This window comes from Tetrao urogallus, assembly GCF_951394365.1.
Source record: "Tetrao urogallus genome assembly, chromosome: 6".
Classification (NCBI taxonomy): domain Eukaryota; kingdom Metazoa; phylum Chordata; class Aves; order Galliformes; family Phasianidae; genus Tetrao; species Tetrao urogallus.
The window spans coordinates 38,027,395-38,094,678 of NC_136819.1; the positions used below are offsets into that span (position 1 = coordinate 38,027,395).

The 67,284-nt window shown below is 48.6% G+C and overlaps 3 protein-coding genes across 3 annotated transcripts; 2 read left to right on the forward strand and 1 right to left on the reverse strand.

The window, feature by feature from the left end:
- Positions 1–18,550: 18,550 nt before the first annotated feature.
- On the forward strand, positions 18,551–35,589 carry VSX2 (visual system homeobox 2; the record flags this gene model as incomplete). Its single annotated transcript, XM_079536682.1, has 5 exons — positions 18,551–18,977; positions 20,050–20,134; positions 22,302–22,425; positions 34,443–34,623; positions 35,273–35,589. 5 exons carry the CDS (start codon positions 18,551–18,553, stop codon positions 35,587–35,589), a joined length of 1,134 nt encoding a protein of 377 aa, XP_079392808.1.
- Positions 35,590–37,465: 1,876 nt separating this feature from the next.
- Positions 37,466–46,407, forward strand: LOC306947926 (acetyl-coenzyme A synthetase 2-like, mitochondrial; the record flags this gene model as incomplete). The annotated part of the gene is made up of 14 exons (XM_079537388.1): positions 37,466–37,778; positions 39,111–39,207; positions 40,100–40,299; positions 40,626–40,801; positions 41,312–41,464; positions 42,341–42,488; positions 42,685–42,822; positions 42,961–43,053; positions 43,475–43,587; positions 44,086–44,212; positions 44,852–44,979; positions 45,710–45,773; positions 46,022–46,143; positions 46,231–46,407. 14 exons carry the CDS (start codon positions 37,466–37,468, stop codon positions 46,405–46,407), a joined length of 2,049 nt encoding a protein of 682 aa, XP_079393514.1.
- Positions 46,408–47,426: 1,019 nt separating this feature from the next.
- ABCD4 (ATP binding cassette subfamily D member 4) lies at positions 47,427–59,841 on the reverse strand (the record flags this gene model as incomplete). The annotated part of the gene is given in 20 exon segments (XM_079536907.1): positions 47,427–47,519; positions 47,675–47,790; positions 48,240–48,316; positions 48,673–48,725; positions 48,994–49,076; positions 49,079–49,090; positions 49,888–49,924; positions 50,046–50,137; positions 50,423–50,631; positions 50,902–50,988; positions 51,160–51,251; positions 52,173–52,294; positions 52,977–53,071; positions 55,365–55,415; positions 55,965–56,090; positions 56,451–56,567; positions 59,015–59,154; positions 59,353–59,480; positions 59,583–59,707; positions 59,795–59,841. Coding segments are annotated over 20 exon segments (1,902 nt in total).
- Positions 59,842–67,284: the final 7,443 nt, after the last annotated feature.

Consider the following 67,284-nt stretch of genomic DNA (forward strand, 5'->3'; position numbering starts at 1 on the left):
CTGAAGTTGGATGCAGGAGGAACAGGAATGCAGGAGGGATTGCCGGTGGGATAGTGAGAGGTGATGGGGCCCCATTTGTTTCTCTGAGTGCCTTACAGAGGAGATCCTGCTTGCACAACATCACAGCCTCCCATCCCTCCTTAACTCACACCACTCAGGCACTGTTGGTCAGTGGACTGTAGTTCAAACCAATCATCTTCACTAGGTTCACATAGGCTAGGGAAGTAAGCCGACATCTCAGACTGTCAAGTGCAAGGATGCAGCCTATGCTGCTTTCAGGTGAATATCATTAGAGTTACAGTTATGGTCTTAATTAGCATCTGAATAGTTGCTTAGATAACCAACACAACAGTGGAAAAAGGAGCTCTCTTTCATTTTTGTAGCTCTGCCATCTCCTAATCCAAATACCAACCTTCAATCTGCCCTTTACCTTCTCCATACACTGGAACAAGGATAACATAGGAGAACAAGATTGTGCAGCACCAGCCTTATTTATGTGAGCCACCTCTTACCTCCTTTCCTTTAGGAGGGGCAGTCTCCTTGTAAAACAGGAAAAAATAGTTTTAAGCCAGCCTGATTAAATCGCAATTTCCCCATTGCTTCACACCAGTCAAGGAAGGGTGCAGAAAATAAACAGCAGGTTAAGTGCAAAAAAGATGAGTATAGAAGAGCAGAGGCATGCAGGAACTTAATCAGAGAGGCCAAGCACAAAATAAGTTTGCAAGCAGCAGGATCATCAAAGGAAACAAGAAATCATTCTGTAAATTCATTAATGGCAAGATGGAGACTAAGCAAAATATTGGATCACTTCTCAATAGGCAGTAAAAATTATTGACAGATCATCATATTAGTGAAACTAGTAAGTGATAGAGGTACGATCCTGGCATATAATGAAGAAAGAATATGGTAGAGTTCATACTGTTGAGTTAGATGCATTCAGATTTATTGAGCTTAATGAGCTTGATTTTCTGTACTTAGAGATTTGGATACAGCAGCCTCAGAATCTCTAGTGACTGTTGTTCAGAATGACAATAGAACAAAAAGGCAGTGCTCTTTAAACAGTAAAGAGAAAGGTGGTGGTAACTATCAGCTTAATTATCATTCCCATTAAAATTCTGAAAATAAAATTCTGAAATAAATAGCTAAGTAATTTCTAAAGTTATTTTAAAGAAAAAGTAAACAGTCACCTGCATTCAGTGTGGATTTTTCAAGGATCAGTTCCATCATTCTGATTTCCTACTGTGAAAAGGCAACAGGTTTTGCAGATAAGAATGGAGCAGATAGGTGTATCTTGACTTCAGTAAGCTGTTTAGTCTCCTTTTCAAAAGATATCCTTATGAGTAAACTAGAAGAATATAAATTAGAGAGTTACCAAGGTACTTGAAAATCTATGCTCAGTGGTTTACGGTTAAAATGAAGGACGCGTTGAGAAGAGCTTCACAAAGATCTATTCTGGGTCTGGTTCTGTGTGGTGATTTAATTAGCAACATGGATGATAGAAGAGAGAGAGGGCACATCAGGAAGACACAGACCTGGAAGACACTGAGTACATTGAAGGACTGACTTAGCATTCAAAGTTAACTTGGCAAGTTGGAAAAGTGGTTGAAAAAAACATAAATGAAAGTCAATAAGAAACTATGCCAAGAATATAGTTGATGCTGAGAACAATTAAATGCATAAACATGGGTTGGGAAAAAAACTTGTTAAGCTGCAATTCTTCCAAAAAAGAGCTAGAGGTTAGAAAGGATTGCCATCCCTGTCAAAAATACTATGCTGATGCAAAAAGCAAACCTCGTATATGGGGAATAAATAAGGCCACAACTGTCAAGACCTCTGGAAATTCTCTCTCCTTCTAAAAACAGCGAGACATTAGCTGTTTTTTTGAGCACAGTTTTGGCTTTGCCTTTCAGGAGCAATGTGGACCTATTGGAGAATCTCTAAAGGAAGGCAAAGAGATTGATCACAGTTCTGGTACATGTCATGTGAGAAACAACTGAAACAAATGGTGCTGTGTAATTTGAATGGGGAAGACTGTGAGAGGACAAGAAACAAAACATGGGTATAGAAAATGTAAAGTGAGAGGGAAACAATCTGTCCTCCATACTCACAGCAGGCACACAGTCCATAAAAAAAAAACCTACGTATGGAAGGACCTGGGTTAGATATTAGGACCAAAATTAACAAAAATTAGTATGGAGATGAGAGGGGGCACACTGAAATAGATTGCTTAGAAGCTTGTCTGTCTGTCAAGAATGAGGTGGGGGTAGCCGGTCATGCTGCAAAGAAAGAGATAGCCTCTCCCAGTTCAGCTTTTCTCTAAGTCCACCTCCTCATTTCTGACAGCCATCCTCTAACCTTCAGCAGTATTTGAAATGGAAGTAAGTAAAGAGGGACAAGGCATAAGGAAGAGCCATTCGTTTGTTGACTCCTTCATCACTATACTCCTCACTATATTTATACATATATATATATATATACAAATATACATACATATATATATATACAAATATACATATAACATATATTTACTAACTAGGAATGATAAAAGGATGGAGACAACTGAGCTCTTGAGATAAACAAATATTCTGAGATCTTGCTAAAAGAAAAAGGCCACCTAGATCACTGCCACTCCAGTCCATGCCTAATAGAGCTTTCCTGCTTAAGTTAAAACAGTGAGGTAATCATCTGCCTCCCTGTCATCACCAGATACATAATTTGAATGCTGGTACTGCTCCTCCCTGTTAGGGAGTCTAAATCAAGCAATGGCTTGGAGACTTAATGTAAACTCTCTATATACTTTAATAGAGATATCTATTTCTGCAACATTTCCTTGGGGAAATCTTGGGAGGCTAGGAATATATTAGGTTGGAATGAGTATCCTCTTCAAACGATGGATTTTCAAGTAAAGTTTGGAGATTTTTTCTTGCCCGCTTCTCTCTTTCTGTTTTCTTTCAGTCTGTATGCTTGTCTTCTGTCACATTCTTTCCTTGGCATTTTGCTTGAGGAAGAGCAGTATAAGGAAAGACACAGAGTGGACAGAAGATTGCAGGAAAACAGAGAAAAGAGGCTGAAATGTAGGCAAGGAGTGCAGGGACAGGACATGGTGTGTGGTGTAAGAGGTTGCCACAGTGCAGATGCCTTCTCCACGATCCATCAGAGCCAAGTGTGTGGCATGCAAGGGTCAGCAGCACTGCAATGTCCCACATGACAGAATTCCCACAGACATTCCTCTGGGGAGTGTCTACCCCAGATTTAATCTCTTCTCACTGCTCCCCTTCATCCCATGCACTGATGATCTCCATTTCTCTTGTTGACTACTGCTCCTCCTCCTGTTGCTAGCCCATATGTTTAGTCTTCCTTTAGATTTTGTACCTTTCTGGTAGCTGAGGGATTATTACTCCTCACTTCTTGATTATCACTTTAATAAGTCAGGCACAGTTTCGTATACCTTGCAGACTCAAACCACAAATTCCCATTAGTTTTCTTTCCTATTCTCTAAACATGTAAGCATGCACAGAAAATTTGAATCTTATCCTTTCAACAATGGAGCATTAATAGGCTGCTCTACAATGTCATGTTTCTGAACATGTAGCCAGCTCAATCTTATTTAGAGCTTTGTTGTACTGCAAATGTACATTGTTATCACACCAAACTCTGTTATTTTCAGTCCTCACTGCCCAGTTGTCTGTCTCTCACCTTTGGCTTTGGAATTTTCCCACTATAATAGTTTGTTGAATTGATAGTCATCTATGTTCTCTTTACTGCATTCTAGTTTCTCTCCCCAGTGGCACAAATTCTTTCAATAGTGTATTATCTGCAAATGGTATTAGTATGCAGCTTGGTCTGCTTTCTTGATCATTTATTAAAATCTTAAGAACAGCAGATTTAAACTCCACTTGCTGGAGAACTTCAGTCTCTGCCTGGCAGTTAGACTCGGTCTGTTATTTAGAGTCATCTGGCTGCATTCTCATTCTCATTGATAACTTCTATCTGAAAATTCATAATATTTTTCCCAGTCACAATTTCATGTTTTGCTAATTAGAAGTTCAGGAACAGACCTGAAAAGTTAATTTACTAATGGTAGTAAAAGCACCAATGATAGTAAAATAACTAAATGAACTGAAAATGAGCTAAGTGAGTTGAACAAAGCCCAGTGTATTTCAGACACTGGGCAAGAAGGTCGCTTGAACCTGTTTCATTTTATTTTGACTGTGTCCTTGGCAATTAAGCCTGAATTTACTTTGTCATAGAAATCTTGTGAGTAGTTTTCCCACAGTTTGCATATATGGTACTCACTTCCTCCAACGGTTTTATAATGATGAGACAATTCAGTATGCACCTAAAAATTCCTTCTGTTGTGACAGAGTGACAGAAATTAGATTTTTGCCATAGCAATTGAGTCTAGCATTCTTTCTCCCTTTGGAAGATAAATTTATCTGTCATGCTTCTTTCTTCAGCACCTAGCTTTGTGGCATCCAAATGTAGCAGAAAAATAATAAACTGCAGCCCCAAACAAGGACTACTTTTTAATCTTGATCCTCATTCTGAGGCAGAGAAATACGTATTTATGCTGTTACATTACTGCAGAAGCAGAATAATACCTTGTTTCCCATAGAGTGGGATCCATCTCACCTAGCTGTAGATGACTACACTGAGCTGGTCATGGAGTGCCTTCATAGTCAATACCAAACTAGTGGACTATCTTTATAGTCAAAAGCAATTTAATTAGTAAAAGCAATGGAGATGTGATTTCTCTAATCGAGTGTAGGCAACTCCTTTAAGACAAAAGCGGTTTTGCCCTAGGCTCCTTTGAGCCTGCTGACTAGATCCCCTTTGGCTAGAATGGGAATTTGCTCAACATAGACTCCCTGCACTGCAAATGAATCCATTGCCACACTGTGTTTTCTTTTAGCACGTTATTTGACTGCCAGATATCATTCATTTGTTCCTATAGTTCTCATATATACGACAACAAGTAGAAGTGTTTGAGATGGTTTTTCTTACTGCTGCTGGTACGATGTTTTAGTCCAGATCCTCTTCAGCTCTCAACCTTGCATCATGATGGCTCTCTTTGAAGGCTACGTAATGTAAGTTTTCCCTCTGTGGTATGAATTCAAGTTTCAGGGCAAGCAGTGGGGAATTCAACCATGTCTGTCAAAGAGCATGGAGGCATTTTTGGTGAATAATTAAGTCCCAGGGTTAGGATCAGGCCTACATGATGCTGTAGGCATGGCAGCTGGGTGGTGCTCATCTACCTAGCAGCACTGGTGCTGAGTTACTGGTAGCCGAGAGATTTTTCGTTGTGCAAGGTATCAGACCCAAGGCAAAGGGGATGGCACTTGTTCATTTGGAAAGCCTGATGTTCCCATGGCTAAGCCAAGTCTGCACTCTCCCTTCGCCTTGGCAGAGGGCACCCAGATCCCCAGAGACGGACACTAACCCAGGGCCTCTCCTCAGGCTGTGCTAATATCCAGCACACAATATCTCAATATCCACAGCATCTCCCCTTGCACCTGAGTCCTCCAAGGGAGCAGGAGCAGCTCCTGGAGGCTCCTCATTAGGTCACTGGCCTCAGGAACCAGAATCTCCCCTCCCCCACCTCTGTACACAACTGTTTCTCATTTACATAAATTATCTCTATTCAATTATCTGTCCAGATGTCCGAATTGTGCCACCAATGATCTGTGAATGAATTAAAAATGGAATATAATTTAATAATAACTGATTAGAAGGAGATTAGTTGTTATATAAAAAGGAAAAACCAAGAGATAGCTAGTTGCCCTTAATCCGAGCCAATCCACAATAATTATAAAAATAGTCTCACTTGCTTTCCTCCATTTCTCTTCTTCTCCTCCCATTTTCTCTCTTTCTCCTTTTCCCCTTTTTCCCCCTGTCCTTTCTTTCCTCTCTCTCCTTTGTTGTTTTTTTTTTATTTGTTTGTTTTGGTGTTTTTGTCTCTGTCCCTCCCATGCCTACTCCCCACTTTCTCTTCCTGATTACACAAACCTACGTCAACCGAGATAAAGCCCCCCCGGCTGCTCATGTACCCAGGGAGCTGTGGATGTTCTGGCAGGGGCCGACCAACAAGAAGAGATTTTGGCTGCATTAATGTCCTGTCTTTGAAGCCATGTTAATGATGTGCTTTTATACTCTCACTTTTCTCTTAAATAATTTTGGAAATTCTGTCTTTTCTCTTGGTCCTTAATCCAGACTCTTTTCTGTTTTCCCCCTTGTATCTTCTGGAATTGTGCAGAGTGATTTCTATTTTGTGCTGTGTTTAATAAAACAGTAAGTAGTACAGAGCCTCTGGCTTTTCCTCTTGCACTGGGAAGACCCAGCAAGAAGCCCTAAGCCCCTGTGGTGTCACTGTTGCTGGAGTGGATTTTTCCAGGAAATCTCTTATCAGTTTGTTTTTCAGTTCTATCCCCTCTTCTCGCAGGCATACAGCCCTTGAGCTATTCTGAGAGTGCAAAACATGTCTAGGTATTGGAAACAGAAAAAATGTTGAGAATAATATAGTACACAGGGAGATAGTGATAGGGCAGGGGGAACGGGTTTAAACTAAATGAAGGGAGATTTGGAGAGATGCTAGGGGAAAATTCTTCACTCAGAGGGCAATGAGGTGCTTGCGCTGCTGTCCAGAAGCTGTGGTGCCCCATCCCTGGAGGCACTGAAGAGCAGGCTGGATGGAGTGCTGGGCAGCCTGAGCTGGTGGGGGGCAGCCCTGAACATGGCAGAGTTTGGGACTGGGTGGGCCTCAAGGTCCCTTCAACACAAGTCTTTCTGTGATCCCATGATTCTATGTTCCTATGAGTATCCTGATAGCCAAATGCTCTGTGGGTCTCCTCCGCTGTGGGTCCTCTGACTTTTCCCCCCCAGCTGTGACCCACCTACATCAGCTGGGGCTGCTGGCACGAATATCTACCACTTTGTGACTTACAACGGCATAAAGCTGTGTAACAGAAAACTTGTATGAGTTTATTTGTACTCCTCTTGTAACTTAGAACAAAGAAGAAAATCATTTGCTGTTTTTCGTTGCTGAGCTAGAGTGAACAGTTTATCTCAAATAATTTTGTAACATGACTTTGAAAACATCAGTTAACAATTTAAGGCACATTTACCCCCTAGTTCAGCATGGGCATTGTTAGAGGGGGCAATGATAATTACAGATATGTCTTCAAGAAGCACTCTTTGACAAGAAAAAAAGAAGCTGCAAGTCCAAATATATTCACTGTCATGGATTCACCCACCCACACCAAGGTACTAGATACATAAATCTTCCGTCTTGGCTAGCCATGTAAATGCTATCTTCCCTGCTACCCTCTTTCTGTGCTGGTGCTTTTCTTGTCTCCTACACCACATACTCAAACAAAATTCTAACGAGTTTCTTTTAGTGGTACGTTGAACAATTCCATCTTTTAAATTATTACAGACTTCCTCTACGGAGGAAAAGATCGTAGTACCAGGTTTACAGGAGCTGCTAAGCTTGGAGGAACCCAGCAAGGCTTTTTGCAGTGGCAGACTCTAAGCTCAGCTACCTCTGCTGAAGAAGAGCAGACAGAAAAAGCAAAAGGTCCTAAGCTCAGAGAAAAAACATACTGAATGATTGAATGGGCTGCAGACCATTTTGCTGAGGTCAGTGATGACACTGTAATGAGTTTGATTTTGTTTTACTCCTTTAACATGGAAAGTTATTTCTAGACAACACCAACTGGAGCCATTCTAATGCTCAAAAAAAGAAGCTTAAAAAGTTATTTAAAAGCCTTCTGTAATTTTCAACCTAACGTTTATTTTTGTGGACTTAATTCAAAAACTTTGAGGTTTGCAGTGAGGATTTTTGTATTTTGATGATTAAAATGTTAGCACTCTGTAGTTGTAATACATGATCAGCAGGCTTTGAAGGATATTCCTTACATATAATTTGACTTTGATATGTTCAGTTTTTTGAATACTTTACTCACAAGTCATTCCACTGGCTTCTATGAATATTATTCAGTATGATAATATGAGCAGAGGTAGCTAAACTGCCCCTTAGGTTAATGCAAGACAAGCCACAGTTAGAGAAGGTATGTTAATGCTTTGTATTTTGGAAAAGAGTTCTGTTTTTGTTCTGTTTTATAAACCCATCTCTTCAGGCCACATGAAAGTGCACTGCACATTGGTATTTCTGTTGCAGAGATTCAAAGTTAAAGAAATTACTGAACTGTTTCTCTACCGTTAATTTTCCTAGGTTTAGATTTATGTTAGATGATGCGTGAACTGGAAGCATAATCAAACCCTTAAAACACTTCACCTGTTCATTCTCCCTTTTTTGCACTGTTTCCATCACAGTTCTGGTATGCACTTTCTACTGATTATTAACCTCTGGAGGAACCTCAGTTTGAAACGTTTGTTTGTGTTGATGATTGTTAAGGAGATCTTCAGGGAAAGAATGGTCATTGACAACAAATCTATAATGTATTTTAGTGCCTTGGGTGATTATTTTTCTATGTAGGGTTTGTTGGAAATGTCATAGCACGAGCAGAGGGACCAGCAGCTCAGTCCCACCCCAGCTTCATAAAAAGATGATGGCTTCTCCAGGCTGCACTGTACATGGAGTCTTCCCAGGCTAATCAACCTGGACACTACACTGGAAAGGCAGCAATCCCATCCTGTGCCATTTGCCCTGCCTAGTGCTGAGGAATAAGTGTAGCCTTCTCTCCGGGGCCCCAGAATATCCCAGTTCGGCTCAAAACACCTTGGTTTCTCCTTAACACATTCCTATCTAACAACCATGCCTATGTCCTTGGCTTCACCTCTGCCTCACAGATCAAAAGCTTTTTCTCAGCTGGGTCATTCGATCCTTGCCAGCCTCATTATGCATCATGGATCCAGAAGCAATGTTCTGTAGAGATGGACTCCTCAGCCACCCATTTCAGCCTGCGCCAAACCAGTGTTGTTCATACTCAAGCACAGATATGAGAAGGTTTAAAGCAGGAAAAATCATTCCTCAGGAAACAGCTTCAACACTTGGATACTAGAGGATGTCATAAATCAGATTTCCCGATACTGTGGGAACTGTGAAAATTGTAAAGGATTTTTCACTCCATTAAGAATTAATATTACAATTTTAATGCTGTTTTATAACTTCATTTGTGTTACATTTTATACCAGCCTTGCATTTTGTGCTGACAGGTCAGCAAACAAGCACAGCCTGCAGTACACATACACCTATCAATGGCTACAAACTATGACCAAAAACTGAGGCAAATAAGACAACTAAGCTATCCTAGCTTATATTTTAAAATCATTAAAGCCATCAGGAACTTCGTGCCCTATGAAATAATTCACTGTTTTGGCATCACAAAGTTTCTCTGCAGTGTCACAACGAAAGAACTTCACATCAATTCAGTGTTCACTCAATACCATGAAGCAAATGTACTTATTAGTTTGAAAATTAAAATAGATTCCAATGATTTGGCATGACATAGCGCAGTAATAGTACAATAACATAAAATGAAAATGCCTAAATTAACATGAGAAAATACATTTCAGAACAATTTTCAAAATATATTGCTAAAGGATACTATGAGAAGCAAATTTTCTGTCAAAACTCTAAACATTTCCATCTTTTTCCAATAAGAAACTCTTAAAAACTGCCTGGCCTACTCTATTAATTGTCATCACAGCTAAAAATCCAAGCCTTATACTAATACTTACATTTAATTAAATTAATTAAATTAATTATGAATTAGTTAGCTTGACCCTCCAGTGCTGAATCCTGTTATGCCTTTGTCTAATAAATTAAAGAACCTTCCATCCTCAGAAAGTGTCTCTCCTAATGACTTACAGAGGGTGACCAAGTCACCTCCTAATTTTCCCCCTGACAAGCTGAATAGATTGAACTTTTTAATTTCTACTGTATGGCAGGTTTTCCGGCTTGATTTCTGATGTTCCTGTCTGAATATTTTCCACTTTTTCAGCGTTATTTTTGGAAGTTGGGGCACAAGGAGCAGACCCTCTTGTGTTCTGATCCTGGGAAGTCAGGATCTGCTATTTAATATTTCTTCCCCACATCTCCAGAAACTGCATAGCTCTGATGGAGCAGATTACAGCAAAAATCCACACTTAGATTTTATTATCTGTCACGTCTCCTACATCCGCCTCCCAGCTACCACTTACCATGACAGCATCCCCCATCCTGTGACCTTCATTTTCTATTCAGAGATATATGATCTTGCATTTGGCTATATTAAAATCACATATTGTTCAAATGAGCAGAGCCTGCCAAGTGATCCAGATTGCTTGGTATAACTGACCTGCTCCCATCATTATTAATCATGCCGCCAATTTTTATGTCAAGTAGAAATAATTACCAGCATTGATTTTGCATTTTCTTCCAAGTCACTACAAAAACACTGCAGGGCACCACGGACCAGGAAATGATCTCCAGGCAGTGCATCTCCAAGGCTTCTCCACCAGTGGGCTCTTCTCTTTGCATTTCTCAGAACCACTAATTAGTTCCTTTGTAATTCATTTAATGTGTGTTATACCAGTTTTATGTTGAGCTAATTTAATGTTTTGTTTTAAACAAGATCATGGGCTGACAAGGGAACAGCTGACCAGACAGCAAGGCATGTTGTGACGACTCAAGCCACCTCCATGTACCAGCTTTCTCATCTGATTGGAAATAGTACGGAGCCTGTAATAGCAGGAGCTGCTTTCCGTGTTGGCCATGATGGCTCCCTGTTGGCACAGGGCCACCTCCAGGTTGCACGCGTACTGAGGGAATGCTTCCTACCAGGCAGCACGTAGGCTGAGGCCAAGAGGAAGAAGTTGAATAAGACCAAGTGTTCAAGTCCTGCACTTTGGTGACAACAACACCGTGCAACGCCACATGCTCGGGACAGAGTGGATGGAAGGTTCTGCAGAGAAAAAGATCTGGAGATATTGGTCAGTGCTCGGATGAACACGAGCCAGCAGCGTGCCCAGGAGGCCAAGAAGGCCAACGGCATCCTGGCTTGTATCAGAAATACACCAAGGAGTTGATCATCCCTCTGTGTTCAACCACATCTTGAGTACTGTATTCAGTTTGGGACCCCTCGCTACAAGAAGGACACTGAAGCCCTGAAGTGCATCCAGAGGAGGGCAAGAAGCTGGTGAAAAGTCTGGAGCACAGCTCTTATGAGGAGCAGCTTATGGAACTGAGATCATCCAGTTTGGAGAAGAGGACACTCGAGAGAGACCTTATTGCCCTCTACAACTCCTTGAGAAGAAGTTGTAATGAGGTGGGGGTCAGCCTCTTCTGCCAGATAATGGTGATAGGACAAGAGGGAATGGCCTCAAGATGCACCAGGGGAGGTTCAAGTTGGATATCAGAGAAACTTCTCAGAGAGAGCGGTGAGACACAGGAATGAACTGCCCAGGAGGTGGTAGAGTCATTGTCCCTGGAGATGTTCAAGAAATGTATGGATGTGGCATTGAGGGATGTGGTTAGTGGGCATGGTGGTGATGGGGTAATGGTTGGGCTGGATGACCCTAGAGGTCTTTTCCAACCTTAATGATTCTATGACTCTACGATGGGTCCCACTAGGTTCAGCACGCTCCTGTTGGCTGCAGATTGTCACCCCTGCAGGAAGCCTACTGGGACATGCGTGCCGGGTCCTGAGCAAACCTGCCAGTCCTGAGGCAAATGGGGGTCCCTCCTTGGCTGCCGCCAGAGCTGCCGCCGGTAATTAGCAGCATTAGCGGAAGGAAAGTTGCTTGCTCTGATCTCCTGTCCCGAGGCCACAAGGTCTCCGGGTGCTCTCCTTCCCTTTCCTCACTGCTCCATTGCACGCTGAGCGGCCCCCTCCCGCCCTCTCAGCAGTCAGGGAGGCTCCCGCTTGTATTTACCAGCAAATGATTAATTGCGGCTCTACGCTCACCGCTAATGCTGCTAATCCGGGCGGCTGCGTGTTCGGCCGCTCGCCCGGTGCCAGGCCCTGTGGGCGGAGGGGCGAGCGGCGGCCGGGGGCCGGGGGCCAGGCCGGGCTGTAATTACTCCCCAGACAAATCTCTGCCAACAGAGGAGCAGGGAAATCTCTGCCCATATTGCAGGGGCTGCAGCCCCCGCCCGCGGGATAATTTGAGACTCAAATCCCAGCAAAGACCTGCTACAAATTGCTGCAAATTAAGCTGATTTTGCCCCGAATGAGGGATTTTCTGCTGCAGATCAGCCCTTCCCGGAGCTGATGAGGTGGGGATTAGAGAGGGGACTGAAATCAAAGGGACAGGATGGTGCGGGAGGGGGGAGCGGGAGAAGGGAGCCCAGCAGTGAAAGTCCTGGGGCATTAACACTTATTGATTTCTACTTTGCTGACATTTTATTCTATTACCAAGTTTCCGATTAGCCTGTTGCTGGGGTCGGTGACAGCCAGAGCAGGGTGCAGGTCCGGGGCTGAGGGACACCTGTAAGTTGGCTCTGAGGAAATGCCACCATCAGGGCTCCTGGGCTGCGTGAGCCGGGACGGAGCTCTGAACAAGCCTTAGGAGCACTGGAGATGCTGTGGCTGCTGCTTTGAAGGGAGTGCCCTCCTAATTCTAACTCCTTACAACCCCCCAGATAACACATGAACACAATGTGCGGAGCCCATGTGCCCCTTCCAACACCCGTCTGTCTATCCATCTCCCCATCCCTTCTTCTCTCCTTCCTCCCCTCATCAGGATCCCCATTTCCATCTGTTTAAACAGCAGCGGCGATGTATGTTGCAGGTATTTCAAATTGCACCATTAAAGATTTTATGTTGTGGATGTTAAAATTAAAAAGATATATGTGCAAATAGTCACTACGAATTTAATCAACTTGATTTAATACTAATAGGAAACAGCAAATGGAATTTATGACTCAAAAAGAAGCGATTTTTTTTTTAAATAAATAGAAGTACTTTGTGCAAAACAGAAAAAAAATCCCAATCTGAAGAGTTTATTAGAGTCTAATCCCCCAACAACAACCGAACCCGGGGCTGCCCACCCAATAATCCTGGCTGCCATTAAAATATTAAAGATAAATCTAATCGTCTCTTTATCCAAAATAAGCGACTTTTATGTGGAGAAAAAATGTCTAACCCTTTGGGAAGAGAATTACTCCTAATGCATCAAATGGAATTCAGTCAGAATGGCAAAACTAGGTTTAAAAGCAAATGAGATGGTAATAGAGATAAAGGCCAGTATAACAAATTAAAAACACTCATTTACACGAATTAAAATCCCTCCTAAATGGGTTCTGAGTAAGGAGGCTGCTGGACAGTCTTGGTTCTTCTTGGTGTGCAGAGCACAGGCGGACGTGGGGAAGGCAAAGTACAGTGCTGAGCTGCAGGGAAGACATTTTACTTCTGCCCTCACGTCCCACAGACGGTGTTCATCCACGTCCCACCAAGGCCCCGTGCTGCTACTTCAGACCCACATACACTTGGGGTTGTTCCAGCCCATGTCCTCCCAATGGTTGCCTCTTTCCCAGCACCAGTAGGTGCCTTGTTCCTGGTATGTGTCTTTTCCACCCACGATCTGCAGTTTGGGCACTTGTTTTCCCCATGCCCCAAGCTTCATAACGTGGTCACATGGATCAGATCATGTTGAGATTGCTGGTGTATCACCAGCTTGGCCTTGGTCAGCCCATCCTCCTGATAAGTGCACCTGAATGCACATCCCACCAGGAGTATTGCTTTCTGGTGCCACAGCCGTGAGTCAAGGCGCACTCCCAGAACAGTTGCTATTGGCAATGGGTTACAGCCAAGCATGTTATCCAAAGCTTGGGAGACAGTTCTTTCACAGTCAACTTCATGTAAGACATTTGATGTATTTATAAGAACCTTTACCTGATTAAAATTTTCCTTCCAGTACAGAGCACAGACTTATTTCCATAGCAAGAAAATGGCAGGCAGTGAAAATTGAATGGTCACTATAATCAATATGCGACATGAAGAAACATGTGGAAGTGGCACTGAGGGACATATTTTAGTGGGCGTAGTGGTGACAGTTGGACCAGATGATCTAAGTGGTCTTTGCCAACCTCAGTGACTCTATGATTCTGTGATTTTATGACATGACATGAGTAAGAGCAGGTCTTTGTAGTACTGGAACTTCAGGCTTTCCCAGAATCATTTTTGTTAACTTTATAATTTTAAGATTCTTGATGCAATTTTATAGGCAAGATAAATTAGTTAATGCTTAGGGTCTGAAAAACAAGGTTGCTTCCTCTCAGAAAAAAACTCTCTCCTCTTCCCAAATTTCATCTTTAGTTTTTACCCATGGTGGAAAGCCTCTGTGTTCTGAATAGCACTGGGTGATACAGTGTTCTTGACATCTTGTCTTCTCATTCATAGAAGCATAGCAATTACAGCTCATAAAGATAGAAACATAGAATCACTATTATCATCTAGTCCAACTGTCCACCTACCACCAACATTTCCCAGCTAAACCATGTCCCTCAATACCACATCTACACGTTTCTTGAACACTCCAAGGACAGGGACTCCACCACCTCCCAGGGCAGACCATTCCAATACCTCATATCTCTTTTGGAGAATAAATTTTTCCAACTAACCAACCTGAAACTACCCTGGAACAACCTCAGGCCATTCCCCCAATTGGTCCTTAGAACTTCCCTCTTGGTCAGTTGTTTTTGGTTTTGTTTTCTTTTCCTTTTTGCTTTCCAATAGATCAGTATCACAAGCACTTGAAACTGGTTGAGTAAAAAATAAGCTTGGTTGTTCCAGAACAGTAAAGGAACATCTACATTGATAGTAAGCTTGTTTGAAAAAGAAATAGAAATACTTACTTGTTTAGTATTATTCTCTTCTATTTTAGGGGATGGGGAACAGTGATAAGAAGCCTCCGGTTTCACCCCATCCAGCACTGTCCACTATCAGAGGTAGGATCAGACACTGAGTAACCACTCCAGGTTTGCTCAAAGGGTTAATTCCCCTCCCACTCCAGTGTACAGATAACAGAGTAGCCAATATGTGCAGTTCCCAGAAAGCCTTGGGGGTCCAGTCCTTACACCTCAGCAGCCCCCTGGAGAAAAGCCGTTGCCTAACTCCTTGTGATGAGCAGGGCAGAATGGAATGGCTTCTGTACAATGCAAGGGTGGGTCCTGGCAGCCGGGTGCTGTACAGCACAAATGGAGGTGCTCAGACATGGGAGTAAATAACAGGAGAAACACCAGTGTGTCTGCATCAGGATGGAAGATGAACTGTAATGCAAAAAGCAAGATGTCACAAGAAGCGTTATGCCTAGAGAAATCCTAGCTCTGCTCAGTATCAGCAGCCAGAGTCCTGCTGGTTTCAGCAGGCTGAGGATTCTACCTGGGGTCCAGATGTGCACCCTGACAATACCAGGGTAATTCAGAGCAAACCGAAACAGCAAGGTCTACTTGGAGCTGCAGTAACTCAGCCAGCAGCTGCCAGCTGTAAGCATTTAGCAATGGGCATAGCAGGTGCCATAATCTCCTTGTCATCTCTTGATTTGTATCTCTGGTGATTATTTAGAAATCAATGCACCTGATGTAAAGAAAACACGTCCCCAACAGGACACTGATGTAGCAGATATCAGAAGCATCTATGGTTTTTGTTTGCTTTTAAGGGAATGTATCTGACAACTTGAGCTCTGTGGAGTCAAAGATTTTAAGGCCTGGAGGGATTTCTACCATCTTCTAGTCTGAACTTCAGCATAAAACAGGCTACAAAACTCCACCAAATAATTCCTGCATTAGAGCAATGGTTTCTGGATGAGTTATAGATCATCTCTTCAAAAGACTTTCAGCCTTGGTTTGAAGACTTTATGTGACAGAGAGAATCTATGACATCTGCAGGTAGGTAGCTTCAGTCACTCCTTGTGCTTCAGCAGTTTTTATTAATACAGTGAGTGTTTGTTCTTGTCATATTAGCATTCTCATGTCCTATATCCATCTACAGTGCAACATATGGCAGCAGGATAATGAAAATGCCCGGTGTCTGTGACTACAGTAGATCATAAGTTAAAGAACTACTAAAATAAAAATGGACTAGAAGAGACTTTTATACGAAGTATTTTTCCCCATGCAGGGTTTGAAAAGAGAGAGGCAGAATTGGTGTTGCCACTTCCATCAGTAGAACATGCAAAGGAAACCAGGACAGGTGAGGCTGCACTGAAAGGACCGAAAAGACACTGCGGAGCAAGGGAAGAGCATGGGAACATTAGGTCTGTGACTCAGTGAGTGTGAACCCATTGCAGTTTGTAGAGGCAAAGGGCAAGGTGGCTTTGAACCAGGTGCTGAATGAAGTTACACACAACACATGGTAGAGATGGAGGGGAAGTGACGCTTCTTTGCAGACTGAGGGGGGTGATGGTGACAATATGTTTCTGGTGGAATTCAGAGTGTTCATGGATGCAGAAAAAGGGTGGGAGAAAGTCAAGACTGGGTTAATTGTAGAACAGAGCAATAGAAAAGCTTGGGTTGGAAATGACCTTAAAGCCTATCCAGCCCCAGCCCTATGCTGTGGGCAGGGCTGCCCCCACCAAATCAGGCTGCCCAGAGCCCTATCCACCTGGCCTCGAGCACCTCCAGGGATGGGGCACCCAATACATGTGCTCAGGATGAAATATGGGTTTGCAGACAGATGAGAAAAGAGGAAAAGTTCAGCATCAAAGTTAATGCAGCAGAACAATGGGGAAAGATAAAGGATGTGTTGGAGTATGAAAATGTGATAAGGTTCTGAGGGGCTCTCCCCAGGGGAGTGTTGGAGTTGTTAGGATGAGGAAAGCTCCAATAAAGCCAATATTTACTCTGATCATGGCAGGCTGAAAAGGTTGCCGGAGATTAATCATAGAGATATTGAAATGTAAGTAAGTGTTCGGTGACTTAAGTCCACTGGACTTACTGAAATGTGAGTTCAGATTCCTAATCACAGGAACTGTGCTAGCTTGCAGGGAGGCAAAGAGCAATGAGAGCAGGCATATTGAAAAGCAGACTGCCAAACATGGAGCTCTGTAGCTCAGTGACCAGAGTCACAAAGAATTTGACAGAGGGGGAGCAAGCTGCCGTCACAGCCCTGGGGCATGGCCGAAAAAGGGAGGGCCTCCACCACCCCCAGGGTAGCAGTGGGGTGAGGCTGTGCAGGTACACTGGGTGGAACCATGCCGCAAAGGCAGCAAATGCCCTAGTGGGCAGGTGGGGAAATGTTGGGAGAAAAGCAATGAGAAGAGAATTAAACATGAGAGAAAGACTCTATGTAATTCTACAGACTGACTAGTTTGACTTTTGTGTAAACAGTGGAATGAACTACTGCGCTTGCAGATCACCAGCTGCCATTCAGGGAGGCACAAAGTGACAGAGGTGACACCTGCTGCAGAGTGGTCCTCAGGCTGATAAGCTCTGATGCTCTTAAGCTAGAAAATGTGATCATCGTCAAATAATTATTCCTTTCCTTGTGTAGGGATGCAAAGTCAGGCCTCGGGAAGAAGCAAGAGAAGGAGGAGGATAGCCACAGAAGTTTGAGAACATGGGCTTAGGCTGAAATGCTGCCTCTGTGCATTATTGCACCACGTGTGAACCCAGGACAGTTCTGTAGGTGCAGGTGCCATGTGCAGGTATTTGCCCCAGCACCTGTGCTGATCATGGGAGCCACAGGACTTCAAAGGGCTTCAGATATGGTGATCTGGTAGGGGATAGTCTTAGCAGTATGCCATCAGAGTGAGAGTGCCATTGGTTTGTCCAATTGTCCAATCTGGCATCTGAAGTAGCCCAGAAACCTTTTGCAGGCCAAGACTCTAAATTAGGATTCCCAAAATCCGCAGAGCGGATGTATGGCTGCCAGGGGCTGTTAGGCAATCCCAAAGGACCTTGACCATCCCAGACAGATCCCAGTTTCTGTAGCTGCTCCCATTTCTAGAGGCACATGCTGTGAAGGGGCTACCTGCTTGAGTGAGTGACACAGTGATGCCTGAGGATTTCTCTTCAATGAATGTTGAAAAGGTTGGGGTCAGGCATGCGGGACAAGGTGTGTGGCACTGTGCCCACGGGTGGTGAGAGATGCTCTCAGCTACCATAGCACCGTGTGGTGGATCTGCCTGTGGGTGGGCAGTGTTGGTCCTCTGATGACACAACCCAGATGTTTCTCCAGCACATAACGCTCAGCCCTACTCTGCTTCAAGGATGGCTCAGCCTCAGTCCCCAGGTCCTCTCCACGCACCATAATTCCCTGCAGACCACCCGTTGATCACTGCACGAGCAGCAGACCCGGGGATCCGGCATTTTCCCCAGAGGCTCTTTCACGTATCCCTCCTCGGGGCCGCTGCCCCACGGGCCGGAGCCCCGTTTTGCGGTAGGGCCCTGTTCTGCCGAGCCCAGCTCCCAGACCTGCCCCGCCGGGCACCGGCCCCACCGCCGCCGGTGCCGGTGGCGGCTTTTTGGCATCCCTAATCGCGGCTGGCCCCTGTGATTGGCTGCGCGGCTCTGACCCCGCTCGGGCTCCCGGCTGGGCGGATAAAAGGGGCCTGAGCCGGGGGCTCCTAGGCATTCCCGGAGCGGGCACCAGGGACCGACGGCCACAGCATGACGGGCAAAGCGGGCGCGGCGCTGGCCCCCAGCCTGCCCGGCAAGCCCAAGCCCGACGGCGCGGCCGCCGCCGCCCCGCCGCCGCCGCCCCCCGCGGCGGGAGCCAAGCCCAGCTCCGGGCCCACCCCTCCTCGCTGCACCGGCTTCGGCATCCAGGAGATCCTGGGCTTGAACAAGGAACCGCCGTCGCACCCGCGGGCCGCCCTGGACTCCCTGCCCGCCGGGCACCTGCTGGCGGCCCGCTCCGTCCTCAGCCCCGCCGGGGTGGGCGGCGTGGGCATGGGGTTGCTGGGGGCCGGAGGCATCCCCGGCTTCTATGCGCAGCCCACCTTTCTGGAGGTGCTCTCCGACCCGCAGAGCGTCCACCTGCAGCCTTTGGCCCGAGCTCCCGGGCAGCTGGACAGCAGCCAGACGGCCAGCTCAGGTAGGCACGGTCCCGGCCCCCGGGGGCACCGCCGCCGGCAGGCACCTTCGGAGCCCCGCGCCCGGCGGCGGAGAGGTGATTTCGTTTCGGAACCGAGGAGAAGGAGAAAAAGAACGAGGGAGCTCGGGACCGGCCCTCCCCGGCTGAGGCCGCGGCCGCGCCGTGACGGCACGGCCCGTGGCTGCACCGAACACCGGCGGAGCGGCCCTCGCTCGGCCCCGGCGGCCCCAACTCGTTGCCGAGAAATTAAGGCCCGCTCCCATCCAGTTCCTAGACGGCGACAGCCGCCCGCAGACCCCGCTCCCGGAGCGGCGGGCAGCGGTGTCCCGCTTCGTCACCGAGCGTCCTCCCGGAGCTCCCGTACCGTGCCCGCCGTCCCCTCCCGCAGCGTGGCCCCCGGGAGCGTGGAGCCTCGGCCGGCGTCTGCAGGGTGGCGGCGGGCGAGAAGCGGCCGGAGCTCGGGGCCAGTGCTGGGGCAAGGCGGCCCGCACCGAGACGCGCCTCCCGGCTCCGAGCTCCGGCGGCTCCCGAGGGGCGAAGGCGGCACCGCCCTGCCCGCAACACCCCCGGCCCGGGCACCCCTGGGACGTGCGGCGGCCGCGGGCAGATGCCATTCCAGGCAATGTTTTTCCCCGTGGCTGCAGCAACCTTTATTTTTCCTCCTTCCCGGCATTTCAGCTGAGCAGCGCGGGTCCCCCGCCCCGAGGCGGGAGGCAACGGGTGCCCTGGCTCGGGGAGGGGGCCGCGGCTCCCTCCATTTCGTACATTTTGTTGAGATCGCGGTCTCCGCGTTTCGGCGGCACGACAACGGCAGCCCCGCAAACGACTCCGGGCGACATAAGGGACGGCGAGAGCTCCCTCCCGGCCCGCAGCCCTTCTCGGAGGGGTACGGTGTCCCCGAGGCGCCCGCAGCGGGATCTGGGCCGGGGCCGGGACCGGGCTGCAGCCCGCAGTCCCCGGCCGCGCCGCGATCGCAACGAAAGCTCCAGGCGGAGATGCCGGAGGGAGCGGATCTGCGGGGCTCCGGCGGGGAGCGAGCCCCAGCCCACGCCCGCTGCCCTTCTCTCCGCAGATTCCGAGGATGTCTCCTCCAGCGACCGCAAAATGTCCAAATCTTCCCTCAACCAGAGCAAGAAACGAAAGAAGAGGCGGCACAGGTAAGCAAAGCCTGGCGGCCCCGCATCTCCTCCCGGGAACCGGCAGCACCGGGCCCCGCTGCCGCTTCGCGTCCACAGCAAGTAGGATTCGGGACGTGCCCATAGGAGCGGGAATTGCAACGGCGATTAGCTTGGTTTGGTTTGGTTTTCTGGCTGCGGGTTAGGGCTGAAAAAATTCCCAACCCGTCCCAAAGCGAAGAGGTGAAATAACCAAAAGCGCTCCTCGCTTAGCAACCTAAAATTGGGCTGTCAGCAAGGGAGAATTTCTATCAAGAATCTCAAAATTTGCTACTTAAAAATTAATGTTTCGCCAATAGATGCAATAGTCGGGAGGTAGTCCCAGCCCGCGGAATGCCTGGAGACTCGCTCTGGGGAATGCTCTGGGGCTCGCTTCCCCTCGCTCCTCCCGCAGTGAGAATGGAGTTGGATGTCCGTGCTTTAAAATCGGAAACGAACCTCCCGCCTCGGCTCGTGGTACCGCTGCGGCCGCAGGGCCGGGATGAAGGCACCTGGGCATCGTCCTTCGGGGCTGACTATGGAGCAATTAAATCAATCCCGCCACGGTGCGGGAGGTGAATTAAAGGTGCCCCAGCGAAAGCTCAGCGGCTGCGTGGGTCCAGAGGGATCCGAGCAGGAGGTGCGGGGGTTCGGCCTGAGCTAGCGGGGTGCTGCCGGGCAGGTGCTGTTCCAGCGCCAACGAGGATTCGTTTCTTTCTTGCGAGTTGAAACAGCGCATGAAACTGTTCCGTTTCCAGCTCCAAACAGCAACAGACCCGTAGCACTAGTCGGTGGTTATGTATTCTGTAAGGAATGGTTAAGGGCTGTGGTTGTACCGAAGCAGCTGACAGGCCGATAGCTCGCAAATAGCTGCAGGATTTGAGCAGCAAACGGCAGAGCGCGGTGTCTGCTGCACAGGGCCGGGGCTGCCCGGGAGGCAGCGGGGAGAGCCGTGTGGGTTCCGGGCACTGCCCCGGCACGGGAGGTGCGAGGCTCCGCGGCTGAACCGGATCCGAACGGGGAGCGCCGTTCCTCTGCTCCCGGGGAGAAGCAGGAGCCGCCGTGCGCTGACCCCAGACTTCCCACATTTGTGGGAACGAAAAGTGTTGAAAAAGAAAATGGATTTCGTTGTGAACGGGGACCGAGAGCTGACGGTGGTCAAGTGCCTCGTATTTGCATGCTGCTTTTGTAGGTAATGCCGTCTATCTGGCAGCATCGTTCAGGTTCTAAATAGCTGAGGATATTTTTGAGACTTTCTGTTTGTGCCCTCTGGAATTTTGTGGCTTTCCTGAAACTCCTGCATATTTTTTAAAAAAACGATTTTTTTTTCCCCACTCTTTTTCCTTACGGCTGCTGTATGTTTCTTAATAATTTACACAGTTACCTCGAACGAAGGTTGTAAGTTGCTGTTGTTGCTGTTTTTCTGGTAGGATTTTTTTGTCTGCTGTTTGTTTTTTTTGTTTGTTTGTTTGTTTTTGCCATCGAAATGCTGTGAGTTCTCGCTGAAAATCGCATTTTGCATACAAAGGGGCTTTAGGGTGAGAACGTCAGTTCCTGCAGAGTTGAAGTGGTCCGAGACCTCTCGGCCATCCCCTGAGAAGGGCTCTCAGCTGCCTTGGTGTCCCTGCTTTCAGTCTGCCTGTCCTAAGAGTGAGCAATGCTGCGGCTGCTGCCTGCCCAGGAGGTTCCTGGAGGACAACAAGGCAATGCCAGCTGACAGAGAGCAGCTACTGGGGTATCAGTGTGGGAGCAACCAGTGTGAAGGTGGAGAGAGGGAGCTGGCACTGCACATCTGGAGCTTCAATCCAGAGAAGGGCAGGATGCAGCAGTAGAGCACAGAGTGAGTAAAGGCTTGGGAGGGTTCAGTGGGAGCCCAGGCTCCAGGGAAGGCTCTCTGCCCCTCTGCTGGCCATGGGGGGATGTTCCCAGCAGGATGTCCCTGACTAGGAAGGTGATTTGTAACTATACCAAGCTCTGTCTTCAGCCATTTTCAGGTTCTCCTTTTACCTTGAAACCTGACCTTTTGTGCACAAAAACACAGGAGGCGAAGGGGAAATACTATGCTTTATCAATTACTCAGGTTTCTGTAGCATCTGTGTTCATTTCTCTGACTCTGTATTTCCTTTGCTGCATGTTATGTTTTTTGGTCAAAGAGTTTTGTTCCTCTCAGGACAATCTTCACATCCTACCAACTGGAGGAGCTGGAAAAGGCCTTCAATGAGGCTCACTACCCTGATGTGTATGCTAGAGAGATGCTGGCCATGAAAACAGAGCTGCCAGAAGACAGGATACAGGTAACAGTATTTCTCAGGTCCCCTTGTCCTGCCTCTCCTGGCCATGCTCATCCCAACCTGGAAGAAAGGAGACACATGGGACAGAGTTTGCTTCTCAGATTGAACCCCCTGGGCTGTCCATTCCCTTTAAAAATGTGGGCAGCCAGATCAGTTGTTTTTTTGCCCATTTGTATGTGGGGTTTGTCTGTCAACATGTGCTGTGTGTGGGATGTTGCAGTCGTGATTTGGGGTGTGTGTTAAAGAGGGAATCTTGAATCACTGAAGGGGAACTGCTGTGCAAGGAATGTCTGTAGGGTTTTGAGGTATTGGTAGTACAGGTGAATGAGAGTTGGCTGGAGTCAGGATCTGGGTGGCCAGACTGGGTGGGATGGATCTCATGTGTGCCCCTCTGGACTCAGACCTGGGGGCCACAGCAGGTAGTTGGCCCCTCTGTGGGCAGAGTTGAGAGGTGAGCCTCAGCTGTGATGTCCGCACATCTCTGCGAACTCATTGCATTTGCCTCTTCAAATACAGGTTGCCTGAATGTTTCTGTGGATCTTTATTTTTTTGATTACATGTAATGTTTGGGCATTATTTGTGTGCCAGCCCTGTGATGACACTGCAGAATGTTCTTGGGCAGATCCAACACGAAGTCCACCAGGGCGGACTCCGGCAACTACTTTGTGCCTGGCTCCCTCCAGAATCCTTGTGAGGCACAGGGGTGTAATGGCCAAGACTTGAACCCATTTTTGCTGATGCAGTATTTACAACAGTGTTGCATTAGCTGTTAGGTGAATCTGTGAGTCCTGGTTTCAAAGTGAGCTGGGCTTCTTGCCCACTGTGTCAACAGGATTCCTGCTGACCTAACAGCTTGTAGACATGTGCACAGATGAGATTTCTGCTGGGCTTCAGAAGTCCCGTTGTTGGAAATCCTACTGGCCATTAGATAGGATTTTTGTCTGAGCAGCAGGACCCAATAGTTTACCTCTAGAGAGAGTGAGCTGCATAAGAAATTGCTTCTGCACATGCACAGGTTAAAAAGCACAGGGAAAAGAGACCTGTGGAAGGTCAGTGTTGCCTGGATCCACCATCTGACGCTGGGCTGGCAGGAAGGCCTTGTGCACTGCATGCACTGCTTCACATCTGGGACATCCTCCTGGCACTGAGAGCCATTATGTTATCTGACTGGGAAAGGAAGAAGTGGCTAACTCATTCCAGCTCTCTGGCATGCTGCCTGTCATTCTGTAGCAGGCTAATGAGCAACCACAACTCTTCCTGTACTGCTGGGCTTTTAAACCTAGGGGATCTCTCTGCCATGGCCCCTTGCCCAGGAGTTCAAGGCAAACGTGGCCTGCAGAAGCAAGAACCAATGATGTGCATGTTCTGAGCAATAGGTGCTGCTAAAGGCACAAGTATTCCAGGAGAAAGTCCTCGAGTGGCATTTTGCTTATCATGAAAGGGGAAAGAGAAGCAACAGAATTCCTATGGCATCTATTGTGTGAGTGCCTGAGGGTCATATAAAAGCCCTGAGCACCACTGATGGGGAGAAGCGTCCGTTCCCACTGATCCTTCCAGAGGGTCAGCACCAGAGCATCCCTTACCATGCGCTACATGAAGCCTCCCTGTTCATAACTCTTATTTTGTGTCAAAAATCAATTCCTAGCTTTGGTCATGTTGCTTGATATTTCTCTCATGTTTCAGCTTAGCTCTCTTAGTATGAGTTGTTTCTCCCTTTATTATAGCATTTTCTAAGGACAGTCATGGCCACCAGCTTAGACCATGGTGCGAGGTTGATGTTGGGATGGGTCTGAGAGCAGGGCAATACTCTGTGATACTTACTGAGTGCTTTGAGAGCTTACCAGGGTTTCAAATTCATGTAAATACTTCAGTATCTGGTGGCAAAGGCTTCCACAGCAGAATCGCATGAATGAAGTACATCTTGCTTTGAATCCATGAGCATCATTTAGTGCCACACACTTCTCTTGGAAGAGGCAGCCAACAATTAATCTTTATTCCCTTCTTCGTAATATTTACAATTTTGCATCATCTTTTTATTTTTTTTCCCTTATATGTGTTTCTAACTGATGAGGGAGGTCTCTATTCCTGCATTCTCACTGAAGCCTGCAGTTCCTCCCATCTCTCAGCACTGCTCTCTCTCCTGTAGGTCATTAATGTGCGTGGTTTCTCAGATTGTTGTGGATATCGCATGCCATGGGCTCTTGCAGCGTTTCATGCGGGTTCCCACTGGATCCTCACCTAAGAGTGATATCTGCCCCTTATTTTCATTCATGGGATTATTTCTCAGGAGGTAGTAGTCAAAGAGAAAGTAAATCACCTATGAAATTCAATATGAAAGTGAAATTCGGAGAGTGCAATTGAGAGAATGATATATAGGAACTGCTTGCGTGTAAAACCTCCAGCAGAACACTACAAATAGCCATCAGAGGCCACAAAAGTTATTGGTTTGAGAGAATATTGAATTCAGGAAAAGATATTCAAATCTTCCATTTACAGAGAAGATGAACATGTATTTTTTATTTTTTTTTTATTTTTTTCAAGGCAGCATTCCTTGCCTTGCATATACCATCTCCTGCACTGAACTGGCTGCTGCTGGGAGGATTGTGAGCATCCTCCCAGTGGGCAACGTGGGAAAAAGATTTGATTTTCCCGATGAGACACAAGTCAGACCAGATGTCACTGTGGCCGTTTTGCACGGTACTTGAAATGGACCACATTAATCAATGCATTGAGAAAAATATTCAGGAGAGTTTAAGTGCTGCTACTAAAATAAACCCAGACCATCTTGTACAATGTAGGTGGGGTAAATAGATTTCTGCAGGGATGTATATCCTGAATAAGCAACTTGAAGTGATGAAAACAGCCTCAAGCTGACAAGTATTTTAATGTTTGACTTAAATTAGAGCCTTTATCTCAAAAGATTCTCTTAAACATAACGTGTGGATTTAGATAAGTTATCTCTATTGAGTTTATTAATATGTGACGTTGTCAAACTTTAAATGCTGTTATCTATAATATTAAAGGTCAGTAACAGATTGATTTGGATTATCGAAATGAGAGTAGTGTTGTTGCTCTTTCTGAGGTTTGAGTTTCCAACCTGTCATAACTACTCTCAGCAGGTGACAACCTGACTATTTTCAGGTGATTCTCACACTTAGGCCAGGCACAGGGCCACAGGGTTCCCACCCATGCAGCAAGTTGGTGATGACCCTGTAGCTGGAGGTGAATGACCAGGACGAATGGGCTGCTTGGTAGTAGATTATCAAGGTGATGGAGAAGCTGAAAATGTTGCTGTTGTGTGAGCCAACCTTTTCAATAGCTTTTTTTTTTTTTTTTTTTTTTTTTTTTCTTTAAAGAGTCCTGCAAGAAGTTAATCATGAAATAGAACTAAGGAGATATGCTGGCAATCTTTTCCAATAATGCCTGAGCACTGGGACAAGCCACAGCAGCATGATACCAGATAAATATCATCAACTTTCCCTGTGCTTTTAGAGATGTAGGAAGTGTACAAGTGAGAGTAATAACACTAATCAAGCTTACTGGCTTGGTGAGAATATTATTATGAGTGGTTCTCATAGCGTATGGTGCATCTCTGCCTCCATGTCTTTAATTGGTATGTGAGAGGTTCATCCACTTTGCTGCCTCTTCAATATTGTGCTTGTTTAGTTCATCTGACTTCATATTAATTTTAATTTTTCAATTAAGAGTTGTTTAATTTGGCCCTTTCTGTAATTGAGTGTTTTCATTACCCTTTCTCTATGGCTCGTTTTCAGTTCATGTGCTGAAACTTTGTTTACGAGTTAATTACCATAGCTGTAAACAGAGGGGCTGGGTGGTGTGCAAACACAGGGGCCCTTGCAATCCTGGGTTTGCCATCTGAAAAGTCTCACATCACATGCATTTGGACAGAGCAAAAAATGAGGCAGGAAGGTAAACGGGTGGCACGGAACGCCTGCTTATTGTAGAGTGGAAATTTCCTGCCTGTTGCTAGACTTTGCAGGTAACCTGCCCTGTTTGTGGATTTTACCTGGGTAGAGTTGGGGCTGTAGGTATTATTTGTTTTTGGTGGTGGTGGTGGTTTGGTTTTTTTGTGTGTTCTTTTTTTGTTTGTTTTTGAGCAGTGATGGAGGCATAGAGGTATGTACCTCTGTATTTCCAGGTACCACTTTATCTCTCTGCATTCCATCCCCAAGTTCCATTGGTAACAGACCAGATTTATAAATGGGACAGAAATTCAAACTGAGCCAACCTTGGATGTCTTAGTCTTCTGCCTTCTGCTCTGCCTCCTGCAAGATGTTCACAACTGTCACAGCATAAGGGTGTCACAGCATGATTTTGGTGTGCTCCTCCATAGCAGAAAGAGGAAAATGGGGCAGTGCTTTCTCTGCGGTTTGGGGAGCCCACACCTAAGGTCAGGCACCTCCAAGTATTGAGACACTTCTCTGTGAGAGGGAAGACGGCTACCAACAAAGCATACCATAGGCCATTGCTGTGAAAGCCTTGGCAGGGCCTTTCTCCATCACAGATGGGAGAATGAGGGAGCAATGGCTCTGCAGGGTCTGTGCCACACTATAACTACTCAGGATCTCTTCCCCACATTTATCCCACTGTTTTCTTAACAGATCTCTGAATTAGCTGAGGCACTGTTGTTCATTAGTCACTTCAATTGTTCAATAGTGAATTCCCCTCTAACCTTTGGGTGCTTGGCAGAGAGACCAGCTGATGGTTGTGTTCAGGTTTTCTCTTAATGACCTGTTATTATACATTTTTCCTCCCTTCCTGACTTTGAATGCAGATTTTTTTTTTAATGATTCAATAACTTAGGTGCTTTGGAGGTCTAATTTAATTTCATTAATTTACTTTTCTCCTTATTTCTTAATGTCTTTTTTTTTGTGTGTGTGTGTGTGTGTATGTGTTTTTGGCGCTTTTTTTTTTTTTTTTTTTTTTTTTTTTTTGTATAGTGCTAATCATTTACCCTGATAGATCTCAATAATTTCAGCTTGGCTCACCCAGAGGGAGGCTGAACTGAGTAAATGTGTGTGCAATGTTGCTGGTAGGGAAACAGCTCCTTGGAAGGCCCAAGCTAACTTGACCATGTAAACGTATGTGATGAGGATCTGACCTCCTGGGTAATGGTCAGGAGACAGACTCCTGTTCTGGCCTGATCTTTGACTCCAGTGATCCTCCTTGTTCCCTGGATTCAAGAGACCCAACTGAAAGGTTGCTTATTGTGCAGGACAAGGAGTTGTGAATACCATCCTTACCATGCATCTTCCTGAGTGAGATGGCTGACGGTCCTGAGTGAGATTTGTCTCACAGGTTGCTTCTTAGCTGGTGGAGACTTCAACATGAATATTTCTAGTAGAACTGCACTTGTGTGCACAAGTACATGTAACACAGCAGAGGCTGTGTTCACAGAGTTCATTGCATATGGATGTTTACAAAGACCAATTGAAACATTTTCTCTGTTTCAGAGGAGATACAGAGAAATTTTAGCGTGGGGAAATGAGGCAGGATAGCAGCTTGGTCAATGGAGGCTGGGTTTACTGTCAGCATTATGAGCACCTGTAGGATACATGCTCTGTGCAGTATCATCCCTTGTGTTAATGACAAATGTCTCCCTAGGTTGATAAGGATGGCGAAGCCAGATGAAAACACTAGGTTTGAACTGGGGGTGTAATGGGTGTAATTTAAAATGTTCTCTGGCCAAGAGGAATTTTGCCTCCTTTTGTTCCCTTATTTATTATTGACTTCTTATCTTTGACTCTTTGCCAGCGATAGAGGGATGCTAGAGAAGGATTAGGGTCCTAGCAGTGGGAAAATGCACTGGGACCAAGGTGAGATGAGATATTTACAATTTTGTCTGCATAAGTCAGATAGAATGCAAAAAAATAGTTGTATTTGCACATTTGCTGCTGTTGCGTGGGATTCAGGGCATGCATGGCCTGCAAGAGCTGCAGAGCTGCAGCGTGGTATTGTCAGACAATACTTTTTCTAGGTGTTGTGCTGACCCATATTCAAAGTGTGTCTTGTGCTAGTTTGGCTTTGAGGATACTTGAATTTGGATAAACCACAGTATCTTTGCTTGCAAGAGGTGAGTATTGATTTCCAGCTTATCACAGCACATCTGGTTGGATCTGTTAGCCAAATGGTCAGCCACAACTCCAGCTACTAGCAAGGAGGATTCTTCCCATGACATATGAGGGAATTGTTCCTTTTAATATGAGCTCAGAAAGCTCTTTCCTAGTGTTAGGAAGTGAAGGAATGATAACCCTGTGATCAGCCATGCAGGCCATGTGCAACCTTTACTGCTCTCATTTAACTTCATACCCATTTTATGCTAGCTGTAGAAAGTGATGTCACCATAAACAGTGCCAATAATTTTGACGTTACATTTGAAAAGATTCCAATAAAGTGTTGCCAGGCTTACGCAAGCGCTGCAGTTTTCACTAGCAGCCAGTTGACTGGAAGCTTTCCTGGGGTGGTCGCTGCAGGCAGGGATCTGGGGAAGTCTCAGTACCCAATCAGATCTTACACTGCTGTGACAATGCGCTACAAACCCCCAGGTCCCATGAGTGTGAACGGGGAGATGCTCAGGGAAAGACTGAGGATGCGAGCAGTGCAAAGAACAGCCCCATAACTGTACCCAGCCAGAGCACTGGCCCTGTTCAGCATAGGGGATGATGATACCATTGTATTTTTCTGTGGAGGTTTTAATTGTGTCTACTCTCAGTTAGAGGATTGTATTGGAAAAGAAGAAAATAGGGAGGTGAGTTGTTGTCAGGGAGAACTTAGTGCTGAGAAGACAGGACCATGACTATGGTGGCACTATGACAGTGGATTATAACCAAAGGCAATGTCACAGAAGTCCAGAAAGCTTCCTGGGTTTTTTGGTGTGGAAGGACAGGGACCTCCAGCTGTATCCTCACTCCAAAAGCTCAATGTCAAAGATGGCTTCTTTGCAGGAATCGTACAGAGCGATAGCTTGTCTCCCTTAGCTGAAGATCAGAGCCATGGTTTTTTTTTAATCAGAGAATAGAGAGTGTAAGATGGCTGGCAGCCCACGAGCAGCGCAGATTCTCTCCTCAACGGTATTGGGATTTTGTTCCTTTCCTCAGTTTCTGATTGTCCAACAGCTGTATGCAGCAGCTCCCCATGACCTGGCAAAGGCACATGCTGGTGTGTCAGTATGTCTGCATCTGTTTGTCTGTGCACGTGTACATACATTTGCTTGTGGCCATCTAGTGGACATTCCAGCGTGTGCTGCTTCGGGCTGGGACCCTCTCGTGCTCAATCAGCAATGCCCATAACGTGAAAGAACGCTGGTGAAATGCTGTGCCAAAGACACCATGTAAGATTTGGTGAAGAAAAATTCACCATTAGCTATTTTGGTGTTTTCTCTGAAGGCACGAGGAGTGCTTGGGCAGGGAATATTACTGTTCGTTTGTTAGAAAGATGAAGCATAGCCCCTCTCAGCTTTGAAAATAGAAGCCAAGAAAATTACTGTAACCAACAAAAGTCTTAGATTGTGCTCACTGAAACAGGCACAGTAACACCCTAGATGCCTTGAAGAATCCCTTTGCTGATTAAGATTCCTGGCTCATGTCTACTCTCAAGCAGATTTCTCTCTTTAGCAGACAGTGTTTCAGGAGCTGATTAGGTAAACAAACTAATATGATGAATGTGGATAACAAGGACACATTGAGTCTCATGTTCCTTTGCGAAATGAGAGATTCCTCCTACTACAATTTGCTCTTCTGCACTATCAATAATATAAAGGAGTATCGGTCATCATTTGTGCTTCAGAGGAGGAACCTGGCAAGAATAACCTTGCCAATTTTTGCTCTGAAGTGCTGTGACCCTGTGATGCAGTGCACAGTGCCTATGATTTGACTGCCTGGGGCAGCGGGCACTGAGGATGAAAATTAGATGATGGTAAGATTAGAAATATTCCTGTTTGTAACACTTTCCAATACTGCTGGTTTTGGTAGGGGTCTGAGAAAGACAGGCATGTGGAACAAGCACCCAGGAGATGATGCTGAAGGTGCTGCAGCTAGTGTGCTCACGTGGCTGGATCCAAAGCCACTGTGGGGTCCTGTGGGAAAGAAAACATGAAATCTGGAATGCTGTCAGAGTAATGGGACAGGAACCGTCATCTGCTGATAGTCATCAGCAGAGGTGCAAGTTTCATGAGCATTAACCCTTGGAAATATCCCAGCGCATCACTGAAACATTCCCCTTTCCTGCCTGATGAAGGTCAGCCAGGAAGAAGCGCCAGACCCTTTTCTAAAGCGAATTGGAAGATGAGCTCCTGCAGGCTGGAGTGACCAAGCCTTTCCTACCAAATGTTTCACAGAATGTTTTCTTCTGACATACCAAATCTCACCTCCTGCTGCCCTGTTTCCTCTTTTCTGCTCTTGGGAAAGGGTATGGAGAAGGTGGTTTTAGCCAGTATAACTGGATGAATTTCTACAGTGTTCCAGCAGACGGGGACAAGGGGTCTTCATGTGTGCCTGCGAAGAGACAAAGAGGCATCCCTCAGAGCCCGGTCAGCTTTCTCTTCCTTCTGCGCCTTACCCCCGCCCAATGTCTCTGTTCAGTCACTCCCTCTAGCGTTCATCTCCACCCTACGACATCATGAAGTCCTTTTCGCATCCTTTACTAATTCAAGAAATTTCTACCCCTTATTTCTGAAATATCTCTCATTATTCAGATCTATGCTTAAAAATGTCTTTAAAGAAGTTGGTTCTTAGGTATTCTGGTCACTGCCAAGAAACCAAGGAATAGCAAGACAGATTTACCCACTTCAATGTTATCCAGTTTCTGAGGATAGGACATTTGGAACAAGCATCCTATCTTTCACAGAGGTGAAATTAATAGGATGCAAATTATCTTAAGCAGTAGACTGTTGGTCCAAAAAATGCCTTTGCCCACCAGATTGTGATAGCTTTGCAAAACATCAGATATGCTTCAGTAAATGCAGTCTGAAATTAATAATGGGTGTTAGGTCATGAAGTGTGGAAGTACAAACCCAATCCTTTCAGCATACCCAGTGCTGTGTCATGGAGAACCAGAGAAAAGCAAGTGAAAGGCAAGCTGCAGGGTAAATACAGCATTTCACAAAGCTGAGCACATGGGGTGGGAAGGGACAAGTCCAAATATAGATAGAGTTAACGTTACTTGAAGCAGACCAAGTCAGAGGAAATTGTAGAACAAACATCTGAAAGCAAAAACATCTTCAGCTGAAGAAAACAAAATACCAAAATTTAAAGTAAACTGAAAAACAACTATAAAGGAAGGAAAAGTGGGATACCTACAATCAATACCTGTATTTTCAGAAGTTGTGGCTGATGCACCAACACCACTTTAAGTACCTCAGCACTAATAAACCTGTTGCACAATTCCGCTCAGAATGGAGGCATAAGAAAATTTTGGTAATGTGTCAAGAGATCCTGAGAAAAGAATAAGATCTTCTCCCAAAACAAAGTCTTAACTGAGGAGCTATATGACTGAGAGCAAAATCACAAGATTGGGCCCCAGAGAATAACTCTGCCCATCCACAATGGTGTTGCATTGAGTCTGCAGGTGCCATACTGGAGCTTATCCCACCATGATGTGTGGGATGGGGTGGTGGTAGAGGAGCTGGGCTGGGTCCTGGCCTTGGAATATTTGACATTGAGCACCACTACTTTCACTTGAGATCCTATCTGAGGTTAAGGTCCTGGTGTCAAAACAAGACGGACAGCCCCTCCTGCTAGAAATTCTGCCATTTCAATGTTTCTTTTTCCCACTTCAAAACCATGAGGAAATTCCCATCAAATTTCAAAAATTGATTTGGGAAATCTAATGACCTTACAAGGCTGTTGATGTCATTTTGATTTGCCCATTTGGCATTGTAGCGTAGATCTTGCTTGTTACGTGGACGAGATTAAAATACAACACTGAGAAGAAACCCATAGGTAATTTTGGTTATGCTTCCACTGACCAGAGGCAGCATTTATGTATAACTGAATCAGCATTTTGTCAGAAAATTTTCCACCAGCGCCAGTCAAAATTGGTCTGCCTATGGCAAAACCTGGGCTGCCTCCTGCATTTTTTTGCTCATGTTGGGGGAGAAGAGATGTTCTGTTGCTGCAGGTTTTGGGGCAGCACTAAAAGAGACCACTGCTGTAGCAGGATTGAGAGCCATGGAGCAAGGGGGAGCCTGAGGAGCATGGAGTAAGATGTTTGGAGAAACGAGGCAGGAAGAAGGGAAAAAAGGCAGGTGGTGAAAGCCTCAGTGAGGAAGCACCTGAAGATAAGAATTGAAGAGATTTTTAAAAGTTGCCCACTTGGTATCTGGTGTGAAAAAAAAAAACAAAACAAAAAACTGTGTCTGATTGAAAATCCCAGTGAACATTTGTGCAAGCCGTTCTGGGTACGTGGAGAGGTGTCACTTCAGCTCCAGACCAAGGCAGATTGGCAGGTGCTGTCCTCTGGATTTTGCAGGAAGCATCCTGGCTGTAACATCCCCTCTGCTGGGCACAGGGGGTCTTCTGCCAGGACAATCTGGGATCACAGCTGCCGAGCCCATGTCTTCCATCCCTGCAGAGGATGCTCTGCAGTCTCTTCTGGGCAGGCAGGTGAAAGAGGTGAGCTCACTGTGCTCTGAAGGGGCCTGGCAAGGCTGCACCCAGACAAAGGTCTCACTGTCCCCACGAGCCGGGGGGTCTCAGAGCCCTCTGTGCTCCTCCCTGCAGCCCCTGCTCCCCCACAGCTGAGGCAACAGAGGGTTAAGCTGTCAGCTCTGTAATGTTAAACAGGTGTCAAAGGCACCTCCATATATCTGCAGATTGAAATCAAATTCTTTGCAGTATAAAAAGATAAATTACCCAGGCGATTCCCGCCTCATCCCACTCATCAGGCCAGCGCCAGACGGCAAGCAATTTTTTTTTTTAATGTGCTAACGACCTAATCAAGCAATCAAGTTGGAGAAGATTGCGGAGTGACCCCGAGCATCCATCTGCCAGCGAGACCCCGCCATTCATTTCCATTCTGCCGTGTACTTTCCGGGAAAGGGAGGGAAAAAATAGGAGGAAAAAAAAAAATCCTAAACAAATTAACACCCAATTTTCTGTGAGTCTAATTAGTTAAATGAGGAGGTGTTTGGGGTGTCCACAGGGAGGGAGGGGCTGCCTTTTGGAGAGGCGACTGGTAACTCCATGGCATTAATTAGCGCAGGTCAATGGCGTGGTTCCCCAGGGACCTGCTGCTTTAATTTCCCGTGATATTTCAGTGCCTGAGGCCCATCGATTCAAACTGAAATTAACTTATTTTTCAATCAGGCCTGGGCTGCCCCTGGGGCTGACTCTTCCTTTGCCTCCTTCTGAATAGACCTCGAGCAATTTTTCATCTAAAGCTGATGCCTCCGCTCTGTGGGAAGGGAGGGGTTGTGGGGAGGGAGGAGGGCAGGCAAGACAAGAGGGATGGAAATCGGAGAGCGAGCGCTAATAGATTTCTGTGAGCCACCCCTGCCTCCGCCCGCGTCTCTGCTCGCTGCCCCCCAGGTCACAGCTCGGAGATTATTCTGCCAATTTTCTGAGAAGATGTGGGTCTTTTCAAACAGGGAATTCAAGGCAAGTGGCACAGATCAGCTCCCTCTTCTCCTGCCTATCCAGAGCATCTCCCCCAGCTCTGCTGTCCCTGTGGCACTGCAGCACACAGCCCCTTGCTGCAGCTCAGGCGCCCAGTAAATAATGAAAGCAAATCCCAGACACGAGAGCCAAAATCTGCTGGAAAAAAGACAGCGCAATGGCAAATTAATTACATCCTGCAGGGAGGGATGGGACCTGCTCTCATGCTTGGCCCTTGTTGTTCCTGCAAGGAGGAGGGAGAGAAATACCCAGTGACTGTTGTATGAGGCTTTTGGGAAGGTGTACATGTGCCTATCTTCATCCTCTTGCACAAGCACACGTGTGCAGGGATGGGATATCACATCTGCTGCCCCCGATGCTCACATCCCTCCCTATCCTCCACTCCAGGTCTGGTTCCAGAACCGCCGGGCTAAGTGGCGGAAGCGAGAGAAGTGCTGGGGCCGGAGCAGTGTGATGGCCGAGTACGGACTCTATGGAGCCATGGTGCGTCACTCCATCCCACTGCCTGAGTCTATCCTCAAGTCAGCCAAGGACGGCATCATGGAATCGTGTGCCCCGTGGCTCCTGGGTAAGAGAGCAGCCAGCCTCACAGGGGTGGCAAGGAGGTCAGGATGAAGAGGGGTGTGAGGAGAAAACTTGATGGGACACCAGCTTGCTCAGGATCCCTGCAAAGTTGTACAGAGTGCCAAGACCTCTCTTGCACTCATCCCACTTCCCTTCCTCTGGGCACCCACAAAGCTGGACTGCTGCCCCGTTTTGCTTTGTCTGCTGTGGAGGAGGGATAGTGGATGTAGTGGTTACCCTAATGTGCTCCTGCTCTTTGCTTCCTACTTTCTGAACTTTCAGGCTGGTTTTGTCCCAGAACTGACTGTGGGCATCTTAACAGTGGGCTGTCCTTCTGTCTGCATGAATCTGAGGAGGCAAGGGTGGGTTGTATGAGGAACTGATAGAGAAAGGCAGGGAAACCTCCCCTGATCCAAGTAGCAAATGACCCCAGGGACCCAGGCCGCTGCTGTATCTAAGACCCTCATCCCTACTGAGCCAGGGCTGCACTTGCGCGGGGCCAGAGTGCCTGGCGTGCCATGACTGCTGTTTGAAGCAAGGGTTTCTGCTTTTCCTTAATTCTGGCCTCTCTTTATCTTTGCTGTTTTCAGTTCAAGATGGCTTTCCCATGCCCAGGCGCTTTTCTAAACCCGAATACCAACAATTCTTTTTAGGGATGCACAAAAAGTCTCTGGAGGCAGCGGCTGAGGCGGGGAGGAAGACGGAGGTGGAGCGCCAGGCCCTGCCCAAGCTTGACAAGGGTGACAAGGAAGAGAGGGGCTCGGATCCCAAAACCGCCATTTCCCAGGAGGAACTGAGAGAAAACAGCATTGCCGCCCTCAGGGCCAAAGCTCAGGAGCACAGCACCAAAGTCCTGGGGACCATTGCGGGGGACACCCCGAGGAAGCCGGAGAAAGGGGAGGAGGTGGCAGAGGATGAGAGGCAGACCGAGAAGTCCAGTGCATCACAGAAGGAGGAGAAGCTGATCTAGGGAAACAGAGGCTGTGGAAGCCAGCCCTGGCAGATACTGTGCCCTCTGGGGGTCACAGCCCCCTCTGATGGCCAGGCCTCCTGGCTGCACCCACCCAGAGTGTGGGGCCCTGGTTTCTTCATGTGGGGCTACCCAGGGGTGCCCCCAGCCTGCTCCCCTGAAGCACAGCCCTGTCCTTTACTCCTCCACTCCTAGGTCTTTCCTTACCCCAGCCCATCCCCATCTCCATCTCCACCCCAGGGCAGGCTGCGGCTCCAGGTCCCTCTGGTTGTGGGTCTGGGTCTAGCTTAAGGCCCCATCCAGCCCCCTCCAGGCCAGTGAAGCCCAGTTCCCCTTCACCTCACACTGCATTCCACTGTGTTCCACACCCCAGAGGACCCCACTGCCCCTGGTATGATAAGTCCATGGCCCTGTGTGTGTGAAATGCTGAGCCTCTGCTATACAGCTCTCCCAGCTCAGCACTGACAGCTGCTGGGATGGGGCTGCAGATTTGGAGGGGCTGATTTCTGCCTCCATTATGTGAGGAAGTGCAGGTTTAGCTTGCAGACACCATGTCTTGTTCCCTGCTCACACCTCCAATGACCCCAGCCTACACTGTCATCTTCCCCACACGCACTCGGAGGCCAGTGCCACACACAGTTAAACCCTCTCAGACAAGACATTTTCCCAAGGTATTTATTGAAGTCAATTTGCCCCGCTCTCCTTCTGAGCCCTGAAGGGAATGACAGCCATGCAGACGCAGCCCTGGCACACACTGTAATGTGTACATACGTCTCCTCACCGACCCCACGTGTGCACGCAGACCTGTGCAGCCAAACCTGCTGTTCTTCACAGCATCTTGTGCTGACATCTCCCTTCTGTCCCAATCAGGCACCCTCTTCCCAGAGCTGCTGTTTTAATTCTGTCAGAATTAACTTCTTCCATCCAGTCCCATTTGTCTTTGTCACCCGTTTGTTTGACGTGTTAGACTATAGCCCATGGTGTGTAAATAATGTACATACAGTGAGAAAAGAATTCAGTATTGAGGTGTTTGAGATATGGAGCTGTAATAACTTCTAGTCATTCAGAACCTGTGATTTATGTGCCATTTTCTGTAAAGATACAAACAAGAATAAAATTAAACTGGAATATGGTGTGTGAGTCTGGTCACTTTTTCAAGGAAAATGAATTCAGCCAAAGCTGAGAAGGGTGAGGTTTCAGACCTTACCCAGAAATACTTCAGTGAGCTCTAAGCAGCACAAAGAGGTGCTGGACCCAAAGGAAAGGAGGGCAGAAGAAAGCTGTAAGGAGGCAGGAGCAGCTTCGCACCACTACACAGGTGCTGGGGATCTCAGAGTGAGGAGATAGGCTGCAGTATTTCACCCAAGCCTGCCTTCTGCTCCACCAAGACCTCAATTAGTGCTGCTACAAGCTGTTCTAAGGCATTTAGAAGAGGTAAAGAGCCCAGCCCAGCTTTGTGGAGAAACGGTATGTGCCCAGCAGGAGATGGATGGGGTATCTCATCCAGGTGACAGCTGCAGGAGATAAACCTGGGAAGCAGCTGAGGCAGCCTGGCCCAGCACCTGTTTCCATGGGCAGCCCGAGCGCGCGCTGCAGCTGGCTGCTATCCAAGGAAGGCCAGCAGGACTCAGATTAGCATGAAGGTTATTTTCAGTCAAATAGTTATAAAACCCACCCCTTCCTCTCTGTTTATAGGGATTGGGTTTCTTTCCCTGTGCTGTTCCAACAGTGAGGAGGTGCATGGGACAAGGGGTGCCCTGGGCTCCCAGAACAGGGGCTCTGCCTGGGTTCCAGCTCCCATAGGGGTGGAACTTGTCAGGACTCTGAGTACATATCTCCTTAGGAAGAGTTGAAACTCATCTGCTGCACTGTGACTATGGCCTGGCTGCTGACTAGGGCTTGCTGCCCCAGAGCTCTTCCTTGGGCTTCCAGATGTCTCTATGGGTTGGTGAGTGCTCGGTCCTGGAGCCAGGGCCCTCTTACTGCCTACATGCCAGAAGCTGCCTCCTTCCCGGAAGCTCAGGATCACCAGGGCTTGTACAAGACATCGGTGGAGCAGGGGGATGCCTTCTGGGGAGCGCTGGCAAGGAGTCGGCTCTCCTGGATCACCCCCTTCCACTCTGTCCAGGACTGTGATCTGCAGCAGGGACGGGCTGCCTGGTTCCTGGGAGGGCAGCTCAACGTGGCAGGTGAGGGGACCTGATGCCTCACAGATGGGCTGAGGGTGTACTGGGGAGGGAGGGTGCTTCTTACCCTACCCAGGAGATAGGGGGGTGGGGGGAAGGCCTGCCTGCATGTTGTCTTATGGGAGGGAGCTCTCTGCCTGCTGTGTACTGGGGGAGTCCTTTTATCTTTAGCCCACGAGAGCCCAGTGACGGCACCAAGCTGTGCCAGGGGAGGTGTGGGATGGATAGCAGGAAGAATTTTATAGACATTGGACTGGGCTGCCCAGGGAAGTCAGGGGACTACTGGAGTTATGTAAGAGATGTGCGGATGTGGCACTTAAGGATGTGATTTAGTGGTGAACTTGGTAATGTCAGGCTGATGGCTGGAACTAATGATCTTAAGGGTCTTTTCCAACGTAAGTGATTCTGTGATTGTAAGTGTCTGTAGATACCATCCTGTGAAGTGCTGTGGCCCCAGAAGCAAAACGTGCTAGAGTGATGGAATTCCCCCAAAAGTCCCATTGGCCCTCTTAGTCATGGGATACTTCTCCTTACTGCAAAAGGGTGCTACCAGAGGAAAAGAAGAGACTGGTGGCACCGTGTTCCTGCTTGCACTGCTGTTGGTCCCAGAGTTCAGAAGAGAGTACAACAAAACTTCCCAGAACTAGGTCTTATGAGGCTTATTTGGGCAGGGGAGCTGGAGATTTTCCCGTTCCCACTCCTGGGCTGGTTGGTTTGCTTCTTTTCCTCCCGCAAAGCTACAAGTGTTCAGGAGAAAAAGGTATTTTTAAATGCAGACAGGCTGCTGGGTCATCTCATGGCTTCAGGAGCAGGTAATCTAAGAAAGGAAAACACTGAATGTAACAAGGTTTCTAATGAGTATGCTATAGCTGGAGGTGCAAGAAACTTCCTAAAAGAACTGCAGCCAAAGGCTGAATGCCTCAGTGCCCCTGGGAGGCCAGTGCTGTACATGAATGGCTCTGCTTTGTCTTGCACTCTGCAATCTTCATACACAGATTTTCTCCACATCCTACACTTGTTATTTAGGAGCATGGCTGCTATAAGGGTAGCCACATTTCACTGTAGAGGCAGTAGCAAGGGCAGAATGGTGGACAAGTTAATGTTTACCAGGCCTTCTGGGGCCCACAGCTGGCACTATGGATGTGACCTTCAAGGGATTTAAGGCAACTCCTGCACCAAGCTGTGTTAGGTTGTGGTTAAGAATGCTGATAGTGGAGTTCAATGTGCACTGGGAAACTGAGGAGTGCAACAGGCTAGGGTGCCAGATAGTACCTGCAGAGGCTGTGCTACTGGGAACAGGAAGTTCTGGCAGTGATACTGAGTCATCTTTTCCAGTGAACTGCTTGGACCGACATGTCCATGTAGCCCCAGACAAAGTGGCCTTAATCTGGGAGAAGGATGAACCAGGAGAGGAGTTGCGGGTCACATACAGGTCAGTGCATACCTCTGAGCACATGTGAGACATGCACACACGGCAAAGGTCTGCTTCACTGATGTGTGTCCTGCAAGAGGACACAGCATCTCTTCCCATAAGTGGATCACCAGCGTGGCGGCTGCTGGCCTGCCTGTGCTACACTGAGGCATCAGCCTGTCTCCTGGTCATCCCTGTGGGGTCCCTGCCAAGGTTTCTGGTGACTGAGAGATAAATGCTCTACAAGGAAGGCTTGGCTGGCAGGGTTTGCCAACCTCCTTTCATGGAGAGACCTTCTATGAAATGAGTCACTGACAGCCAAGTTCTTGTTTCAGGCAGTGACATTGTTTTGCTCACAGTTTCCTACAGCTGTTCTCACTGGTAGGCAGAGCTCTGGAGGATTTGACCTTCCCACCTATAACTGAGCAAAGGGCCCGTTTTTATTTGCTGGGTGAAGATATCTGACTCCTCTTGCAAGCCCCTGGCCTTGCAGGGCAGGGTGTGTCACTCCCATTGTTGTAAGGGCTGGTGAGAAATACCTAGGTTGTCATTGGAGAAGTCAGTAGAGGCATGATAGACAGGCTGAGCCATAGGGATTGCTAGTGGCCATTACTGGATCCAGGGCTGGCTTCTACTGCTGTTAGTGGCAGTGCCAGGCTCTGCACACAGACCCTTCTGGTTAATTTCTTTGCCATAAATAACAGCCTGTCTCTGGTGATGGTCTCCTACTTCCTTCCCACTGCTATTTTACAGCTGTAAAAGGACTTAGAAGAACTTCCTGCACAGGGCGCTGAAGTGCAGACCTGTGGCTTTAGAGCCTTGGGAGGCTGGGGCACCCCCAGCTCATACGCCTCTGTGCATACGAGGCGGATTTGCAAGAAAGTCCCTAACTATGCATTGCTTCTTTGGGCAGGGAGCTGCTGGAGCTGACATGCCGCCTGAGCAACACCCTGAAACGGCAGGGGGTGAAACGAGGTGACAGGGTGACAATCTACATGCCTCCGTGCCCATTGGCAGTGGCCAGCATGCTGGCATGTGCCCGAATAGGGGCTGTGCATGCTGTGGTGTTTGCTGGGTTCAGTGCAGAGTCTCTGGCAGACAGGATTCGGGATGGTAAGAGCCAATGGGGAATAGGGACACCATCCAGCATTGCCACCTGGGGACACCACTGAGCTTGTTTGTTTGGCAGCTGGGGGCTTAGGGGAATGAGCCTTGCCAAGGTGCAGACTTGATATGGATCAGTGCTGATGGGGGGGCGGGGGGGTGTCCTGTTGTGTTGCATGGCCACAGAGCAGGCAGCAGTACTCCAGGAAAATGGCAGGGGGCTCACTGAGTGTCTTTCATCCCATGGGAAGGGTGCTTGGCAGAGTTAGACTGGTGTGTGCTGTGTGGAGGGGGAACAGGTGGCTTATGTGCTTACTTATGTGGCTCTTCTGCAGCCCAGTCGGAGACGGTGATCACAGTGAACCAGGGGCTGAGAGGTGGCAAGGTTGTGGAGCTGAAGAAAACAGTGGACCAGGCTGTGAAGCACTGCCCAGGAGTGAAACGTGTCCTTGTGTCCATGAGGACGGACAGCCAGCTTCCCATGACAGCCCTGGATGTTCTGCTGGAGGAGGTGAGGGTCTGCCCAGGGCTCCTGCCACTCCCTTGCGTATTGCTCAGACGTTGGGATCAGGGTAGGGTGGAAGAGTGGATCTTGAAGCAAAGAGGGATCACTGTCCTATAGCAGTGCAGCTGCATGTGAGTTCAGAACTTTCCCAGAAGAAGTAATTGGTAGCTTCCTGCAGCAACTGTACTGTTGGGCAGGCAATGTACAGCCTTTGCTCATCAGTTCTGAAAGCAGTTTGTGCTCAAAAGGATTTCTGGGAGGCCCTTGTGCTGAGCAGAAAAGTAGCTGTGTAAAAATAGCTGCCTCTTACTCAGCAAGTCTGCTCTGATGGAGGAAAGCGTCTGCCAGTTCTGCAAGGCAAGGGAGTTCAGGCACAGAAGGGGAGAGGAGATGCAGAGGAAAGACGAAGTGGTGGGAATGGGTGGTCTGGGTGGCAGAGAAAGGCTTGGGGGCCTGTGAAACAGCTCAGGGAGTCTGTAAGACCCTGAGTGGGGACTGCTGTGCTGACTCTTGCAGGAGATGATGAAGGAGGATGCATACTGTGAGCCAGTTGCCATGGACAGCGAAGACATGTTGTTCCTTCTCTACACATCTGGCAGTACAGGCAAGCCCAAGGGCCTGGTTCATTCCCAGGCTGGCTATCTCCTGTTTGCTGCTCTCACGCACAAGGTAATGAATCCTATGCACACAGTGCTCATAAGCCTGCTATTCATAGGCAGTGCAGGGAATAGATGTATCGCCTTTTCGCTCGATGAGCTCATCTTTATCCAGAGCATAGCATGATAGCAGCCTGGCACATCCACATACAAGTAGAGAAGAACAGCAACATGTTCTCCTGCACTGGGACTCCTGAATACATACTCCTCCAAGCTGCCATCTTGGTTTTCCTCTTTTTTACTGCCACAACCTAGATCAAATCACTGGGTGTGTTGCTCAGCCTTACTGCTGTCCTGGGGTGGAAAAGCAGGGAGCAAGCTGCATGTGCCCATGTTAGCACTCAAGAATGTTGGAAACCATGACACAGGATTGGTGTGAATTGCTGCTTAGGTGAAGGGGACAGACTGTTGCTACTGACTGATTTAAAAACAAACAGACCAAAAAAAAAAAAAAAAAAAAAAGCAGGGAAGTTTCCATTACAAGCCCTCTGGAGTGCTTGAGGCCCTGGAGAACCCAGCTTCCAGCTGTCCCGTACAAGGAGCTGTCAGCCTGTGCTCCTGGTGCTGAGCAAACAAGATGAAGGATGATGTGCTGCTGCCAGTCTGATGGCATTCAGTTCTGCCCTCCACTGGGCTTGTCTCATTTCCTACTGCTCCAGTTTGCAGCCAACTGTCCTCTGCTTCCTGTGATCCCTCCCCTTGAAGTGTGGAAGGACCATCCTCACACAGAAAGTTCTCCAGTTTTGCTGTTGCAGGATGCTTTATTCAGCCTTGCCTAACATGTTGGGGTGGTGGGAAGGCAGACACTAAAACTAGAGCTTGTGCCCCTTTCTGAGGGGAGGTCCAGGCTCTAGGCTGCACTTCTCACTGTCTCTCCTTCATGTTGCAGTACGTGTTTGACTACCAGGACAGGGATGTCTTTGGCTGTGTGGCAGACATTGGCTGGATCACAGGGCACAGTTACGTTGTCTATGGCCCCCTCTGCAATGGTGGCACCACAGTCCTTTTTGAGAGCACTCCTGTTCATCCCAACCCTGGTGAGTGAGAAGTGTTGTTGGGATGTAGTGCAGCCACCTGCAAGATCCATAGCACGTAAGCGGGCTGGTGGCCTTGGTGCCAGCTCATGGGAGCTAGTTTGGCTGAGGGTCAGAGAACTCTTGTTCTCACCTTCTCTCCCTCAGTCTGAAGCTGGGGGACGTGAGCAAGTGATTAGTGGCTCTGTTTGTGTTCCAGGACGCTACTGGGAAACAGTGGAGAGGTTAAAAATTAATCAGTTTTATGGGGCACCTACTGCCATCCGCCTGCTCCTGAGATATGGTGATGAATGGGTGAAGAAATATGACCGCTCTTCTCTCAAAGTTCTTGGCTCAGGTGAGCACTGGTGGCATAGGCTGGACTGGCAGGAGGTGGAGAACCAACATAGTTTGGGGGTGGCTCTGTGAGCTGCTCCTAGGAAGCTGCAATTTTGACCTTAACCAGGCTCTGTCCTGTTTTCTGATCCCCTTGCAGTGGGTGAACCCATAAACAAGGAGGCATGGGAGTGGTACTTCCGTGTGGTGGGTGAGACACGGTGCCCTGTTGTGGACACATGGTGGCAAACAGGTAAGATGTGTATTGGCCCTGGCTACAGGCATGGCCAGCTTCACTTCTGCCAGGTTTTAAGAGTGACCTGCTGTTTTGTTGGCTAAATAGGAACAATGGTTACTGGCATGGCTGTACAAGCAACCCCTTGAAACAAGGGGTTATGGACACCAAAACATAACCAAGATTTAAACATGATAGAAATTAAACCCAGAGAAACATGGGGGAGATGACCAAAGGGATTTGACCTAAGATGAACTAAATGTGCAGAGAGCCTTCCTCAGCTCACTGGCAAACCCTGACCCAGCTTGTAGCTGGCAGGATACACTGAGATCCAGGGCAAAGGCTGATGTTCAAACAGTACTATCTGGCTTTCCTCTTTCTCTGGCTTTGATATGTATTACACAGGGCTTTTGGTTTTTGTTTTTGTTTTTTTCTTCAGAAACAGGAGGCATCTGTATCTCACCCCGTCCTTCTAACCCTGGAGACAAAATCCTTCCAGGCATGGCCATGAGACCTTTTTTTGGCATCAGTCCCTCTGTACTGGATGATAAGGTACATTTATAGCCTTCAGCCCAGCTGCCAGTTCAGCTCATTTTCTTGTGATTGCCTATAGCCTGTACTTCTTGGGAAGAGATATGTAAGCACACCATTCTTCTCACCTCTGCTAAATCAGTTCTTTACTGAAAAGGGTTTAATGGTGAAGCTGGTGGCAACCTCTTCCAAGCAGCATGGAAGTGAAGTTGTTTCCTAGTCCTGTGTTCTGACTAGGTGGGCTCTGCTGAGACTTCCTTGCTCAAAACCTACTGAAGAAGCTGTGAAGGGACAGATAACCTCCCTGGTGGGGCCCTGCAGCCCAGTGCAGTAGGCAGGTGGTTGGAGATGACTGCAGGAAGAGGCTTGGCTTGTCCCTTGGAGCTGGGGCACAGGACTCTCCTCACTGTCTTCCCTGGTATTTCCCCTGTGGGGCTATTATGGCAGTAATGAAAATAAGCAATAGTTGAACAACCTGATTTCTCTCACTGTGGTTACTAAAATGTAACTGTTTTACAGGGAAATGTCCTTTTGGAAAATAATGTCTCTGGAGCCCTTTGCATCTCACAAGCCTGGCCGGGTATGGCTCGAACCATTTACAAAGACCATAAGAGGTTTGTGGAAACCTATCTGGCTCCTTATCCAGGTAAGAAAAATACACAAAGTCCTTGAGGAGGTGCTTGGTGGAGTGTACTTCAGTCTGACTACTAGTTTTCTACATGGGGCAGGACTAGGGAAAGCTGGTTTTGCTGCTTTGCTGTTCCACAGATTTTCAGCAATTCCCCATGATAGAGAGCTCAGCATCACCATGGGAATGAGCCTTTCCCCCCAGCCCCCCTGCCCTGCTATTTGATCCCAGGCTCTTTTAGGACTTTATTTTTCCTTCTGCCTCCTAAATCCTCACTAGCACCTCTTGATGCTTTCCTCCTGCAAATCCTGCCAGCTGCTGATCCTCACCCAGAGGCAATGAGCAGGCCTAGGCAAAGGAGATAACCAGCTGCACGAGCACTTGCACAGCATCAAGGTGTTCCTGGCTTGTAGGGACGAGAAAAGTGGATCTTTAGCCAACCTACTGCAGAATTAGGGCAAGAGCCTGATGATGGAGCAAGTACTGAGACAGGCAGAAGGCTGACAGTGAACATCCCTACCTTCTCCCTGAGCACTTGACAGAAAGGAGACCGCAAGACCCAGTACTGACAAATAAGTTGTCAAGGAGGGAAAGCTACTGGCTCACAGCTCATTCTAGCTGTAACAAGCAGCTACAGCATAGTTCTGGCCTCTGCAGGGTTCTTCTTCACTGGGGATGGTGTGTATCGCACTAGTGAAGGCTATTACCAGCTGACGGGACGCCTGGATGACATCATTAACATCAGTGGGCACCGGCTGGGCACTGCAGAGGTGGAAGACATTGTGGTAAGAAGAAGTAAAGCTGTCCCAGGGGTGGTGGAGCTGCAGTGGTGGTGCTGAGGAAGGTCTCTGAAACACCAAACCAGAACCGTGGTGCTGCTGGAGCCATTGGGAGCAGTTTTGGACCACTGCTACCTGTGGGAACAACCCTTTCTTCCACTTCCCTGTTCTCCTCCTAACTCAGACTCTTCCTAATGTAAGGCCGCAGGCCTGGCAATGCTGATACCACCTTAGCAAGGGTTAGTTAGGCCTTTTCTTCCCCTTAAGGATGCTCCTGAGTATGAACGCAATAGTTGTGTGAAGCCCAGCACTAAGCTTTCCCCTCTGCCAGATCCATTTAATTGGTCTCGTTTGGCTTTGAGCTCTGCTGCTCCCATGCTCTATCTCTTCTCTCTGTAGCAAAGACTGGTAAGTCTCATGCTCTGAGGGGATGAATCCCAAAGTAGCAGCCAAGCACATTTCTTGAAGCAACTATAAGTCAACTATAGCAGCTATATAAAAGTTGTGGGAACTGGTGGAGCAGCCTTGGAGGCACACAAGCGGGACCTTGAAGGTGCAAGCCTAAAGCAGCTGGAGTAGGGGGAGATAAGTTTGCAGAGACCTACTGAAGCAAGGAGAAGATGGGGCAAAGGTCATCAGAGGCCCTTCCTTGTTTCCATGTCACTGCTGACTGCAGTGGAGGGATCAAGGGAATTCCTGGGCAGCAGCTGTGAATTCCACCCCTGTTCTGTTTCAGAACCACCATGTGGCAGTGGCAGAGTCTGCTGTGATCGGCTACTCACATGAGATCAAGGGAGAAGGTGAGATGCATGCTTTCCTGAAATGCCACACCAACCCCCACGGCACAGCATATTACTGGGTATCCCCAGCAGTTATCAGAACCTTCATGCAAGGCTAGTTTGGCTTTGTGTAAGGAAATAGTATGACAGCATTTACAGAGCTCAGGCTACAAAGCACCTCAGGGCAGGCAGCACAGAGGTACCTTACCCATACAGCCTCGTGGGACCACACTGCACATGGTGGTCTGTAACAGTGGTCCTTCTGCCAGGAGCCTACGTGTTCATTGTGCTGAAGAAGGACAGCAAGTACACGGAGGAAACTCTCGCTGCTGAGCTACAGGAGCTGATCTCCAAGAAGATCGCTAAGTATGCAGTTCCAGAGTACATCCAGGTAACTCCTTCAGGCTGATCAGGACCCACCTCTGCAGCCTGGCTACCCCCTTTCTCTTGGCTATCAACTCTACTCCTCCCTGCTCAGGTCACACGCCGGCTGCCCAAGACGCGCTCTGGGAAGATTATGCGGCGGGTGCTAAGGAAGATCGTTGAGAACAAAGCCAGTGAGCTTGGGGACCTAACCACCCTAGATGACCATGAAGCTGTGCAGCAGATCATAGAGGGACACAAGCGCCTTGTGGAGCAGCAGAAGAACTGCTAGTATGGCTCCTCCAGCAGCCACCTCCAGCCCCTTCACTACAGAATTAGGGTCAGGTCCAGAAATGTCACTGAGCAACCGCTGCCCAGTAAGTGCTCAGACTGTACTTCCAGTACAGTCTGAGAGACCCTCGAGAGTTCTGCCTCCATACACACAAAGGAGACAGGAGAGAACAGGCACAACAGTAAGGAGGGAGTGCTGTTTGCTCCCGAAGAAGAGAACCAACATCCTTCCTTCAGGCTCCTTGTGCCTTGCAGTAGCTTTAGAGAAGCAACTGACCAGCTATAGGTAGGTGTATTATTCCTATCCCTGCTTTGCTCTTAATCACTTCTCTAGTCCAAGAGCACTGTCAATACGTAACTCCTCCAGAGCAAAGAGTAAAAGGAAAAAGAGGCAGAAATCTGGTTAACACATACTGGTTCTTCTCCAAAAACATCCTTGGATAGCTGATTCCGGATTTTAATACAAAAATGTTTATTTGTTATTGTGTATCTTAAGCAGATGAGAGCAATATTCTTTTCTGTGCCAGTCTCTTTCTCCTATTACAATGCATCTCCTATTACAATGCACCTCCTGCCTGGGGAGCCAGAGGCTCAGAAGCTGATTCTGTAGCACCAGAGGCAGAGGCCCCAGCAAGGCACAGACAGAAGAACATCAGGTTCTATCCTAGCATCACACTACTGCATCCTTGATGCCATGAGGCAGTGTTGTTATTTTGGTGTGGTTTTGGTTTGTGTTGGTTTGTGTGTTGGTGTTTTTTTTTTTTTTGTTTTTTTTTTTTTTTTGGCAACCTAGCAGTCCAATCCCTTCTCTTCTCAGTGGCAGAGAGGAACAAGGAGGCTAGAAGAAGGATAGGACGGACATGCCTGCTCCTGGTATAAGTTTAGACTTAGCCCTATGTCCATCAGCAAATTCCATAATTGGGCTTGCACTAACCAACTGAGTCTCTTGCTGAGAGTTCTGCAGCTCTTCCACGTGTGTGTAGTAGTTTCTGAAGCTGGCCAGATCAGGAATGTTTTATGTCATTCTTTCCAGGATGGAGGCCGCTTCATCTTCTCACATCGAGTGAGTTCCCATTTTCCCCCTCCATGAAGTTTCAAAATCCAGTTGTGGAACTGCAAATCCAATGCCATAACAAATGTGAGTTGCCTCTGTGAGGGCATGTCCTCCTGTAATGCAGCTCTCTAGCCTTTTGCTTCCCTCTGCTCACCAGAGATGCCCTGATTTCCTCATCTTGCCCCAAGGCATGGAGTGCTGCTCACTATCTCACCTTCTCCAGGCTGGCCCTGTGTCCCACGCTGATCAGAGTCATGCCCAGCTGAAGGCACACACGGTACAGGTCATGTTCCACCTCTTCTGTCAAGGCACTGGTGGCTTCATCTAGCACTGAGAGACAAGTTGTAAGTTCCACACATCTCTCCCCTCCCAGCTTGTCATCATCTTCTGCTGAAAGCATTTCCCATACTAAGTGTAGCTCACCAAGAGTATTTGCAGAAGGCATGTGAGGAGAAGCTTAATGACCTCAATGATGCAGCTGGTGCCAGCTATATGGGAAGGCTCCCCTAAGCCCACTCTGCTCTGCTCACCCACATCTACTTTGGCCCCAACACCTCTTCCAACAGCCCTCAGCAGCTACTAGCCATTTAAACATGTAAAGGAATTAGGAACCACCTGCAACTATGAGCTTCTTTGTTCCATGCTATGCAGATAAAGAAACATTTTCACCTCTGAATCCTGTGTGCTATACTACCTACTATCACCATTATGGCCAAACCTCTGCACCAGCTTTTGTTTATGGCAAAGGTCCTGCCTCTCTTCTATAGTCACTCACTCACCCGCATATCTTGGCTGAAGGTAGAAGAGCCGTGCAAATGAGAGCCTCTGCATCTCACCTGGGGACAGCACATCATACCTGCAGCAGGGCCGAAATAAAAAAGTCTCCCTTAACAAAAACATCTTTTTTGTGAAACAAGTTTATGACTGCTGACGTTGGAGACCCCAGCAAACAACTGCCCCTGTGCTCCCCCCTCCATGTTGGCACTGGCTCTGCACCCCTATGCACAGTCACTTTCCTGCAGAACAACATGGTTGCTGATGTGGAAATTGATGCTTGGGGTGTAATTCCTTCAGCCCCACGTACTGCTTACCACCCACAAGACACAAGTGCACACAGAAGATGCTCCTAAGACCAGCAGCAACAGGCAACTGCTTAGAAGCTCCCCAACCAGAGGGAACATATAAATTCACACAAACAGTGAGCGGTCTTACCAGTTCCAGTCCACCTGCTTGTCCAGTCCGCCAGCCCTTGCCAGCAAATCAGTCTGCAGAGAGCACAGCAGACTTGTGAACACAGCCCCAACCCTGCCAGCCCAGAGGGGACACAGCCCTAAGATTTACCATCTTCTTCCTTCTACCCTTTCTTCTCCCACTTGAACTGCTCTGCCTGTTCCCAGGACAGTCCCATCTCAGCTACAGACCATTCCCCGCCTGTGTCCAGCACGTGGTCATACTGTGCTGCCACAATACCTCATTCCTTCTTCCCTCTCAGTAGCACCGGTCAAGAAGGCAGCAATGCCACCAGGGACTCACCAGCCCTGCCAGCTCCAGGAATTGCACAATTCTCTCATCATCCGCAGATCCTAGGGGAGAAAGCGTGTAAGTACAGGAAACATGTTGGAGACCATTGCTACAAGGAGGAATTGGTCAGACAAGAGGGAAAGTTTAGAGAAGCTCCTGAGGTCCAGCATAGCTTACTCAACCACTTAACTGTATCAAGTCCTGAGCTTTGGCACACAGAGGGCTCCCAAAGACTGATCACCTTAAGCCATGTCTGTGAGCAGCACACCAGAATATGGCTGGGCTCCACAGACAGACCTGAGGCTTGGCACAGATAGACAGACAAGGGTCTAGGCTTCACTCTGACAGAAACTTAAACTTGGACATCTGTAAGATGTGGCAGCTTAAAATTGGAGGTGTGATTTGGCTTGGGAAGCAGGCAGGGAAGGATCCACATGGTCTGACCTCGACAGCGTGTAAGGTCATGAGACCTCAGCTGAAAAAGAGGAACAGTGAAAGCCAGAGGTGTATGGAAAATAAGGATAAAGTGTATGGAAAAATGGATAAAGGTAAAACTGGCTTCCAAAAAGCAGGCTATACCAGACAGATCAGATGTATTCTAGCAGCATGTTTAGAAATCAGCAGGGTGCCTGAACACGTATCACATATGTCACAGTACAATATGCAGAGTACTGCCAACCTGTCTTCACTGTATAAAGAGATTGTGTTCTCCTCAAAAGAGGAAGAATGCAAACCCAATCCAAAGCTATAGGAAAGTTAATATTCCAGGGAAAAGCAGAGTGCAACGAAACTGAAACAGAGCATTCCTGGTGCGGTACTGTAGAGGAGAAGCTACACTGGGTACAGAATACGGAGCTGAAACCACAAGGATTAATAACTGCTTTAATGAGTTTCCTGTTAATGTACCTGAAACTGGATAGATCTCCTTCAGAGGATAAATCACCTGTTTTAACGAATAAAAAGAGGTTGTGTTAGAGGGAGCTGGACACAGTCCATCAGGGACAAAATGATGGTGGCACAAGCTCAGAGGCAGCATGTTCCCATGGAACAGACCCGGGGCTCACCTGCTCACGCAAGCTGCCATCAGTGAAGAACGGCCTCTGCGGCAGGAACACCACTCCTCGGGGGCCAAAGCAGGTCAGCATCTGGACATTCCCTGCACAGAGACACACTCATGTCAAGCTCGCAGCACCTGCTTGCAACTACCTGCCACTGCTGTGGAATAACAAATGTCAAGAAAAGGTGGATTTCCAAAACAGAGCAAAGCAATGAGAGCCAGAGCATAGTCTGTGATTCAGAGAAGGAGCAGCTCAAATGCATCAGTGACACATTCACCAATGCAAATGGCATTGGCCTCACGACTTCTCACTGCCAACTTTTAAACTCAGCTAGGACAGACTTAATTGATGAAGAGAAGGCTATGGCAACTTGCAGTCTTTACCCTGTGTGCTCTCCCAGAGTCCCCCGAGGACCCTCAGGAGAGATGTCTTCCCTGTGCCAGTATTCCCCATGATCATCATGCTGTCTCCTTGTGAGATCCTGAGGCTCAGGTCCTTGATGAGTAGCTTGCCAGAGGATGGCACTGAGAGCGTCACTTGCTCCAGAAGGAAAGCTGTGTCCCTTGGCTCCGAGTCCTCCCCAGAGTCACTGCTGGACCACCACAAAGACAAAGAGATCTGGGGGTAAGTGACAGTGCTGAGGCTGGTAAAGACCAGGAACCTTCCCGTGCACCTTAGACATCCTGCACCTCTGTAATATTAGCCTTGCCACACACATCCCAGGTTACAGTGAACACTGTGCTGGTAGTTCCAATCAACTGCAGGCAACAGGCTGCAACTCCAAGGGTCACCTCCACCCAGTGACAGCCCCACATGCTGGCATGTAAGCTGCAAGCCAACATGCTGCTGAGGGTAGACTCACCTGTCTGAGTCCCAGTCTTTGGCTTCTGAGTACCTTTCATTTTCTCTTCTGCCAAGGCTCAGCAAGGTCTCCTGCAGTTCACCAATCCTAGACAAACAAGAAGTTCCACACGAATGCCCGGGGCAATTCCAAAACTCCTCACTGCCAACCTTGTCCATAGTCACTCACAAGCGTTTCCTACATATTTAGCAAAGACCTGGGCAGAGTCATATCTCACACTCACCTCTCTTGCAGAGACCTGCCAACACAGAAGCTCACCTGTGTGTGTAGCCAGCAACGTCGGTCACAGTGCTGGAGAGATCTATAAGCTGGCTGAAGCAGCTGATGAGGTAGATGGAAACAAAGGCATTCTGAGGAGAAAGAGAGGAAAAAAAAAAAAAAAAAAAAAAAAAAAAAAAAAAAATCAAACAACAAAGCAAGGATCAGCACTGACATGGGAGACTTGCCCCCTCTCCTACGGTTGCAAGAAAATGGCCAAAAAGATCAGCTGGGTCAGCAATCCCAGAAGGATGAAGGGGAATGAAGGAGAAAATGGCTACACTCAGACAGAACAGGGCTTCCCTGCTCCGTACAGCAGTTCCAGCTAGAGGCTACACCTCCTGCCATTCAGGAATGTTGTCTGCAAAGTGTCTGTAAACTCACCCTGTCTGAGTTACACAGATCCATGCCACCAGCCATGCCCTAGCACGCTACATGGTTCAGAGCTGGCTGTTTCAGCCTGCAGTGCTCATTTAGCTATTTTTATTTCTGTATTCTCCATCACAAGCCAGTTTTGAGTACCTAGAAACAACTCAGGCTGGGAAGGCTCCTCTCCAGCAGCCTAGTGGGTGAACACAAGAAAGCTCAGACTCAAAACTGGCCATGGACAGCAGCCACGGACGTAACCCAGATCTGCAGCACTCTGTGGGCCTGGCACCAAAAACCCAAACGTTCTGATCTCCCTTTTTACATACAGAAGTATGAGTTAGGTAGCACTTTCACCCCCAGTTTAGTCACATGCAAGCTCCTATTCTATGTCAGCATGAGCAGGATCAGTCTATCCTCAAGGTCACTTGCTGCTAGTTAGTCAGCCCCCGTGCCACCAACCCAATGCAAAACTTCCATCCTCAGTGCCTGCTCACCCTCCACAACAGGGTTTAGCCACATGAAAGCAAACATAAGCCTTAGTGTTGGCTCACCTCTGGCATCGGGGATCCCCGTACAGTTAGTAAGCACAACCCACACAGCACAATTCAACCCCTGCCCAGTGTGGAATATGATCTGTAGCTCACCTTGCTGACCAAGGAACTGAGTTCTGTTGGACTCAGGTCACCATAGACCCCAGAAAAGATAGGAATGGCAATGATCACGTAACTCAGGATGCTGCCCAGGTAGTCAAAGGTGTTGATGCCAACTGGGCAGAAGCACATGGAGAGGAGACAGTGAGTTGGAGTGGGAACCTCTCTCCCACCAGTCCCCAGTGCAACCCATAAGCCCACTCAAAAGGAAGACCCAGATCCTGTCTCAGCCTTTCAAAATGCACCTGGGCATAAAAACCCATCTTACAGGACAGCACAAGCACTGGATGAAAAGAGCACCTTGGGACAGGCCCCAGAGTGGAGAAACATCACTCAGACACAGCTTGGAAACCACCAGGGTGCAAAAACCACTTTTTCTGCTTGTTTTTGCTCTTTAGAGGACTGGCTGGCTCTAGAGAAACAGGAAAAAGGGCAAAAAGGAAGTTCTGGGCTGAGATGCTTGGCTATGAGGTCTACTTTGCAGCATACAAGTAGAAAGACTTAAGCTGCCAGAAGTACCACAGAAACAACTGTGCTCAGGGTTCTCCCTCTCTCGTTCTGCTCAGAAGCTCATCATGCAGGAGAAATGAAGAAGAGCTGTCTCGACACTACTTAGTCCCCCAAACCTAGACCCAGCGACAATGAGAGGAGGAAGATTTTTAGGAGGCAATTATAAAGGGACAAGCTTTATAGGAAAGAAATCCTACAGCTTCCAACCACATACACAGAGTCTTCTCCTTCCCCATAACCTAAGAGCTACCATAAGCTCCAGCTCACCACCCAAGGTCCCCCACTCACTGTAGAGCCACAGCTCCTTGCCTATCAGCTCCCTCTGGGTCTGCAGCAGGCTCTGCAGCCTGCGGTCAGTGCGCATGTGCTCCACTCGCCCGGCCCTGTAAAATAAGATTGCACCATCACTTCTGGGAGCGCCCCAACAGGTTGGAGCTGAGGCCTGAGGATGGCCTGTCACTGTAGTCTCCAAGGTTTTTGTTGAGATGGAACTGAACACTCATAAGCTCCTTCCTGAAGATGTCTTCACCAACTCTGACTGAAACAAGCAGCCCTGCAGGTCTCTTCCAGAGACCATAGATATTTCTGTCCCATACTGAAGGAGGTGAGACAGTGCTTTACACCGTCAGTGAGACGTATGAGCCTTGAGCAAAGCACTTCCAAGGTTACACGCACTTTCGGAGCAAAGCCTGGTTGGAAGAGCAGGACAGTACTGCTATATATCTGGAGACAGAAAGCAGAGGGCAGAGGCAAATCCAGGAGCTGACAGCAAGCCAACAGTACAGGTGACCCCAGCCTCCAAGCCCTCCCTTTCCCAGGAACTTCCTAAAAGCATCCCCCACAACCTGAGCTAGTGGCAAAGTTCCTATTCCCTTGCTGCCTGCACTGCCAGCAGCCCTGCACTCCCAGAGCAGGCAGCAAGGAGGCACAGCCTGGCTCTAACTCACTGCCTTAGCAAAGTACAGAGGCTCCTTCTAATTTGCAAGGCTTGGGCTGCCCTCAGGTGGCAAAATGCAGATAGAGCTCTGTGTTTCACTCCAGATGAATTGAATGTTCAGCAAAGACACAGGGAGTTAAAATCTGGGGACCATAACTTGTCTCAAGTGCACAACCAGAGTTTGGTAGCTATTATTTCTTCACTGATATGGAGAGGTTGTTGTATTTGTTTCAGTTTCTTTTCCCATTCACTTTCAAAGTTTGCCAGAAGTCAAGAAACAAAAAACAACGACAATAAAAAATGGTGACAGTGATCAGTTTTTGTTTTTCCTTCATCACAACAATCAGTGGTTCAGCAGGTACAAGAGGACAAGATTTAACAGCTTCTAAAGACTAGGGAAGCCTGGCAATTAAACAAGCCACTCACCACACACCCTCCTTTTGCAGGATTCTGAGAATGTATCCTCCTAAAAATTTCCTTTGTTTTTAGTTAAGATTCATACCATGAAAATGTCTGGTTTAGGGTAATTCAGTTAAACTCCAGTTTCCCAACAAATGGATTTTTTTCTATCTATGAAGTAAGACACACAATTTTCTAGTTTGATAATTCATTTTCCATTTCGAAATAGAATGAAAAACAAAGTTGTGAGGAACGGTACTGCAGCTTAAGTAAGGGATGTAACTAGAGGTTGTTCTTGATTAAGAAGAACTAGCATCAACCATTAAGAACAAACTATCCACAAAAAATAATTCAGATTGCCAATGCAAAACAAGATTGATGTTATTTAAATCAAGGTTTCATGCTAATTTTTACAAAATCAGTGATTTTGAATCAAAGCACCTTGGTGATCACTGTAACAGTTGAAATGCTCAGTCACAACAGCATGAACAAGCAAATGAATATCAGTCAGGAAAGTCCATAGATAGGGTAGTCTCTGCTTTCTTAAATTCCTGGAAGAAGTGTGATTGCACAACAGGCAGGACAAAGGCAGACACATGACAAGAGTTGAGCAATGACCTCCTTCCACTGACCTGGCACCCCAACACACGTTCCAGAAAAACGGTGGCCCTTTTGCTGGGTTTTAGCCATGTCTGTGAAACACCCTAAAGGCTCCAAGCAGCAGCTCAATACACTGCAGGGCATCCCAATGTGCGAAGGTGCTGCTGGGATGCCAACCACATGCACAGCTCTGGAAACTGTGATTCTAGTTTACAGCCAAATGTAAATGGCATCAAGCAAATTCAGAGAACAGCAGTACTGTACTGGGAGGGTCAGGGCACAGGCTGATCTACAGAAGCAAGAAGAGGTAACAAAGCAAGGCAAAAATCTCGCACACCCACAGAAGACATGCAGGTTAGCAGGAACAGGATGGGACCAGAAGCAATCTGCAAAAAGTCCCCCAAGAGAACCTCCTGACAAGATGCAATGAAACCTCAAAAAAATCTTTCAGATTGTAAGGATCACAGCAAAACATCAAGAATAGTCTCCAAGACCACACCAAATCTGCATCGGGCCCACTGTTAGACAGTAGGCAGACAGCAACTAGTCGCCTGCAGCTGCTGTGAAGCATTTCTACAAACTGCACAGAATGCAAAGGAAAACACTGTATTGGGGAGCAAATGATCCACAATCCTGCACCTGCAGCAGGATGGAGGGGACAGAAAGCACAGACTGCAGCAGTTCTGGGGTACAAGCACACACTGAAGATGCCCCAAGTTGGCAGGATTTCTTCTACTTACCTATAGAAAGCAGCTGGCTCTGCATTGACACGAATCTGCATGTGCTTGAACCTGAACAATCCATAAAACATCATCAGGATCATGCATAAGTGTCCAGTGAACTATGTAGCCATCAGTCTTGCTAGATGTGCTCATCTTGCACCTGTCAGAGCAATGACCTGAGGCATCTCCCACCACAGATATTCGACAGGCTCAAGAAGGCACTGAAAAGCAAGCCTTGGCACAAGGTGACATCATTCTGGGACATTGTTTGGTGTTCTGCTCACTGTGCCTGTCTTAGCCCTGAGGCAACCCTTCCCCCTTGGGCAATTTTCTTCAGCACATCCACAGCATTAACAGAGGAGACAGGTGGTAGCAACCAGGAGACTGTACCAAGGACACTACCTGACATGACACAGAGCACCAAAAACGGTGGCTGAAGCTTAGAACACTGATTTTATGGCAGCCCTGAGCAGGTAGGTCTCTATCAGCTGGGGAGAAGCTGACAACAAGTCATGGACAAGAGAAATAGCTGCAAGCATAGCACTGAACAGGGATTACAATGCAGCTCTCATAGGAGCTGCCAAAAAGCAGTGAAAATGCTACTCTTCTGTGACTCACCTGAAATCCCCCTCCAGCTTTTCCTGCTGCACAAGTTTAGACACAATTGGGCTCATCAACACCTTGTTAATGATTGTCCCAATGACGAAATACCCGAAGATGCTCACAGGGCCTAGCCAGCCTGTGCTACAGAGGAGGAGAAAGAGAGGTCAGATAACACACCAAGCAAAAGGAAACTCCAGCACTCCTGGGCTTAAGCAGTCAGAGCCCTCACCTCTCACCTCTCTTTGCCTTCACAGTGGTTTAGGGGCCACTACTGCACACTCCAGCATCCCCAAGGCAGAAGTCCTTTTGGAGTGCAGAGACCCTTCACACACACGTGAGAGCACCCCCAGATTTGCAGCAGCAGTTATAACACAGAATCAGAATCACCAAGGTTGGAAAAGACCTCCAAGGTCATCCAGTCAAACCATCCAATCATTGGTACCAAGATCCAAATAAGAGCATAAGAAAGAGGTGGGGAAGCAGGGCTGGATGGGTCCTTACCTGTGAAAGCACTGGTATGTGTAGTATGCCAGTGTGAAGGGAGAGATGACGAGTTTGCTGGCCATGGAGCTGAGTTGCCTGCAGAACCTCTCCACATCCTGGCTGATCCGCTGGTCCCTGCTCAACACAGAGAGGTACTGTTAAAGCCCTCAAGATAAAACAAGTCAGTGCAGGGCACAGTAACTCCCTAACAGGGAATATGCCAGGCTGTTTCACTACCTGAACTTAGGATAGGGGGAATGAAAACAACTCTGCATGGGAGGGACCTGCAGCCTGACTCCAATTGCCTCACAGGGAGACTACCTCCATGACTCAGTATGGCCCGAGGGCTTTCCTGACACCCAGGAAGAGCAGTTCTTGTTATCTCCACCTCCATCCTTCTATTAACCCCTTGTTCCACCTTCTGCAACACTGTCCACTCCGTGCTTATGGTCTCTGCATGCCCATTCACTACTTCCTGGTCCTTCACCTGTACTACCAAAAACACCAATTCTTCCTCAAACCTTCTGTCCTGGTGCCCCATATCAAATACCAGAGCTACTGGGACTGGTTAGAGCACAGCACAGGCCTTCAAAAGCTATTAGGGATTTGTTAAGTCCACCACAGAAACCACCCCTGAGTCAGTAGCTGGTCCCTTTGCTACAAAGAAGAAAGTGCTTTCACCCACCCCCACCCCACAAGGGCAGGCAGTAGCACACCAAGCCTCTTCCCCTTGTGTTGGCAACAGACCCCCAGATCCCATCTGCCTCACTGCTGAGCAAAAGATGAGCTTCGGGTAACTTGAAAGGATTTTAGCACATTTACTCCCTCAGTGCCTGATGCGTCCAAAGAACATGGGTAAGGGCTTCAGTCTCCGACCCCCTAAGCACAAGCAGAAAGGTGATGACTGTGAATGCTGTAGCCCAGAACAAAGAGCAGGGCTGGAATCCTGCTATAGCCATTAGTGCAGATACAGACACAATGACATTCATCTCTAATAGCTTTTGTTGATCTGCAACAGCAATCAATTCAGTTTTGGGCCAGCTTCCATTCTGACATTAAAGTCATATTTTTTCCTTTTTTAAGACTGTAATTGTTACCATTATGTTACAATTTAACTCATGCAATAGACTCATGGCAGGATATTACTTTTTACAAGCTATTAAGCAACATGCAGTGAAGACACAAACATCAACCTAAATGCCCTGCTAGGTACCACAAATGTTTGTATGCCACTCAAAGCTCAGATTTCATTCCTTCCGGATGGGAAAGAAGAATGACAGAATGCATCTAACAGTTAGTTTGGTCTGTGCTGTACACTGGAAAGTATCACTTCATTGTCTAGTTCATTCCCTAACTACCTGGTGCATGGAAAAAATTCTCATCACAACAGCAATATAAAGAGTATTTTTGTAGTGGCATCAAAAAAGATGCTAAACAGTAAAACTGGATGTTTGAGTACAAAACGATGTTAAAGAAAAATGCTCTCCAGCAGTCCCACACTTTTAATCTGCTGAGGTCAGGAGAGCTGCCTCTATCGCTCTGGAGCAGATAGACTCGGTTATCTCATGCATTTCACTGCACAATGTGAACACACTCCTTAGTTAAAAATAAACTTGTGCAGTACAGTCATGTGATGAGGGGCCTCTGCCCTCTCCTTCCCTCATCCAAAAGAAATGATGGGTATGCAGGACTTTTTAACCATAGCCAACGTGCTACGCTGCCTGGGAAGCATCGTGCATCTTGGTGACAAGAAAAAACACCACCTCTCTTTCACATGATGTCTAATGCAGGCTCTTTAACTCTTCAAACTGTATAACTGTGACAGCAGTGCCCTGTGTATGAGGACAGGCTGAACAGCCACAGTCAGCATGCTACTCCACGGAAGGGAGATGTCTGACTTGCCTGCACAGCCTGATTAAAAGAGCAGCTCTGCAGTAACCAGGGTGGTGCAAAAAGCAAAATTTCTACTTGCTGCAGCTGTGCCAGAGGTTGCTACAAAGGGACTAAAAGAGGATCTAAGTGCAGACTGGATAAACCATGAGGAACCGAATACTTTTCCTTCTCCCATATTTCAATTCAGTCCTGACATTTCCTTCCTAGGAACAGGGAAGAGGAAATACAGAATCAAAACAAAGCCTCCCTGGGATGTGACTCAAAAGCACTAATAACTGTACTCAGCTGGAGACTCTGGTGGTTAAAGTCCAAACTGAATGACAGAGACTGCCCCGAGCGCACTGGCTGCATGAGGCAGTATTCTCTGCCTCCAGCCAGGCACTGTGCTACTTCACATCAAGTGCCAAGTGCTGATTTTGCAGTGTGGTTTATAGCAGCACTAGAATCCTGTTCTGATGGTCCTCCATTTTTCTTGCAACAGAAACCTCCTGCATGCAAGACCGTTAAGATGAGCAGTGATAGGGGACTCTATCACATCCCACCTGAGGCAGACAAGGGTGTCTGTGTCTAGGCCAAAAAAGTTCCTACAGCTTACACCTCTACCCAGAGATACAGAGAGGTCAGAAAAAGGTGAAGAACAGTTCAGGAGAAGCCAAGCAAGAAGCTGAAAGAAGCTGCAGGCAGCCTACGGGTTATCGATGTCCTCGTGCAGAATGTGCAGGCTGTAGTAAACTTGGCCCTGGAAGTAGCAGTTGTGCAGGTATTCAGTGAGAGATTTCCTCCAGCTCACATACAGCAGGTTGCAGATAAACTGGTCGAAGCTTTTTAGCTGGAACAAGGGCAAGGAGACAGATGGGATGAGCCAGCAGAACGAACATTTCCCAAAACAAAATAGGAATTAACAGTCTGTAGCAGTGACTGTGTAGCTACCCAACAAGCTAGGGCAGGCTTAGATCCTTCATCAAGGTTACCCGGCTTTTATCACTGCAGGAGCAATGGGAGCGAGTGAGCTCCCGCCCTGTCTTACCGTGGAGTTCACTACAATCATGGTCAGAGCGATGGCGGTCAGCGCTTGGAATCCAGAGAAGTCCTTGTTCCCCAGCACCTCGTAGTACTGGCTGGGGATCACACCGACCTGATAGATAACCAGCTGCTCTGCAGGACAGAGGAACGCGCGGAAGGGAAGGGCTCATCGCAATGGGAAGGCAGAAGGAGAGCCAGGAGCACGAAACCCCCAGCTCCCCACTCCAGGCTTACCCAGCACGGCCACGCCGAGCAGCGTCAGGAACATCAGCGCGTTAGGGGAGGGCCATTTGGGAAACAGCACGGCCTGGATCCTCAGGAAACGCCGCACGAACAGCAGGTCGAGCCGGGGCCGGGGCCTGGCAGGGGGCAGAGAAGCGGCAGGGCCGGCCGTGAGCTCGGCACCCCTTCGGCACCCCTTCGGCACCCGCCCCGCTCCGCCTCACCGGCCGCCGGCCCCGGCGCCCCGAATTCGGGCGCCGTCTCCTTCCATGCTCTTTCGGCCCGCCTCCAGGCGCCGCGTCACGCGTGTGCACGAATATTTACGACCTCGTGAATATTCACGAGCTCGACACGCAGCCCAGCAGTCCGCTGCCGGCCGCGCCCGCACCACAGAGCGGCGCAGCGCCGCTCCCCCCACCGGCATGGCGGCCGGGAGCGCCTCCTGGCGAGGCGGAATGGTCGGGCTCCGGTCGGGCTCCCCTCCCCGAGCCGCTCGCAGCCCCTGCTCTCTCGTCCCTGCGCCAGGTGCTTCCAGCACAATGCAGAAGTTTACGGCGCCTCAATCCGTAGCCAAGGGTGCAGCCCTTAAACAACTCCCGCTCTTATCTTCCCGTGGGTTCCCCCACCGCAGGAGCTCTCGGTGCTATCGGCCCTGCCTCAAAGCTGGTCTCACAGTGACTGACTTTTATGCCATGCAGGCTGCTTTGCAGTCAGTCATTGCTCCGAGGTGATGGCTGCTCACAGCAATCCTCTCACGGCACATTATGGAGGCTGGGTCCTCTGCCACTTCATGGCGGGGCTCTCTGCTCCCCATCCCCGCCTGCCCACAACGTGACTTCCCAGCACCAAGGCACGCAGGGGACTGTACTCAGAGATGTGCCCAAACTCTTACTCTCACTCTCTGTACTTTGTCAAGGGGTTTCTTGGGACCTCCCTGAGGCAGCCAAGCTAAAGCACTAAGGAGCAGTGCATCCTGCAGCACTCCACCCCCATACTCCAAGCATCATTTACATCTTTTACAGCACTGCTTCTGCCTCCCACCTTTCCCCAGAACCAGTGTGGTCTTCCAGCACCTGCTTTCCCCACAGTGTCCTGATCTAAATGTGTATGTTTGGTGGCCCTGCTAGGCAGGGGGGTTGGAACTACATGATCCTTGAGGTCCCTTCCAACCCAGGTGATTCTGTGATTCTGTGTGTGATTCATTGTTGGCTTTCCATATCCATCCATGCCCTGGGGCCTCCTAAGACAAACGGGAGTTGCTGTTGAGCACTGGAACAAACGCGGAACAGCAGTCTCGACTCATTGCTTGTTTTTCCTCAGCTTGCCCATCCCAGATCTTTCCTTTCTTGTGTGGTTTTCTGCAATGGTTCATAGTGAGGTACTCCCAAAAGGATGTCATTTTCCTGGTCTTTCCAGAATCTCCTGTTTCCTGCTCATTTACAGTCTCCAGCCTCTTCATATGTGCCTATATGAGCTCTCAGCTTCTTCAGTTTGCTATCACCTGCAAGCTTTAGCCCCGCCTCTAACCAGTAGTAAATTAGGGGCTTTTGGATAGGTATAATGCTGTCTCTCATCCTGAGCTTCAGCTCAGGGCATGAACTAAAACAGTTGTTTTTTCAGCCACCTGATCTGACCAGCAGTCACCCACTCTGCTCTGCTCCCAGAAATAGGAGGGTGGGGAAGGAGAGCTTGAGGGGGCCAGGCTCAGTGTGGCTGAAGCCACCCTGGAGCCATACTGTTAGCTCCTGCTGTGCTATCTTAATGGTTCTGCTTTTGCCTCCATGCTCCATGCCTTAATTAGCCTTTCCCCCTCCCGTGGGCCCAGCAGCTCTGCTTTCTTTTAAATCCTCCTTCCTCGTGCTTCACCTCTAACAGTGTCTTTCTACTGTACACTTCAAAGGCTTTGCTCACCACATCATCCCTGTGCAGGCATTGGCCCCAGTGAAGGCCTGGTTGCCATGAAATCAGTCACTGAAATGACTTCAGGCCCTTTGGATCTGGGAGAGAAGCAGGAATGGGGGAGGAGGAGTGGAAGGATTTTCAGTATTTCACCTCTGGGAAGAGCTATTAGTAACACAGGAAAAGCAAGGGGGAAGCCAGCCCCCTCCTCCCACCACCCTCCTGCATAGGGAGCCTGCTGAGGGCAGAGTGCTTTTATGTGCAAGTGGGAGGGAAGGAGAGTGTTAGGGCTTCAGAGGGAAACGCTTTGATCTTGACTTTGAATCTTCAGAGGTTCCCAGCTCTCCCCCCTCTCCCACCCATTACCAGGACCCCAGGATGCGGCTGTGGCTCCTGCTGTTCGCTGGTGCTGAGCACTGCTTGTTGTTCCACGGGGATGTTCCTCCCACCCTAGAAGGAGTGCGGTGCCTCAGGCAGCAAGGGCATGGCACCAGTACCAAGTTCAAACTTTCCTTCTGAGAAGATGAAACCTATCTGGAAAAGGGAAAAGAACCCAGAGCTGAGCAGAGGATGATCAGAGATGGGACCTAGTTTTGGGGCTGCCCCAGGGCATCCACCCTGAACATTGCTCAGAAGGTGAACTGGAGGCAGCCACCACTAGCAGAGGGACAGGATGCTCTGTGTCCTTCTTGAGGACAGCACTAAGGCCCCCTGGTACCACAAAAGAATGAGGGAGGAAAACAGCAGTGGGGAGCTGACTGATCTGCATGGAACAGGATAGAAGTGGCACTAAGGTGCCTATATAGCTAATAGCTACCTGGGAGCTATTGGGAATAGGTGAACGGTTGGACTGGATGATCTTTTAGGTCTTTTCCAACCTTGGTGATTCTATGATTCTATGATTCTAAGGTGTGCTGGGTTTCACGTGAATGATGGGAAATGACACTGAGCTCTGAGTCACTGCAGAGCTCTGAGTCACTGCAGAGGCAGTGGTGGGCAGCAGCATGTGGAGGAGCCTTAGGTGCTTCCTTGTTCAGGATAGGATCTAATGCCCAGACCAACTCCCAGCTGCCCTGAGGGAGATCAAACTCCTGGTTGCCACCAAGCTTTCCTAATGTTCAGGCCAAATTCTTCTGTCCTCTGTCCCATTCCTCTATCCTCAGTCATACAGCTGAGGTCATCCCCATTAATTCCTTCTAGCATCTGAGATTGACATGCTGGGCTGTCCCTTCCTGCCACTTCTCACTCCAGCACCACTAAATAGGTTTTGCTCCTCACATTGTCTCCTATAATTCAATCACACCAGCTCCCTTGCTTCTGGTTGAAAACTCCCTATAGTTTGCTGCTTTCCTTTCCAGTGCAGAATTGAACATAGCTGTCAGCCAGGCATCCAACATCATGAGGAAGAAGGCATAGAAATGAGCAAGGATCTCCCCACATAGCCTCTCCACAGAACCCACCATTCAGTCTACCTGAGAGTCTTGTTAATGGCTACAGCAGAGATTCAGTCTACCTGAGAGTCTTGTTAATGGCTACAGCAGAGGCATGAAATCCTAAATCCTAAATCCTTAGAGTTGGAAGGGACCTTTAAAGGTCATCTGATCCAACTCTCCTGCAATAAACCGGAATACCTACCAGATCAGGTTGCTCAGAGCCCCATCCAGCCTGGCCTTGACTGTGTCCAGGAATGGGGCTTCTACCACCTCTCTGGGCAACCTGTTCCAGTGTCTCACAACCCTCACCACAGAAAACTTTTTCCTTCTATCTAACCTAAATGTCCCCTCCCTAAGTTTGAAACCATTTCCCCTTGTCCTATCAACACAGACCCTGCAAAAGAGTCTGTCCCCTTCTTTCTTGTAGTTCCCCTTTAAGATGCTGAAAGATTGCTATCAGGCCATCTTGGAGCCTTCTCTTCTCCAGGCTGAACAGCCCCAGCAGCCTCAGCCTGTCCTTGAAAGAGTGATGTTCCATCCATTGAATCATTGGGCACAATCAGACCGGAACCACATGCAACTTGACATTCCTTCACCCTAAGATCAGTGGGCAGACTGCAGCTACAGTGATCATACTTCTGTTGCCTGCTCGGGCTGCAAGCTCTGCTCATTGCTGTCTCCTCATGGAGAAACCCAGACAAGGGTTTCTTGGAATCCACCTGAAAGCCCTCTATGCTCTTCCTCAGTCCTGCCAGCCTCTCAGCAGTCCCAGCTCCCCTTATTTCTCAGAGGGATGTCAGTACTCATATTCAGTCTCTGCAGCGCTTTGGAGAGAAAAAGATAGGGGGAAAAATAAAACAGAAGCCAGGGCGTCAGCGATGATTTTGAAGGGATGGGCATGTCAGTTTATCTCATTTAGGACAACCTGTTTCAATTCCAGAGCTGGTTTTGGCAACCAGTCCACAATCTAATCTGCTCTGAATGCCATTTGGCTGTGGCAGATGTTTTAATCACTTCCCATCCCATCTGAATTGCCTCCTCTGGTTCAGTCATGGGGAGTGAGTAGGGAGTTCTGATTCCCTCCACTCCTGTAGGTTCCCTAGGTGAGAGTGAAGGTGGTTTTGGGGTGTTTTGCTACTGGGGGGATAGCTGACTGTGTGAGTACTGTCCCCATGCGTCGTCCCATTGGATGGTTGCATTCTAGTGACAGGGAAAGTCCCACGTCGCACAGGAATCCAGCACCATGTCCGTGGGACATCTCTTCTAACTGGGTTGAAGTCAATGGAAATTGTATTTACTGATCATGGAGGTTGCTCTTGACTAGAGAGAGGACTCCCCCAAACCTGGAGCAGTAAAACCTGCCTTCCAGTGCTGCTGGATGTCTGTGCCCAAAGCACCAAGTCCCAAGCAGAGCTGGATGTAGGTGCCTTTGCTCTGAGTGGAAGGGCAGTGGGGGACAAGTTAAAGCACAACAGGCGGAGAAGTATCTGACTACCACACCTGAACTGTGAAGGTCTCCGTGACCCACTGTCATACTGAAGCATCCTGCACCAAAGCGAGGAGTGCACTGGTCCCCCACTGAACTCTTCCAAGGAACAGAAAAATGCTAACTACTTGTTTATATGCTGGAAGCTGGTGTGTGCAGTGATCTGCATAACAGAACTGCCCAGGCTGTTTCTTTGTGTGTTTTCCAGCTCCTATGTTAATCACTGACCCTGCTGACTCTGGCATTTACCAGTGTCTCACTGCCCTGTGAGCACTGCTTTGCATTTGCAACCGAAGAAGTTAAAAGGATGAAGGATGAGAAGGGGAGCTGAGCAGCTGGGGCTATGAACATTGGCCTGCTCCGGAACACGTCCAGGACTTGCCAGGTTGATAGCAAGACTGGAGCTGGCTTTTCCCTCCTGAGGGGGGCAGGAAAGTTCACCAGAGAAGAGTTTTAGTCTGTCTTTCTTGCAGTGCAACTGTTCTGTGTACAGTACAAGGGCTGTCAGTGAGCACTGAGCCCCAGGGTTCACTGTCAGCCAGTAGTTGGCTCCTGGCTGGGGCTGAAAACACAAGTGGCAGAGAGCAGGGCCAGTCCACAGCTTGCAGTGAGCCCAGCCCGATCTTCTTGTCAAACTCCTTACCCAGCCTCCCCCTGAAAAGCTGGGCCGGGAGGTGAGACAAGAGAAGTGGGAAAAGTGCTCTGGGGTATGCACTGCTGGGGAGGTGGAAAGCAACTCAGCAGAGGGGTACTGTGATTTATCCTGCGATACTGTGTCCTCAACTAAGATGGGAGAGAGGGCAGCAGGCTACATTCAGCCCCATCTGGAGAGGGAACAGGATGCACTTCTGTGTGAAAGGTCCTTGTTTGGTTTCCTCCCCAAAGTGCACAAGAATCTCATCACTGGGGTCCCCACCAGTCCTCTTATTGTCAAACATTGCAGCAGAATGAGTGTCTAAAGTGAAGTTCCCTGCTGGTGGCTGTGCACAGGGCAGTAATCTCATGGTGTGTCTGACATCAGGAACGATTTCAAGCCCCTCACTGCAAGAGGGGACTGTGTTGTGGCCCAGGCTTTTCCCCAAGGCTGGGGTGGAGAGGCCAGATGCTGCCTACAGCCAGAGTTCACAGGGTAGGTGCAGGATCATGAAGCACTGAGACCAATTGGTGAGAAGCCTGATGACCAGTCCCTGTGGGCAAAGTTGTGCCTCCCCCCTGTTAAAATGCACTGAGCCCCCACACCCAGGAGCAGACCAGCTTCAGGGGGCCCTGTTTTGAGGTAGGTCTTGCTCTGAAGAAAAAGCATTCCTAAGATTGGATGAGTAGGAATATTTCTGAGCTGCCCCAGCCCTGGGATTTGGATAGTGGCCAAGCCATTGGCCAACTCACTGGCTGGGACTGTAAACCCTTGGTGGCTGCAGCCAGCAGCAGTTTCCATACCCCTGAGTCTCCATACTGCTCATTTCTCACCAGCATGTCCCAGGGTGGTGACTAGGAGAAGTCAGGAGATCTCAGGAGTGAGTGGTTCAGTGGGTGGCAGGAGGCCCAGGGCTCAGCTGGAACTTTGGAATAGGCAAGGGTTTGGGTAGGGAGAGCTTGGGAAGAGAAAGGTCCTGGAGGAAGCTCTGGGTGCTCTGAGCTTGCGAGGAAGACACAGGGTGGAACTGAGTTTGGAAGCTTAGAGATGCTGGAGAGACGTGCCTGGCGCACACTCTGTTTGCACAGCCTCACATGATGCCCCAGATGGACCCATTGTCTGTATGGGAGTTAAGGAGAGGGACCCAGGGCCAGAGATTAGGCAGCAGGACAGAGATAGCAGGAAGGAAGGCTGACCCAGGTGGGTGGCACAAACGTGGACGGGAGGTGAGGTCAAGAAAAGGGCTGCTGTCATCTGGGTGCCTCCTGCAGACAAACTAGAACGTTCTGGGGCCCTCACTAGTCACTAGACCTAGTGGTCTCCATCACTAGATCTAGTGGTCTCAGGTTTGGACACGTGTCCAATGGCCACAGCGTTGTCTGCTCCAGCCATGCAGTGGCACATGCCTTCACCATGCTGAGCACAAGGGCCGGGCAGACATCAGCAGCCCAAGTGCACAGCTGCGCTACGGCCATCCAAGGTTGCTGCGGGACAGCAGGACACCGTGGGGCACGGGTGGCGGTGGGTGCTGCAGCATCCTGGGGTGCTCCGAGCAGGCTGCTGTAGAGGCGGGCGCCGCGGGCCCTTTAAGCGCGGCGGCGGCAGGACAATGGCCATTATCACTTTAGCTTTGGAAGTGACCCCCGTCCCGCTCCGCTTTCATCTGGGCCGGGGCGGCGGGGATGGCCCGCTTCCTGGCGGGGGAGGGGAGCCGAGCCCAGCCGAGCCCGGCGGGGAGGGGCGGCCCGGCCCGACCCGGCCCGGCGCCGCACGCGGCCGCCCGCTCCCGAGGGTCACTGCGGGGCTGGCACCGGAGCCGCGGCGGCGGCTCCGCGCCGCTTCCTGCCGCCGCCCTTAAAGGTGCGGAGCGGCGGAGGGCGCGGGTGGGGTGCGACCCGTGGAGCCAGGTGAGTGCGGTCGGGGTTGCCCCGACGGCGGCCGCCGCTTTCTCGGCCTCCCTTCCTCTCCAGCGCGGGGCTCCGCAGAGCCGTCCCGTCCCTCCCGGCGGGGCTCGGCGGCTCTCATTCCCCGTGGCTGCGCGTCCCTTTGTCCCCCGGGCGACAGGGCGGGCTGTAACTTGGCCCGCTGGGCACGGAGCTCCGCTCCGGTTGCGCCGCGGGGCCGCGCCCGGTACTGCTGCAGCCCCGGGTGGCCGCGGAGCTGCCCACGTGTAGTGTCCGCGGAGCAGGGCTGTGCCTGTTGTCAGGTGCTGCTCGGGCATAAGTTTCCCTTCCTAAGGAAATGTCCCTGGGCAGATGTAGT